This window comes from Telopea speciosissima, chromosome 9, assembly GCF_018873765.1.
Source record: "Telopea speciosissima isolate NSW1024214 ecotype Mountain lineage chromosome 9, Tspe_v1, whole genome shotgun sequence".
Taxonomy (NCBI): Eukaryota; Viridiplantae; Streptophyta; class Magnoliopsida; order Proteales; family Proteaceae; genus Telopea; species Telopea speciosissima.
The window spans coordinates 37756644-37828732 of record NC_057924.1 but is presented as its reverse complement, the minus strand read 5'-3'; the positions used below and the strand labels follow the sequence as shown (position 1 = coordinate 37828732).

Sequence of the window (72089 nt, the reverse complement as noted above, 5' to 3'; positions counted from 1 at the left end):
CGTTAGAGGAAGAACCACTGTCTATTGGAGGAGCAACACTTGAGGCTCATCAGGTTAGCAGGTTTCATTAATTCCTCTTGATTTTTAATTATTGATTATTCATGGGATGCGAAAGAAACCCGAATCAATTTGGTTACGCTGCGCATTCGGGTATGGGATGGATCCCTCTTTCCATGGGATGGAATAGAGATGAATTTTTCCGTCTCTTTTGGGTTCCATAATTCCTTGGGACACAAAAGAGAAGGACATGGCATTGGGATATCAGACCAAACCCTAATTGGGATGCACCAGGGTTCCCATGGGCGACCATGGGAAACCCTAAAATTAAAATAGGGTGCCCATCGGCAACCATGGGTTAGCCTAGGAGGTGCAATACCCTAATTGTTTTATAATTGGTTTCCCAAGGAAACCATGACATGATCCCAGGACTGTAGTTTGACCTACACGTGGGACTCCAGAGTATAACAATATTCATGGAAAAATTTTCATCTTTTGACTTCATTTGTTTCCATTTAAAAACCATGTAAATGAAAATTTTGAGATTAACTATTGGGGATGGGTTTCATGCATGATCACATAAGGCGATCGAACCATTCATCCTATCTTACCCAAAAAAAAAAAAAAAATCATTCATCCTACAGGGGGGAGGGGGTTTGGGCATTTCGACACCTTTTTGTCTCCATCTGACATTATATGTGTGATCATGCATCATTCACGGCTATACATATAATCTTTTGCCTAAACTATACTGTGTGTAAAAGATAACCTGGTTTTTTTCCTCTTAATTTGGTTTTTACATGGAAACAAATGCCCTCTGTGAAAATAATCTTGTAAATTTTTTCTTGTTTGTCAATAATGTTGAGACATTATAATATTGAATATGCTTTTTGTGATTCTAACTTGTATTTGATTGTGAAAAAGCCTAGATCGATTATAACTTGAATCTAATTGGAAAGACTATTTAGGCACCTCAGTAAGTCCATCTGAGGCATGAAATTGGGAGAATGGATCATCTGCACGTACCAACAGGTGAACATACATCTCAGAGCCAATCACATTTTAATTTTGTATCCATAAAATCCTTTCCACCCCTTGTAAATGGCAAAAATAGGACAAGTGGTTGGCTTTCACATGTACGTTCACCTGTTGGTACGTGCAGAGGAACTGAAATCTCTGAAGTTGGATGCCAAGTGGAAGACTCAAGCTTTACTTCAATAAGATCGTTGAAGAAAGTGCCAAGAGCTAAAAGGACAAGTGTCAACACCTGCATACTGAAGATCAAAAGGAGCTTAGACCGACCCCGGACGATGATTAGACGGTGTACCAGTCAACCGACAATCGCCCATGGGGTCAAGTGGTCTATTGGCTCTACAAAAATTGGAGCCATTGGAAGCTGTTTTTGGCCAAATTTTTTTCCAGCATTTAATCTCTATTTAAACAAGTTTTGGGAAAGCATCTAGAAGATTTTTATGAACTTAATTGATAGATTATTAATCTTAGAGATTCAATTTTGGGAATCATTCATTGGTTCTTCATTTATATACTTGCCTACTTAGAGGTTTAGTTGAGTTTTTTCATTTGTACATTTGGTTTTCCATCATTTAATTTCTATTTTTCTTATGGAAACCAAATGTAAGAAGCCGCTAATGGAACGACTTTGTCATACTTTGCAGATTGATAATCTCCTTACAGTAAATGGTTGGTAGTTCTGGTGGCCTTGCTCTTTTATGGAGATCAAGTCTTGATATTAATTGTCTATTCTCATCTGACAGAATTTTGTATACACGGGTTACCTATAATGGTACATGTGTTTTCTTCATGACTTGTGTGTATGGTGATCCAAATAAAGCTTTAAGGCAGGTTGTTTGGGATAAGCTTCTCTCCATTGGTTCTGGTAGACATCAAGATTGGTTGCTTTTTGGTGATTTTAATTCTCATCTTACTTGGCAAGAAAAACAAGGTGGTAATAGTTCTACCACTAGAGACATGGGTAAATTTTGATCTATGTTAGATGGGTGTCACCTTATAGATCTTGGATGTAATGGTGCTTCTAATACTTGGAGTAACCATAGGCTGGGAAATGCAAATGTGAAGATAAGATTAGACCGTGCCCTCTCTAACCAATCTTGGCGGGTTCGCTTTGGAAATGTTGCTGTCTTTCCAAAACCAGCAATTGGTTCTGATCATAATCCTTTGCTTATTGATACTGATAGTGGTTCCTTTAGGGGAATTAGACCATTCAGGTTTGAATCTATGTGGTTCAAACATCTTGGTTGCATGGAAGTTGCTTCTAATGCATGGTCTTCTTCTTGCACTGGTAATGCCTCTACCGTTTTACATGACAAATTAGACATTTGTAGGGCTGATTATATTAGGTGGAATAAAAAGGCTTTTGGCAATGTCCATTACAAGATTAAGTCTTTAATCAAAGACATTCATGCTTTATAATAGTTACCCTTGGCTGATGGTATTCGATCTCAGATTGAACTTTTAAAGAAATCTATTGATTTGGAGTTTGCAAATGAGGAGGAATTATGGAAGCAAAAATCAAGTATTTCTTGGCTAAAGGAGGGAGATAAGAATACCAAGTTCTTTCATGCAACAACTCTTCAAAGAAGGCAGTTTTAACAGGATTCTAAAATTAAAACTTGCAAATGGTGAATGGACCCAAACTGAAGATGAAGTTTATCAAGAGGTATTATCCCATTTTCAGGTTGCTTTTCAATCAGAAGGAGTTGATGATGATGTTTTGAATATGGTTCTTGATGCAGTGGATCTTGTTATTTTGGATGCCAATAATAGGATGTTATGTGCACCACCTACTATGGAAGAAATGAAGGCTGCATTGTTTGCTATGAACCCTCTTAGGTCTCCTGGAGTTGATGGTTTTCCCCCTGCTTTCTTCCAGTGCTATTGGGATATTATAAAGGTAGATCTTTTTCAATTTATTATGGACTTCTTTGAATTTGGTAGTTTATCCTCAGATTTGAATAAGACCTTGATTTGCCTAATCCCAAAGGTCAAGAATCCAGAATCTACTGATCAATTCCGTCCTATTACATTGTGTCCTGTGGTATACAAGGTGATCACTAAAATTATGTCCACAAGGCTGAAATTGATCTTGGATGATATCATTTCTCCTTTCTAGTCTGCTTTTATTCCTAACAGGTCTATCTCAGATAATATCTTCATTGCACATGAACTCTTCCATTACATAAAAAAGAATAAGAAAGGGAGAAACATTTTGTTACAATGAAGCTTGATATGAAGAAGGCGAATGATAAACTTGAGTGGGGGTTTATAGAACCAATGTTTTTGAAGCTTGGTTTTCATGTACATTGGGTGAAGATGGTGATGGCATGCTTGTCTACAGTTTTATATGGTCTTCTTATAATGGTGCACCAAGGGGTTTTATATCACCAACAAGGGATGTTCGGCAAGGCTGCCCATTATCTCCTGCTTTATTTATTCTTTGTTCACATGCATTGAGTTGTTATCTCATGCGTCATGAGGCCAATGGAGAAATTCAAGGAGTTAAAATCCGAAATCGGGTTTTACCCATTTCGCATTTATTATTTGCTGATGACAACCTTATTTTTTTTTTGAAGTTAGACTAGAGGAAATTTATACTTTAAAAGAATGTTTTTCTCTTCATTGTCGAGCTTCTGGACAAGCTATCAATCTACAGAAATCTTGTTTAACCTTCTCTCCAAATACACATGCCAAATGGAAGAGGTGGTTCTCAAGAATTCTTGGTGTTTCTTACAGATCTGGTCCAAAGAAATATTTGGGTTTGCCAAAAGAGTTTGGAATTTCATAGTCATTACTTTTTCAAGACATTGCAACAAAGGTGGATAATAGGTTACAAGGCTGGAAATCCAAGTTTCTCTCTCATGCAGGTGGAGATGTTTTACTTAAGTCAGTTATTCTATCAATGTCAAATTTTGCTAGTTTGCATTTTAAATTGCCGGCTTCATATCATAAACATTTTCGCCAAGTTTCATCAAATTTCTTTTGGGGGAAAAATGATGGTAAATCAAAAATGCATTGGATCTCTTGGGACCATCTATGCCAGTCGAAAGAGAGGGGTGGACTTTGTTTTCGTGATCCTTCATGTCACAACAAAGCATTGCTGTCCAAAATTGCTTGGTGCCTTTGGCCTGATGAGACTAGTTTATTGGCTCATTTCTTGAAGTCCATTTATTATCCACATACAGATTTCCTACATGCAAAAATTAGGAACCAACCGAGTTGGGGCTTGAGGAGTATTATGGAGGGTTTGGAAGTTCTTAAAAGGGATCTTGGCGTATTGGAGATGGTGCTTCTATTGACATTTGGAATGATGGGTGGATTCCTACAAATAAGGGTTTTAGAATCAATACACCATGCTCTTCTTCTCCTAATGTTTCCAAAGTGGGAGATTTGATTGATCATGACAATAGGACATGGAATATTGATCTTCTTCACTCACTATTTATACCATCAGATGTGGATAATATTTTGAAGATCCATCTCCCATTATTTCCCAATGGTGATAAACTTGAGTGGATGGCATCGAAAAAATGGCCAATATTCGGTGAAAAGTGCCTACCACCTTGTTGCATCTAGTTGTACAGATGGAGGTTCTCTTACTGCATCAACATCAAGAAGTCACTCTTGGTCAATTATTCCAATGGATGTTTGGAAGAAGATTTGGAACATAAACACTTTGCAAAAAATCCACCCGTTCTTGTGGAGATCATGTGCTGATGGAGTGGCAACTGCTGATGCCCTTTGTAAACAGAATATTAATGTAGACTAAGGCTGTATACGTTGTGGGAAGCATGAAACAATCTCTCATATACTATTGGGCTGTGATTTGCTCGTGCATCATGATTTGGGTGCTCCTTAGGGGTATCTCTACCAACAGATGATGAACCAACTCTATGGCGGTGGATTAATGGTTGGAGTTCTATTTCTCATGATAAAGGGATTTGACGGGATTTCTCTTGCCATGCCTCTTTCATCTGTTGGACATTGTGGAAGGCAAAAAATGATCAAGTTTTTGGTCATAAAAGCTAGTTACCTAGAGAAGTTATTGATACCTCAAACAAAGCATTCATGGAGTTCATGGATTCCTTCTCACCACCGACTTTACAACATTCTTCTCAACCTTCCCAGCCACCAAGCATTATTGGATGGATTGCTCCAGAACAAGGTACAATAAAGATAAACTGTGATGCAAGTCTGATCCCTAATATATCAACCGATGATTTGGGATTGATTTGTCAGGATTTTAAAGGTACTCCTCTCCTTGTTATTTCAATTCCAAAGAAGTTCTCTTTTGTGGAAGTAGGTGAGGCCATGGCCATTCGTAGTCCTCTTTTATATGCACTATCTGAAGATTTTGAGAAGGTGTTTCTTGAGTCAGATTGCAAAGATGTGGTTTCTTACCTGTAGAATGGAGTTGCTACTTCGCCTCCATATTTGCGATTTATTTTGGAGGATATCAAGCATCTGTCAAACTATTTTATAGTTGTATTTTTACTTATGTTCCAAGGGAGATTAATTGCTTAACTGACTCCCTGGCAAGGAGGGTCCTATCGGTGATGTGTACAATGGTGTGGCCTAATTCCGATTCATGGTTACGAGATATTTGTTCATCTCAGCCATGAGTTTCTCACGTTATCCTAAATAAAATTTCTCTTACAAAAAAAATAAAAAGTCTTGGTTACCATTAGAAAATTATAATGAAAAATCCAAGAATGAAAGCTCTTAATAATGAATGTAGGTACGAATTACCGAACCAATTTAATTTTGTGTGTATCATTTCTCTCTTTCCCCCTTCTCACATTTGTATTTACACTACATTTGCAATCATACTTATTTTTATCATTGGGTAAAGCCAATTTTTAATTCATTGTTTTCCATCATACCCAATTACTCCCCTTTTCACTTCTTAGGTTCTAGTGATCTTACACAGAAGTAGATGGAAAATTAAGAAAAACAACAAAAAAAAAAACAAGGCAATGTTTGCTTTAGGGTGGAAAAGGAAATTGTTTCCTCTTTCCTTAAATGACTAAACAGGTTCATAAGACAAACTTTTTTTTTTTTCCTGTCTTTGGGTAAGAATCATGTAGATCCTATACTGCCTCGCTGCCCGACAGGACCGTGCTGCCCAGACCAGATGCTAAGTGCAAAGACTGCCTTACCCCCACTCGGGCAAGGCATTTGGGTAGGGGTAAGGCGGACATTGCATGCAACACCGTGTCTGGGCAGCATGGTCCTACCGGGCAGCACGGTCCTGCTGGGTAGCTCGGCAGTAGAGGATCCAAATTGGGGTAAGAACAACATAAACTAATACTTTGGAAATAAGTTTCAAAGAAAAATAACATTTCACATGTGTTATTCTTTGACTTTCCTTCACATTCAATGTGTTTTGTGTCTTTTGTGTCTTTTTTTTTTTTTTGATGAATGTGTCTTATGTCTTATGGTAACAAGAATGGTGAAATGGTTAAATGGTTGACCACCGCTCCACCTCTAAGAACCTCACTTTCTAGTTTGTTGGACCATGGTTGCAAGATCTCTCTCATTAGGAAATAACAACAGAGCAGAATGACGATTTGCAAAAGAAAACAAGGAGAAGAGAAAGCACACACATATAAGACAAATTTATGTGGTTCACCCTATTAAGAAAACAATGCCCAGAATGACGATTTGCGGAAGAAAAATGAAAATGGAGAAAGCACACAACACACAACACAGAGATTTACATGATTCACCCCCAAGATGGGAAGCTACTAATGAGCACAGTAATTTGTGAAATCTTAGGATCATAAGCATGCATTTTACTCACATTTTACGGAGCTACTCGAGGTATTTTTTTGTGTTTTCAGATTTTAGGATAATTTTAGTAGAAGTGGAGTAATAAAGCTAAAAGAGCCAAAAAAAAGAAGATTTAATGAAGATAGAAGCTGAAGACCAGAGCGAGTCGATACGAGTTGAGAGAAGAAGAAGGAGAGGAAAGAGAAAAAAAAAATCAAGCATAGGGGCATAAGGGTAATTTTGGAAAATTAGGAATCTTTCAAAAAATATTGGATATTAGGCTCTTATCGTCTGGAATTTAAAATGGTGCAACTTTAATTCTCGGGTTAGTTCCATCTGAAGCTAGGATAAAAAGATATAGCCCAAAAACGATTCTTAGTGAAGTTGGAATTTAGGATAAAAAACATAATAAAAAAAAAGAGAAAATATCTTTTTTCTCTAATATCTCTCCTAATATCTCTCCTAAACTCTCTCGGATTCTCTCTCGGATTGTATCTCTTTTATTTTGGCAAATTCGGATTGTGTCTCTTCTCTCTCCAACTTTTTCTCAAATTCTCTCTCCCATCTCCTACCCATCTCTTTCCACAAGCTCTCTCACTCCCCCATATAACATCCATCTTGACCGCACTCCAGCCGCTCTCTCTCCCTTCAGTCCTTCGTTTTCTTTTTCAGTTTTAATTTTCTATTCTAGAATGATAATAGCAGCAGCAGTGTCATTCCTCTTCGTTATACCCAATCTCTCATCCTCTTCTTTTTATTTTAGTTTTTAGATCTTATGTAATTAGGTTATCATATATAATTTTAATTTTTTGAATCATTGTTAAGATAATTTTTATTTTCCCATCCCTACGATCATATGTGTAATTTTCATTATATACTTTGGTAATTTGTTCTTCAATATTGGATGCGGCTTCAAGTGACGGAATCATCTTCATTGGAGTTATTCGAATCAGTTAAGTTCTTCTTCTTATAAATTTTAGTTTTAGTAATTTTCATGTCTTTTTCTCCATCAATCCTTCCTTCCCTCTTCATTGCTTTAATGGCTAGCTAAACCTCTCCTCTTGCGAGTAGGTGAAAACATGAGAGAAGGAAGAATTGATGGCTAGCATTGTCTATGTGATTAATGGACATGATCAATATTGGACTTACAATGGATGACCGCCCATAGTTTGTATGTCATTCCAAGGGGAACTATATACATGTTCGTTAGCTGTATCCATTGTGACACCATTATGTTCAAGTATTTTTTTGTTTACATTGTATGTTGTATGAGCACTATTTACATAGGATATGTTAGCCATATATGAGCCATGCCGCATATCTTATAGACCTAGGCCGTATACATACTTTGCCCTAATATGCTAGTCATTGATCTACCCTAATTCTCATGGTGGAACCCATTCCAAAGTGGCTTTCTTGCTTTTAATTCATCCATTTTCTTAGCGGTTGCCCTAGTATCTATTTTTAATTTGTTATCTTTGGTAATTTAGTTGCTTCTATATTTGCTAGTTTTCATAATTGGTAGTTTCCATATATAGGTTGTTTCCATATTTGGTAAGTTGTACACTTTGCCTTAATTAAAAATGAAAATTTATTCAAGGTTGACTTCCTCGTATTCGACCCATAGCTACTATTGACTCGTACGTTTGCGGTATTATTTTAAACTCAAACAAGTTTTCGGCACAGTTTTCAGGGAGGTGACGCTTGTTTAGTTTTCAATTTTAATCGATTCATAGTTTTTTTTTTTTTTTTAAAAAGAACAAAAAAAAGAAAGCTTTAAGGAGTGCCTAATTTTGGATTGTGGCTTTTGTATGCGTGTTTGGGTGAGGAATTCTAAGAACCAGACAGAACAAGTTGAGATTCCAATCATGGTTGAGGAAGGAGAGAGGCAACCTATGACCCTTAGAGACCGCTTTTATCTCGTACGGGCTACACAACCCTCATGCATTCGCTTACCCATCGCCCAAGGAAACAATTATGAACTTAAATCTAATTTCATTAATATGTTGCCCCACTTTCATGGGGTAGCTAATGAAGATGCATTTTTGTTTCTTAGGGAGTTTGAGGAGGTATGTGTGCTCATTAAGATGCAACAATTGACTGATGATGCGGTTAAATTGAGATTCATCCCCTTTGCACTTAAGGATCAAGCTAAAAAGTGGTTCTATGGTTTGCCTAGAGACTTAATAACTGCATGGGATCAATTTACAGCTGTCTTCCTAAAGAAGTTCTTTCCCTTGCATAAGACCAATAGGATTAGGAATGATATTCTGCAGTTCAGACACAGACCAAAAGAATCTTTCTCCAAATTCATGGAGAGATTCAACAACCTTCTTCAAGAGTGTCCTCACCATGGCCTAAATACTTGGCATCTATGCCAAATCATCTATGAGGGTATAGATTATCAAACCAATCAGTTGGTGGAATCCATGTGCCCAACTAGATTCACATCATTCACCAATGAATCAAGCTTGGGAGTTTTTGGTTGACTTAGCGGACAAGACCAGAGAGTGGGAATCCACTCAAGAAAATGATAACTCCGGTAAGGGATTTTTGGTAGAAGGAACTGTAGCGCTGAGTCTTATTAGAAGACTAGAAGCCATAGTGACCAAGGGACCTTCCCCGATAAATCAGGTTTGTCAGACCACCCCTTTGTGTAGTGGATACCAAACCTCATCACATGTGATGGATGAGTGCCCTAATAGGTCTAGTGGGCATGGAAGCTATAAGAGTGTGCAAGTAATGAACAATCCTTATAGTGAAACCTATAACCCTGGGTGGAGAAATCACCCTAACTTCTCATGGAACCAAGGCCTCAATCAAGTTGGTCCATCTACATCCTAGCCTCCAATCCAAGGCCAGTTTGCTCCCCAGCATACTAACCCTAGATTTGTTCCCCCTCCCAATAATCTTCAACCCACACCACCAACCCCAATGATGAATCAACAACCACCTGAATTTCTGAAAAATAGTGATGAGTCTACCAGGATAAATTCCCTTGAGAAGAGTATGGAGCTCCTCATGAGCACATTCATGACCAGCCAACATAACATAGAGAGGCAAATCTCTCAACTGGCCAATACTCTCCATGAAAGGGAAAAGGATAAGATGCCGAATCAACCAGATCCGAATCCTAGGACCTCTGTACCCCATCCACCTCACATTCAGCTGAACTCTATCCATCAGAGTCCACACCACTCAGAACCCTCTACTCAATGTAATGCCATATACTCTGAGAAGTGGATGTGAGTACCAACAAGAGGTTCCAATTCAACCAACTCTTGTAACTTCTGAGCCTCTTGTTGATGTTGTGAATGTTCCTCATCTACCACCCATTGTAAATGCCCCACATGACCCTCCCATAGTTGTGAATGATCAACCCCCTGTCCAAGGTTTGTCTTATGAACCTATAGTGGTTAATGAAGAGAAACATGAAGAGCCACCTGAGAAGACTTATGTCCCTAAGGCTCCATTTTTCAATAGGCTTAAAAGCAACAAGAAGGATGCAATAACTGAAAAAGTTATAAATGTCTTAAAAAGTGTGCAAGTTAACATCCCTCTTTTAGATGCTATTTTCCAGGTACCTACCTATGCAAAGGTCCTCAAGGACTTGTGTACTCAGAAAAAGAAAATCAATGTACCTAAGAAAATAAGGATCCTGGTTGCCCAACTATCTCATGTATGATTGGTAACACTAGAATTGACCATGCCCTTCTTGATCTAAGAGCTAGTGTCAATTTATTGCCATATTCAGTGTACCAATAATTAGGGTTAGGAGACCTTAAGCCTACATCTGTCACATTACAATTGACAGATAGATCAGTCAAGACTCCCAATGGAGTAATTGAGGATGTGTTATTAAAGGTTGGGGAATTTCTTTTTCCCGTGGATTTCATAGTCCTAGATACCCAACCTGTGACCAATATCAAAGGTCAAATCCCAATTATCCTTGGTAGACCTTTCTTAGCTACTAGCAATGCTCTGATCAATTGTAGGAATGGTCTGATGAGGCTGTCTTTTGGGAATGCATCTCTTGATTTTAATGTCTTTTGATTGGGAAAGCAACCATGCTTAGATGAAGACGTGCTTCTAATCTTTGAACCACCTGATTTGGTTGCAATTGCTCTTAACACAGGTATTAATCAATGTCTAGAGGACTTGCCTCAATCCAAGTATGGGGGAGAGCCTTCTAAATTGTGGACCAAGCTACCACCTGTTGAGCCAGATGGTAATCTATCTACTTCTCTTCCCAAGTCACCACCAGTGGAACTGCCTGAAAAGGAACAAGAGGTGTTGTCCCAACAACACAATGGAGGCCCTGTAATATTTGATCCAGGTAAGGGTACACACTCTACAATCTCTAGCACATCTTTTAATTCCTCTCTCATGCCACTTTCTTCACCACATGCTTACGAGGTCATGGATTTCCATACACCTCCTTATTTTGAGCCACCATGATCATATCCGGTACGCCCCCTCTTCTTTGTCCTTATTTTTTTTTCATGCATTGAGGACACTGCATCATTTAAGTATGGGGGGGATTTCATCGAATTGTAGTCTTTACTTTGGTTTGAGAGTGAGTGTATAGCCTCTTTAGTTTACTTTTCTGAAAGACTTTGAGAGCATCCAAAATACCCTACACTTTGAAGTAATAAAAAATTCCGTACTGAGGAGGGAATTAGAATATACCAATCAAAGGGATTTTAAATTCTTTGAAAGTTCACTGTCTACTGAGAGAGCCGATTTTGTTAGTCATCTTGTTTACACGAGTTTTGACTAGGTGCTAAGGTTGAACCATGATACACTTGCATGATATAGCTGATTGCCAAGAAAAAAAAATTATTTACTCTTTGATCCAGCCTTGGCTTGTAGCCTATTTGGTTTGAGTAAGTAAGCCCTAGGGGTGTTTTACACTTAATTTCTTAAAGCCGTCTGGTTTGAGAGTAATTGGCCTAAAGCTCGCTACAAGAGCCACCTAGAAAGCTTAAGAAGTCAAGACATTGCACGGATTGGAGTAATGTGTGCTGGAAAAAAAAAAAAAAAGAAGTTTGAACTCATACTGCATCAATGTCTAAAGCCACAATGTGGCAATCAAATGATATATGCACTGAGAATCTATTCCAACACTACTTAGTAACTTGGGTGTCTAGTGCAAGCCCTGCATGTCATTCAAGCCAATTGTAGTGGAGGGACATTTGAGTTCAATACTTGGAAAAATATGGCAAGTAAAATCAAAGTGAAATTGAAATTGTGTATATGTTGAAAGGTTCTACCAAGGTTCTGAGCTGAAATCTTTTATGGCTTAGATGACCTACTCGATCTAATCTCAAGGAAAAACAGTGTGACTCACCTTACCCCAAACTTCCCTAAGTTAGATGTATGACAATTTTCCAACTCAAAGTGGGATAATAAAGTTCAAGTGTGGGGGAATATCTAAAAAATCTCAAAGTAAATTATCTTGGGGTTGCATTCTTTATCTTAGCCATAGTAAGGATTTACAAATTGAATTTTGTGTGTATATTCACTGCTAACACTCACGAGACACAACTCGTCCACTAAGGGTAACCTAGGGGTTTAAAGGCTTGTTGCATGTGCTAAGTGCAACCGTGACTCTTACGAAAGTGAGTTAATTTTTTTTTTTTTTTTTTGCATTTTAGGTTAGTTTGTCCTTTTGCTTTACTAGAGGACAAGCAAAGTCTAAGTGTGGGGGAATTTGATGAGCACAGTAATGTGTGAAATCTTAGGATCATAAGCATGCATTTTACGCATATTTTACGGAGCTACTCGAGGTATTTTTCTGTGTTTTCAGGTTTTAGGATAATTTTAGTAGAAGTGGAGTAATAAAGCTAAAAGAGCCGAAAAAAAGAAGATTCAATGAAGATAGAAGCTGAAGACCAGAGCGAGTCGATACGAGTTGAGAGAAGAAGAAGAAGGAGAGGGAAGAGAAAAAAAATCAAGCATAGGGGCATAAGGGTAATTTTGGAAAATTAGAAATCTTTTGGAAAATATTGGGTATCGGGCTCATATCATCTGGAATTTAAAATGGTGCAACTTTAATTCTCGGGTTAGTTCCATCTGGACCCAGGATAAAAAGATATAGCCCAAAAACGATTCTTAGTGAAGTTGGAATTTAGGATAAAAAAAATAATAAAAAAAAGGGGAAAGGTTTCGTACACGGTAGTGTACACCATGTACGAAACTCTTCCCCCCCTTTACATTTTTATTTTTAATGAAAACCCCCCGTTTTACATTTTGCTTTTTCCCAAAATTACTTTTCATTCACAATTTTCTCTCTCCTCTATTCATCTCTCTCGTCTCTATTCCCTTCACTTCAGCTTTCTTCTACAGAAACCAGATTTTCGATATGGACTTTGTCGATAACGAAATTTATGCCTGTAAATTTTGATCTTTATCCCCAGATTAGGTTAATTAAAGGTCTAAATTTCAGATCCATGACTATTTCTGTATGGGTTGATTAAGAATCAAAGAGAAATTTGCAAGTTAAGAAGAAGAGGAATTAGGAAAAGAAAGAGCAGGCGGTAGTTAGGTGGGGGAAAAGATGAACTCACAAGCAAAGTACTTTTTTTTCAGCTTTTAATTTCTTAAGCATTCTGAAGCAAATCCAATATGCCTGTAAATTTTGATCTTTATCCCCAGATTAGGTTAATTAAAGGTCTAAATTTCAGATCCATGACTATTTCTGCATGGGTTGATTAACAATCAAAGAGAAATTTGCAAGTTAAGAAGAAGAGGAATGAGGGTTTTTGAAAAGGGAGAGCAGGCGGTAGTTAGGTGGGGAAAAGATGAACTCACAAGCAAAGTACTTTTTTTTCAGCTTTTAATTTCTTAAGCATTCTGAAACAAATCCACTTCCTTTCCTGTGCAGAAAATTAATCCCAACATCTCGTTAATTTTATTTCTTTGAAATTTCTCTCTGAAGCCCAAACCCCATTGATTCTCCATGGCTGGAAGATGTCGAAAATGATGCACCATTTTGAGAAATAGTTTGTGAACATGGAGGTGATTAGGCGGAGTTTCAGGGAGAGGAGTTCCATGGCTGGAAGCACTTCTTTGTCAACTGCTGAAAGGGAAGTCAATAGCTTGATGCAGCAAGTCGTTGATGATTACAATTTGGAGGTCTCTGTTGGGCTTCCTCAGGCGGAGGAGAAGGTCGATGAGAGAGGGAGGAGGCGTGTTGCTAGTGAGGGTGGAGTCGCGGGTTGCAGCAACGGGGATGGTGCATCCTCCTATAGAGGAAGGATGAGGAAAAGTAATTTTGGGGAAAAGCAAAAAGTAAAAGGGGAGGTTTTCATAAAAAAATAAAAAAGTAAAGGGGGGAAAAAGTTTCATACATGGTGTACACGACCGTGTACGAAACCTTTCCCCAATTCGGATTGTATCTCTTCTCTCTCCAACTTCTTCTCAAATTCTCTCTCCTATCTCCTACCCATCTTTTTTCACAAGCTCTCTCTCCCCATATAACATCCATCTTGACCGTACACCAGCCGCTCTCTCTCCCTTCAGTCCTTCGTTTTCTTTTTCAGTTTTAATTTTTTATTCTAGAATGATAATAGCAGCAGCAGTGTCGTTCCTCTTCGTTCCTCTTCGTTATACCCGATCTCTCATCCTCTTCTTTTTATTTTAGTTTTTAGATCTTATGTAATTAGGTTATCATATGTAATCTTAATTTTTAGAATCATTGTTAGGATAATTTTTATTTTCCCATCCCTAGGATCATATGTGTAATTTTCATTATATACTTTGGTAATTTGTTCTTCAATATTGGATGCGGCTTCAAGTGACGGAATCATCTTCATTGGAGTTATTAGAATAAGCTAAGTTCTTCTTCTTATAAATTTTAGTTTTAGTAATTTTCATGTCTTTTTCTCCATCAATCCTTCCTTCCCTCTTCATTGCTTTAATGGCTAGCTAAACCTCTCCTCTTGGGAGTGGGTGAAAACATGAGAGAAGGAAGAATTGATGGCTAGCATTGTCTATGTGATTAATGGACATGATCAATATTGGACTTACAATGGATGACCGCCCATAGTTTGTATGTCATTCCAAGGGGAACTATATACATGTTCGTTAGCCGTATCCATTGTGACACCATTATGTTCAAGTATTTTTTGTTTACATTGTATGTTGTATGAGCACTATTTTCATAGGATATGTTAGCCATATATGAGTCGTGCCGCATATCTTATAGACCTAGGCCGTATGCATGCTTTGCCCTAATATGCTAGTCATTGATCTGCCCTAATTCTCATGGTGGAACCCATTCCCAAGTGACTTTCTTGCTTTTAATTCATCCATTCCCTTAGCAGTTGCCCTAGTTTCTATTTTTAATTTGTTATCTTTGGTAATTTAGTTGCTTCTATATTTGCTAGTTTCCATAATTGGTAGTTTTCATATATAGGTTGTTTCCATATTTGGTAAGTTGTACACTTCGCCTTAATTAAAAATGGAAATTTATTCAAGGTTGACTTCCTCGTGTTCGACCCGTAGCTACGATTGACCCATACACTTGCGGTATTATTTTAAACTCAAACAGCTACGTCCACGGCCGAGCAATAGAACAAATTTCACCATTTCTCTGGAAATATTACAAACCCTCTTAACCCCATCTCAAAGAGATAAGAACGTTATATAGGGAAGCCCTAACCCCAGAAAGTACAAAAATGCCCCTGACCTAAAAATGGCAAAAAAAAAAAAGTCACACCAAAACATAACATATGTCTCAAAAGTACTCATTTCAAAGATCTCGACGAGTCCAACACAACACCCCGCCTTTGGCCGGGATGTTAACCATTTTTCGGCATTCCGAGGTCGTTTCAAGGCCAAAAAAGCCCTCCGAAGATCTCAACCGCACTTTCTGGCCAAAATCAGGCTTCACCAACACACCCCAAGAAGGTAGGCTACATTCATGGCATAGCGATAGTCCAGATCCACTATTTCCTTGAAAAAATTACAAACCCTCACACCCATCTCTCAAAGAGCCACTATATATAGTGTTTTCACACGTTACAATATAGAGAAAAACCCTAACCCAAAAAATTACAAAACTACCCCTAGAAACCCCCGAAGAATCATAGTACTTTCTAGATTAAAACTGAGATCAGGCTTCACCAATAACATCTCTCTCTCTCTCTCTCTCTCTCTCTCTCTCTTATGCTTCTACTTGTAAGGGCCAAGTGTATTGAGCCAAAATCCATTAAAACTTGACATTACAATATCTAAATACCAATACGACCCGTGGGAGTTGAGCGTAGACTAGATTCTAATCCAACAGAGACCATGTATACTGGCAATCTGGCATTTAGGTAACATTTTTGGTAGTTTCTCGGTCATTAATCCAAAGAATTTTACGAGATATGAGTAAATTAAACACATTGATCTCTTTGGGCCTCTACTGTATGGGCCTTTGGCCTTATAACTTCTCTCTCTCATCCATTATATCATGTTTTTGACAAAAAACAAAAAGGGAAAATTACACTGCCACCCCTTGAGGTTTGTACTAAATACAGAGTGACCCCCTGTGTTTTTAAATTATACAGTCGCATCCCCTAAGTAAACGGGGTTAAACCGTTAAATAATACAATGTAGAATTCCAATTTTGCCATCTTCTAATATCCTATTAAATAATACTCAAAGGAAAATGCCAACTTTGCCCTCTTCTAAGATTATAAATTAAACTCTATTCAATTCAAATCCTCCCGTTGTCTTCTTCCCCAAAATGAAGTTGTAGAAATCGTGCAACTCCACCGCACAGGTATTCGCTTCTCCACCTACCATTATTTATGCCTGGTGGTCAAACAACGGTCCAGGGATCAAGCCATGGTTCCCTAAGGAAACAATATACTACAAAATTAGGGTTTTGCACGCCCTGGGTTATCCCATGGTGTCCCATGGGTGCCCCATTAAATTTTAGGGTTTCCCATGGTCACCCATGGGAACCTTGGTGCATCCCCTATTAGGGTTTCTCCTTCCCTATTGCGTCCCATAAAATTAATTATCAAAATAGGGACGGAGAAATTCATCTCTAGTCCATCACATGGCAAGAAGGATCCATCCCATACTCGAATGCGGAATGGAATTAAATCGATTCAAGTTTCTTTCGCATCCCATAAATATTAATAATCAATAAACTGAAGGAATTAATAAAGAATTGCTAACCTGGTGAGCCTCAAGTGTTGCTCATCCAATAGACAGTGGTTCTTCCTCCAGTGAGCGCTTCAAGCAAACAAATCTGAACCTCCAATGGTGCTACCAAGGTTCTACACGCCAATCCCAGAGGCCCTCAAACTCCTCAGCACAGATCTAGGGTTTCACAAACCCTAACTCTCAAACACAGGTGAGAGAAGCAAGAAGAAGAAGAAGAGAAATCACAAGAGGGAAAGAGAGTGTCTGCTCAAAAACGTGGAGAACTTCTTCTCCCTCCTGCGTGTTGGTCCCCTATTTATAATAATAGGGTTTAATTAAATCTTAGATAGATTTAATAGAGCCCTAGTGAGAGTCTGACTCTCTCTCTCTCAGTCTGGCAGTTCTGTTTAAACTCAAAGTGCTACATAGGTGAAGAAGCAGAATCTAATAGGGAAAGTATTAATTAGATTCTTTATTTAATTATTAATGGATAATTACAATTAGCACCAAATCCATTAATTAAATAAAGAGTCAATTAAATTAGTAAATTCCAAATAACTCCCTATATGATAATAATTTATCATATACAACCCCCCCACTAATCAACACCATCATTATGGAATCTAGGGCATGTACACATGTACTGCCAAACCCAATCCATAGTACATGTCCATATAAGCGCGTCTGTGCATCTGATCGGATCCCACAAAACTCAATTAAACACTTTATTTAAAATAACTATAAATAATGTATCATTTTATGTAAAATAGATTTTTGCAAAACCATTTCCAAAATGGTACTGGATCCAGATTCTGAACTGACCATGCACAGACAGTCTCTATCTTGGTGTTCCCCAATCGGGTAGTGGCGACCGTGTTGGATAACTCCTTCACTCATAAAGCGTTCACGCATTCCCAGAACACCGGCTTTAACTCACTTGAGTCTCAGTCATTGATGAACCAAAGAATGCGATCACACTTTGTAGTGACAGGGTTCCCTCAGGTACAGGGTGTCGGTGGCACATGTCTATCCCTTCCTACATCTGGCAATAATACATGAGGGAATCGAAAAAGTAGATTCTTCGCCAATGCACACATCAAACATGTGAGCACTCGCATTCGTACCCTGACATCACATGTCTAGGCATACCCAATGCGACGACCATATGATAAGGATGCCCAGCCCAAACCCTAGTCGTGAGTACCATTTTAAGTATAACTTACGGGCACATAATGCTCAAAAAATTTATATCGCATGTGACAATATTAAACTAAAATGTATAAATGTTCAATACAAAGGTGAACCGCGTTGAACTAGACCGAACCGGGTTTGATGGACACACACTTGTCCAATAATCTCCCACTTGTACATCAAAGCCAATTCCCCATACATTTTAAACCCATGCCCTCCATGTGTTTCTCAAACACCCCAAGTGACAAACCCTTTGTCATGGCATGAGACACATTTTCAGCTGTGTCCACTTTGGAGATACTCACGTCACCCTGCTGGATAATCTCTTTGATGAGCTGATACTTTCGCTGCACGTGCTTGTTCCTCTGACGAGCCCTAAGCTCCTTAGCTTGTGCAATGGCCCCTCTGTTGTCACATAATAGGAGAATAGGGCCCTTGACAAGATTAGGGACTACCTCCAAATCTGATAGGAATCTCCTCAGCCAAACACCTTCTTTTGCTGCATCACAAGTTACAAGGTATTCTGCTTCGGTAGTAGAATCGACTGTAGACTTTTATTTCGCACTCTGCCACACAATGGAACCTCCACCCATTAGATATACCATCCCAGACGTGGATTTTCTGTCATCCTTGCCAGTTTGAAAATCTGAATCTGTGTATCCCAATACTGATAACTGATCAGATCCAAAAACCAAGAAATATTCCTTAGTCCTTCTCAGGTACTTGAGGATATTCTTGACAACACTCCAATGCTCGCGTCTAGGGTTAGATTGATAACAACTTACCATACCTACTGCATAACAAATGTCCAGCCTCGTACACAACTTAGCATACATAAGACTCCTTATTGCTGAGGCATAGGGAATCCTCTTCATCTCGTCAATGTCTGTCTGAGACTAAGGACATTGAGATCTGGAAAGACTAACTCCATGTCTGAAGGGAACACTTCCCCTCTTGGAGTTCTCCATACTAAATCTGGCCAGGACTTTATCTATATAGGTAGCTTGTGACAAGCCTAACATTCTTTTCTGGCGATCTCTTACGAGTTTGATCCCAAGGATATAGCTAGCTTCACCAAGGTCTTTCATTAAAAACGTTGTGGATAACCACTATTTTACTGATGAAAGAAAACGTACATCGTTACCAATCAGTAATATGTCATCTACATATAAAACAAGAAAGCATACTACCTTCCCACTAATCTTCTTGTAAACGCATAGTTCATCCATGTTTTGATCAAAACCAAATGATTTGATTGATTGATCAAACCTGATGTTCCAGCTCCTGGATGCTTGCTTCAGCCCATAAATGGACCTCTACAATTTGAACACCTTTCTTTCTTCCTCCAAGGAAGAGAACCTCTCTGGCTATTTCATGTAGATTTCCTCTTGAAGGAACCCATTTAGAAATGCAGTCTGCACATCCATCTGCCAGATCTCATAATCAAAGTGTGCGGTGATAGCCAATAAAATCCTGATGGATTTCATCAGTGCTACTAGTGAAAAGGTTTTCTCATAGTCTATACCCTCTTTCTAGTTATAACCCTTTGCCACCAGTCTCGCTTTGAATCTCTCGACCTTTCCATCTACGCCCTTCTTCCTCTTGAAGATCCATTTACATCCAATTGGCTTGACGCCAAGTGGTGGATTGACTAGAGTCCAGACCTTGTTAGAATGCATTGAATTGATTTCAGAGCGCATTGCTTCTAGCCACCTAGTGGCATCAACATCCTTTAGAACCTCAGAGTATGTCATCGGATCATCATCCGATTCAACCGATACCATGTGGAACTCTTCCACTGTTTCCTTTTCAGTTAGAAGAGTAAGCCTGGTGGGTGGTCTAATAGTCCTCCCACTGTGTCGAGATTCTTCAGGTGTTGGTATTTCAGTGGGTATGTCAATTGGTCTCACTTCAGGAAGTGACATTTCTGAGCCATCTGATAGCTCCTTAATGACTACTAGTTCGGACCTCTGGGTCATCATTTCTTCCTCTAGAAATATGACGTGTTTGCTTATAATGACCTTTTGGTCAACCGGGTCATAGAAATAATAGCCTATCGTGCCTTTGGGGTAGCCTAAGAAATAGCATCTTGAAGTCCTGGATTCCAAATTGTCTGTCTGTTGCTTTCGCACATGTGCTATGCAACCCCATACCCTAAGGTGTTGAATACTGGGCTTTCGCCCTTTCCAAAACTCAAAGGGTGTCTTGGCTACAGACTTAGATGGAACCCTATTCAAGATATATATCGCTGTCTCTAAAGCGTACCCCCAGAAAGAAAGAGGTAGCTCACTATAAGTGAGCATCGTCTGGACCATATCCAATAGGGTCCGATTGCATCGTTCGAATACACCATTTTGTTGTGGTGTGTCTGGATTAGTTAGCTAACTAACTATCCCTTGGGATATGAGATGATCTTTAAACTCATCCGATAGATACTCCCCTCCACGATCTGATAGTAAGGACTTGATGCGTTTATCGAGTTGTCTTTTGACCTCGGCTTGGAATTCTTTGAATTTATCAAAGGCTTTCGATTTCCTACGCATCAAGTATATGTAACCATATCTAGAGTAATCATCGGTGAATGTGATAAAGTACTCATACCCATATCTTGCTTGTATGTTCATGGGTCCATACACGTCAGTATGTATCAACTCCGACAGATCTGTGGCTCTAGCACCTTTATTGCTAAAGGGTTTCTTGGTCATTTTGCCTTGAAGGCATGACTGATAGGTCGGGAATGGTTCCACCCTCAGACTCTCTAAGGGCCACCAATCTACTGATTCGGTCCAAATTAATGTGACATAATCTTAGATGCCACAGGTATGTTAGGTTCACTAGAGCTGCTTTTCGTTTCAAATCAACATTTAAAACTACATTCGTTCTAACAGGGCAATCTAGGAAATACAAACCACTTTGCATATATCCGGATACCACAAAGGAATTATTAAAATGAATAATTAACTTAGAATTAAAGGAAAAACTATATCCGTCCAAAACAAGTTTTGAAACTGAAATTATCTTCCTCTTGAAAGAGGGTACATAATAGCAATCCTTTAATACTAAACTAGCAGAACTAAATTTTAAAATAAAAGTTCCCACAGCCATCGCCATAGTCTCAGCTCCAGTGCCCATCCGAAGACGCACCTCATTTCTTTCCAGGTTCCTTGTCTCCTTGAACCCCTGCAAATCATTGCAAATGTGAACAGTGGATCCACTATCCACCAACCAAGAATTGGTCGGTTCAAAAGACAAATTAGACTCATAAAGAACGTGGACATCACATGTACCTTCTTTAACAGCCTCTGTTTCATCCAGCTTCTTGTCTTTCAAAGTTGCCAGGTAAGCACGATAGTTTCTTTTCCAGTGACCCTCTTTCTTATAATAGAAGCACTTGCCTTTGCCTTTATTACCAGACTTCCCACCCTTGGTTTTCAGGGTCTTACCCTTACTTCCCTTTTTCTTCTTCTTCCCGTTTGAAGAAGGCTTTGCCTCAGTTGCATTGACCTCAGCCTTGTCCTTTTTCAAGGACGCTTCAGCCTCTACCAGTGCATTAACAAGCTTGGTGAGCTCCATCTCCTTCTCGGACATCTTGTAGGACATCCTAAAAGGTGCGTAGGCAGAAGTGAGTGACGTTAAGATCACATCAGTCTTATATCGCAGGCTGAAATCAGTCCCCATGGATTCTAGTTTTTCAAACAGATTGATCATTTTCATTATATGATCCATCACTAGAGTCCCCTGGGACATCTTGGAGTTACGGATTTGACTCACCACATTAGAATGTGCGTGTGTCAACTGACTATTAAACAATTCAGTAAGCTTATCCTTTTTATCCCCAGCAGTGCGTATATCCTTAGCCGAGTCTACAACTGAATTTTCTAATGATCCTAGGATATAGAGTGATGCCTTGGAATCCCTCATGAGGAACTCTTGCATCTCTTCATTTATCTCAAAATCGTTCGGGTCGGGTTGAGGAGGAACTTGTTCATCTAGAACTGTGTATAGTCCTTCAGCAGTCAGGAGCAACTTAATGCTCCGGTACCAATCGACATAATTTGTACCATTAAGTTTGTATTCGCTAATGAGTGTTAACAAGTTGGAATTAATGGCAGCCATCGTATATTAATCTACACATGCACAAGTAAATAACCACAAGCCAATTAATGATCATTAAAAATAATAAATTGAGCACACACATCAATAGTCTTTCATGATTTGGGTTTTCCTCATAACCCAAAAGATGAATTGGATACCTACAACCCTTGCATGCATAACTTACCTTATCGGGAGTCATTATACACACCATGGTAGTGTGGACTAAGCTGTCCACCTCATGGGCTTCCAATATTTTTGGCCACCTGGGTGCCATGTCCAGATTCGGTTGACTGACACACACCCAAGTCATATACTTATCTATCGCATTAGTTAGAATCATGGAATCATGAAAGATGGCCCACTGTTATAGTGCCCTCTCACTATCCATACCCTAACGTATCTCAATAGAGGTAAATATAGATAAATGTGACAGTGGTCCTGGCAATGTCCTGTCGGCGTATGCGGGGTATATCACACATTCTCTACATTTATCTTTAATAGGAGGCCATGGACATGTCTACCGATTAAGATTAGTCCATATCATACATGTATTATGATTAAAGAGGGATTAAGCAACTCTCACATACATATCATGGATGGAATAAAATAACATAATTAATCAACATTAATTAAAAGTGATTATGGGATGACGGCATTTTTATCAGAAGCAATTAAAGAACCCTCCCAATAAAAATAAAACTAATAACTTTGGGTGCATTTATCATGCCATGGATGCCACGCCTCGATCATCTCCTCCGCCCGATCACGTCTTCAAAGTAGGTGACTTGCATCTCCATAAGCTTTGAGCGCCACATGTGGATCACCATCTACATGCCCTGGGAGTCCTAACTCCTCTAAAATTATAATGGAAACCTAGGAAAAATTCTATAAACTTTTCTTTCCATAATAATAAAGAAACCCCGCGGGAAGAAACCAACCCACCATTTGGGCTGCCCATGGGGTGGAGTACATTTGTTTATAAAAAAGATAGGGGGAGAGAGAGAAAGAGAGAGAAGCATCACATCCACCCATAACCCCATGTATCACATACATAAACAATCCATCCATTTATTAGAATGACATTCCTATAATCACATCATAATATAATTTCATGCATGGGCATTAAAGCAAGTAAACAAAAATTATAACATGGATTCCATCAATTATTGAATCACCACATCACATGTGATAATATGTATCCAAACCCATAAAATTAAAATAACAATTTTAATTATAAGGGGGTAAAGGGGGGAATCCCTTCACCCATCTTCATCCTCCAAAAAACAAAACAAATGAATAAAATTCTATTTTGAAATATCTGTTTTGTTTTTTATTTTTATTTTTTATTATTAAACTGGAGGGAAAACAAGGGGGTGCATGCAGCCCACATGCGCAGGCTGCAGGCACTCCCTGCATAGCCCGCAAGCCCAAGGCCCACGGGCAGCCGCCCATGGCCAAGCCCACAGGCTTGCTACCCGTAGGCTTACTGCCCACTGCCTGCAGGCAACAGCCCGCAAAGGGAATGCGCATATAGGCAGGCAATAGGGGGAGGGTGTGCGCAGAGGCTTGGCAGCGCGCGTTCCCCCCCCACATATAAATCATGATAAAAAATTTTAAAATTAAAAATTAGTAATCACAACCTAATTGGATACATGCTTCAATAATTGGAATAAATAAAATAAACCAAATCCATCATCACATGGGTAGGTTGTTATACTAACAACCTTGTAACTACCCATGTGCACATGGGAAGGTTGTTACAACAATCATAATTTTAACCACCCATGTGCAACTTGCATCCCACTCATGACAATCATATTAATCCATTAATTATTCAATATTCATGGGTGGGAAAGGTGGCTTTGATACCACACTGTTGGTCAAACAATGGTCCAGGGATCAAGCCATGGTTCCCTAGGGAAACCAATATACTAAAAAATTAGGGTTTTGCACGCCCTGGGTGCCCCATTAAATTTTAGGGTTTTCCATGGTCGCCCATGGGAACCCTGGTGCATCCCCTATTAGGGTTTCTCCTTCCCTATTACGTCCCATAAAATTAATTATCACAATAGTGACGAAGAAATTCATCTCTAGTCCATCACATGGCAAGAGAGATCCATCCCATACTCGAATGCGCAGCGAAATTAAATCGATTCGAGTTTCTTTTGCATCCCATAAATATTAATAATCAATAAACTGAAGGAATTAATAAAGAACTGCTAACCTGGTGAGCCTTAAGTGTTGCTCCTCCAATAGACAGTGGTTCTTCCTCCAGTGAGCGCTCCAAGCAAATAGATCTGAACCTCCAATGGTGCTACCAAGGTTCTACACGCCAATCCCAGATGCCCTCAAACTCCTTAGCACAGATCTAGGGTTTCACAAACCCTAACTCTCAAACACAGGTGAGAGAAGCAAGAAGAAGAAGAGAGATCACAAGAGAGAGAGAGAGAGAAACCAAAAACATAGGAGAGAGAGTGTCTGCTCAAAAACATGGAGAGCTTCTTCTCCCTCCTGCGTGTTGGTCCCCTATTTATAATAATAGGGTTTAATTAAATCCTAGATAGATTTAATAGAGCCCTAGTGAGAGTCTGACTCTCTCTCTCTCTCAGTCTGGCAGTTCTGTTTAAACTCAAAGTGCTACACAGGTGAAGAAGAAGAATCTAATAGGGAAAGTATTAATTAGATTCTTTATTTAATTATTAATGGATAATTATAATTAGCACCAAATCCATTAATTAAATAAAGAGCCAATTAAATTAGCAAATTCCAAATAACTCCCTATATGATAACAATTTATCATATACATCATTATGGAATCTAGGGCATGTACACATGTACTGCCAAACCCCAATCCATAGTACATGTCCATATAAGAGCGTCTGTGCATCTGATCAGGTCCCGCAAAACTCGATCAAACACTTTATTTAAAATAAATATAAATAATGTATCATTTTATGTAAAATAGATTTTTGCAAAACCATTTCCAAAACGGTACTGGATCCAGATTCTGAACCGACCATGCACAGACAGTCTCTATATTGGTGTTCCCCAATCGGGTAGTGGCGACCATCTTGGATAACTCCTTTACTCATAAAGTGTTCACGCATTCCCAGAACACCGGCTTTGACTCGCTTGAGTCTCAGTCATTGATGAACCAAAGAATGCGATCACACTTTGCAGTGACAGGGTTCCCTCAGGTACAGGGTGTCGGTGGCACATGTCTATCCCTTCCTACATTTGGCAGTAATACATGAAGGAATCGACAAAGTAGATTATTCCCCAATGCACACATCAAACATGTGAGCACTCGCATTCGTACCCTGACATCACATGTCTAGGCATACCCAATGCGACGATCATATGATAAGGGTGCCCAGCCCAAACCCTAGTCGTGACTATCATTTTAAGTATAACTTACGGATATATAATGCTCAAAAAATTTATATCGCCTGTGACAATATTAAACTAAAATGTATAAACGTTCAATACAAAGGTGAACCACGTTGAACTGGACCGAACCGAGTTTGATGGACACACACTTGTCCAGCAATGTCTTCTCTCCATCTTCTCCACTACTCATCTCTTCTCCCTCTATTATCTCTCGCCAATCAATATTCTTGTCTACTCTCCCCAAAATTGGGTCTACTTTTTAAAATGTTGGCTGTGTTCACAAGCTTACCATAGTACAAAAGATCTGATTCTTCAAATGGCAGAAGAGGAAAAAAAGGGAAAGAGAAGGAAAGAAAATTCACAGAATCAAAGAAAGAAAAAAGGAGATTTTTCATTTCCACTTTGAAAAGCAATTTAGCAATTCCATGCAGATTGGTTGATTAGGGAGTAAGTAATGACACAGAGACAGTACAATAACACCAAGTTTATGCTAGGACCAACCGATCGGAGATCTCTTGTGCCTTGTGCTACTGAGATCACTTACAAGGTACAAATATTCTGCCACAATCACCTTACAAACTACACATCTTTACACCAATTACAGACTTCTGTCTCATATGGACAGCCCGAAAGATGTTATCTTCTTCTCCTTATTCTAAATCCCCAATCCCAGCTCTCTTCCTCTCTCTCTTCTCTAGAACCTAAGTGGGGCCCACCTGATTCCCAACCTGCAGCACCGGTGGTCTACTCCCTAATTGAGCTGCCATCGCAGATGAAGCAATGACGCTTCTTTTCCTCCTCTTAGGAGACCCATTATCTAAACCCAATGTCGACGATGATGAAGACGAAGGATTCAAAGGAACATTCTTCGAGGTTACAGAAACCTGAACGGAATCAACTGAACTAAGCAGAAGCAGAAAATTTAACAGAGCTCGTGAGCCACGCAACCTGTAAGCAGCTCGATCGTAAGCCATCGCAGCATCTTCAGTCGTCTCAAACGTCCCAAGACAACTCATGCTCCATTCTTCGCCGGATCTCTGATCTCTATCGCAAATTTCCCCCACGGACTTTGTCGTACATCTCTATAATGCTTCCCCTTCGATGGAGCCGCAGCTGGAGCCGTCGTCACTGAAGTTGAATCCTCCGGCGATGCAGAAGTCACAGCCATCGTCGTCTCTTTTGGCTCTGGTTTAATGTTAACCATTGTTAAATCACTGATCGGGCTACTGATGCTGTTGCTGCTATACTATTTGATGACTCTTCAGAGAGTGACGGAATCCATCCAACACAGACGGCGTCATGGAGGACTCTATAGACCACCATATCTTCCGAATCATCGACCTTCAATGGCAGATCTCCCCAGTTATCTGTTAAGCAAGGGAAGAGACTGCCAAAACTTGAACTCCTGTAATACACCGGAGTATCACCGGAGTTCCTCGGTGGTTGATTCTTCAAGCAACTCACCGATGACTCTGATTCGTCTAGTATATGCCTTCGAAACGATTCAAGAAGAGCGAAATCAGATCCTTCATATTTCAAACCCTAACAGGGGAAGGGGGTGAAAAGGGGTGTGAAGTTAGAATGCCCTATGGGCAAAATAGTAAGCTCACACCCCATTAGGGCATATTAGTCATTTTAAAATATAAATTATCAATTCCGTAACACCTAACGGGAATATTATAACGGAGTGGGGTTGACTGCAATAACTAACCTAAACTTAGGGGGTGTAGCTGTATAATTTAGAAACACATGGGGTCGCTCTGTATTTAATACAAACCTTAGGGAGTAGCAGTGTAATTTTCCCAAAAAAAAAAAGGGAAATGGTCGCTACTGGAGTCGGGTATAGAGTATGGACCGTATGGTAGGCTTGTAGCACCTTTGCGTCTGTCTCTCTCCTCACATGAAATAACCTTGCTGCCCACCATTTACGACACCTCATTGGTGCACTTCTCTATGCTGCTTGCTCAGAGAACCCTCTCCAAAAATAACAACAACAACAATAATAATAATAATAATAACGGTAAAAGAATGCTAATCGGTCATGTAGCCCGTGCACCAGCACGGGGGCCGATGAGAATGTCCACAAAGGATTGATTTGAATAGAATTTTCAATTTTGTTGCTGGCTCATGAACGGTCTTTCCGAAAACTCCTGTGTTTAGAAGCAAGAACCACACAATTGGTTAGCATTATTTTTCGTTAATAAAAATGATAATAGTAATAATAATAATAATCTTGGTCATGTGGCTCCTATACCTAGACATAGGAGCACATAAAATTACCACCCAACCCCTCCTGAAATAAAAAATCCCATTGGTATTGATGCCCCTACGTGCACTCTCATTGACTCCTGCATTGGTGTAGAGGCTACATGATCAAGCAACGATCTCTTGCAATAATAATAATAATAATAATATGGAAAAAGAACCTTGAACGTACGATACCATGACCCTTGGACCCAACCACAGAGGGGCATGAAATGACCGCCTCATCCCCATGAAAGGAAGAAATCTCACCCCTATTGATGCTTTTGCGCTAAATTTTAAGGACCCCTCTCCCATAATAATAATGAGGGAAAAAGAATTTTCCTTGGTCGTGTGCCCCTACGCGCTTAGACACAAGGTTTGGCGAAATGACCACCCTAGCCCCCATGTTGGATACCTGGGCATATGCTCCCTAGAGCAGGGGCCACACGACCAAACAACATTCTCTCTCCCCCTTAAGAGGGAGAACGTTTTCGTGGCTGGGGGCATAGCCTACGCTAGCACCCACTCTATCTCTCTCCTCCCCTTGTAAAATGACCTCTTTGCCTCACTATTGATTGAACCGATAAAGGGACTCTTGTCCGATTAGCTTTATTTGCTTCAGCTGCTCCCTCCCAATTAGAGGTTGCATATCTAGGCTAATAGTCCTTTGGGTTTGAGTACAGAGTTTCTCTCCCATCCATCAATGGAACAGTTATGTGTTTATACCTTTTTTCACAATCATCTTGACAAACTATCCTTAAGATGGTTTTTCTTAGTCTTCATTATTACTAATCAATGGCTGAGTAACTCAAACATTCATCCCTCCCCTACCCAAAAATCCATATGTGATGAATTTAATTTGTCTACTATGGATGCATCTATTGTTGTTAATATTTTTCTCTATCAATTTTAATTTTCCTATCTTGATCTGCACAGGAATTTTTAAGCCAGGTATAGACTCTTCTGGTTGGGCTTTTTGCATTTTGTTACAAGGGAAACTCATTTTGGTAGATGCAGGATGTCTAACCACATATCATTTCTTAGAACCAGAGGTATGCACTATAGCAAGAGTTCTTGAACAGGCATCTAAGTTGGGCCTCAGGGTGAAAGAGCTTTGGTGCACTAACAAGGCGATTCCAAGTTTTTTTTCCTGTTGCAGCTCAGAAAGCATGGTCGTGGTCTCTTATATCTCCGTTTCTGAGGATTACTGCATGATCTGTTAGAGGGAATTTCTTTTTTGGTTCCTGATGATGTTTCTATAACCTATTTGGTGTAGGGGTGTAAATGAATAGCCGAAATCGGTTTCCGTATCCGTTTAGCACTATCCGAATCCATCTAAAAGCTAAACGGATGCGGATACGGATAGGCTATAGCTATCCGAAAAGCTATATTTACTTGTAAACGGATAAAATATCCAATCTGTATCCGTGTCCATATTCGTCTAGCACTATCCGAATCCGTCTGAAAGCTAATCGGATGTAAATGCGGATATAGCACTATCCAAGCCGAATCCAAGCGGTTTACATCCCTAATTTGGTTACCAAGATAGCTCATTCTGCTTTATAGCACTGTAAAGAATTTTTGTATAAAGAAGACTATGTAGAATTGCAGATATTTCTGCTGTCCGTGGGCCTTGTGCCTATGGGCTGCGTAGGGAGTGCCTGCAGCCTGCGCATGTGGGCTGCATGCACCCCCTTGTTTTCCCTCCAGTTTAACAATAAAATAAAAAAATAAAAAAATAAAAAAACATTTTTTTTCAAAACTGAATTTTATTATTTTGTTTTATTTTTTGGAGGATGATGATGGGTGAAGAAATTCCCTCTTTACCCACTTGCAATTAAAATGTGATTTTAATTTTATGGGCTTGGATACATGTTATCACATGCGATGTGGTGGTTCAATAATTGAAGGAATCCATGTTTAATTTTTGGTTTACTTGCTTTAATGCCCATGCATGGAATTATATTATGATATGATTATGGGAATGACATTCTAATAAATGGATGGATTGTTTATGTATGTGATACATGGGGCTATGGGTGGATGTGATGCTTCTCTCTTTCTCTCTCTCCCCCTATATTTTTTATAAACAAATGTACTCCACCCCATGGGCAGCCCAAATGGTGGGTTGGTTTCTCCATGCGGGGTTTCTTTATTATTATGGAAAAGAAAGTGTATAGAATTTTTTCTAGGTTTCCATTGTAATTTTAGAGGAGTTAGGACTCCCAGGGCACGTTGATGGTGATCCACATGTGGTGCTCAAAGCTTATGGAGATGCAAGTCACCTACTTTGAAGATGTAATCGGGCGGAGGAGATGATTGAGGCGTGGCATCCATGGCATGATAAATGCACCTGAAGTTATTAGTTTTATTTTTATTGGGAGGGTTCTTTAATTGCTTCTGATAAAAATGCCGCCATCCCATAATCACTTTTAATTAATGTTGATTAATTATGTTGTTTAAATCTATCCATGTATGTGAGAGTTAATTAATCCCTCTTTATTCACAATACATGTATGATATGGACTAGTCTTAATCGGTAGACATGTCAATGGTCTCCTATTGAAGACAAATGTAGAAAGTGTGTGACATGACCCCGTATAAGCCGACAGGACATTGCCAGGACCTCTGTCACACATTTATCTATATTTACCTCTATCTAGATACGTTAGGGTATGGATAGTGAGAGAGCACTGCGACAGTGGGCCATCTTTCATGATTCCATGATTCTAACTAATGCAATAGATAAGTACATGACTTGGGTGTATGTCAGCCGACAGGATCTGGACATGATACCCAGGTGGCCAAAAATATTGGAAGCCCATGAGGCGGACAGCTTAGTCCACACTACTATGGTGTGTATAATGACTCCCGACAGGGTAAGTTATGCATGCAAGGGTTGTAGGTATCCAATTCATCTTTTGGGTTATGAGGGAAACCCAAATCATGAAAGACCATTGATGTGTGTGTGCTCAATTTATTATTTTCAATGGTCATTAATTAGCATGTGGTTATTTACTTGTGCATGTGTAGATTAATATACGATGGCTGACATTAATTTCAACCTGTTAACACTCATTAGCGAATACAAACTTAATGGTACAAACTATGTCGATTGGTACTGGAGCATTAAGTTGCTCCTGACTGCAGAAAGACTGTACACAGTTCTAGATGAACAAGTTCCTCCTCAACCCGACCCGAACGATTTTGAGGAAAATGAAGAGATGCAAGAGTTCCTCATGAGGGATTCCAAGGCATCACTCTATATCCTAGGATCATTGGAAAAGTCAGTTGTAGACTCAGTCAAGGATATACGCACTGCTGGGGGTAAAATGGATAAGCTTGCTGAATTGTTCAACAGGCAGTTGACACACGCACATTCTGATGCGGTGAGTCAAATCCATAACTCCAAGATGTCCCAGGGGACTCCAGTGATGGATCATGTAATGAAAATGATCAATCTGTTTGAAAAATTAGAATCCATGGGGACTGATTTCAGCCTGCGACACAAGACTGATGTGATCTTAGCGTCACTCACTTCTGCATACGCACCCTTTAGGATGTCCTACAAGATGTCCGAGAAGGAGATGGAGCTCACCGAGCTTGCTAATGCACTGGTAGAGGCTGAAGCGTCCTTGAAAAAGGACAAGGCTGAGGTCAATGCAACTAAAGCAAAACCTTCTTCAAATGGGAAGAAGAAGAAAAAGGGAAGTAAGGGCAAGACCCTGAAAGCCAAGGGTGGGAAGTCTGGCAATAAAGGCAAAGGCAAGTGCTTCTATTGAAAGAAGGAGGGTCACTGAAAAAGAAACTGTCGTGCTTACCTGGCAACTTTGAAAGACAAGAAGCCTGATAAAACAGAGGCTGCTAAAGAAGGCACATGTGATGTTCACGTTCTTTATAAGTCTAATTTATCTTTTGAACCGACCAATTCTTAGTTGGTGGATAGTGGATCCACTGTTCCCATTTGCAATGATTTGCAAGGGTTCAAGGAGACAAGGAACCTGGAAAGAAATGAAGTGCGTCTTCGGATGGGCACTGGAGCTGAGACCATGGCGTTGGCTGTGGGAACTTTTATTTTAAATTTTAGTTCTGCAAGTTTAGTTTTAAAGGATTGCTATTATGTACCCTTTTTCAAGAGGAAGATAATTTCAGTTTCAAAACTTGTTTTGGACGGATATAGTTTTTCCTTTAATTCTAAATTGATTATTCGTTTTAATAATTCCGTTGTGGCATCCGGATATATGCAAAGTGGTTTGTATTTTCTAGATTGCCCTATTAGAACGAATGTTGTTTCAAATATTGATTTGAAACGGAAAGCAGTTCCAGTGAACTCAATATATCTGTGGCATCTAAGATTGGGTCACATAAATGTGGACCGAATCAGTAGATTGGTGAGGGATGGGCCCTTAGAGAGTCTGAGGGTGGAACCATTCCCCACCTGTGAGTCATGCCTTCAGGGTAAAATGACCAAGAAACCCTTTAGCAATAAAGGTGCTAGAGCCATAGATCTGTTGGAGTTGATACACACTGACATGTGTGGACCAATAAACATACAAGCAAGATATGGGTATGAGTACTTTATCATGTTCACCGATGATTACTCTAGATATGGTTATATATACTTGATGCATAGGAAATTGGAAGCCTTTGATAAATTCAAAGAATTCCAAGCTGAGGTCGAAAGACAGCTCGATAAATGCATCAAATCCTTACGATCAGATCATGGAGGGGAGTATCTATCGGATGAGTTTAAAGAACATCTCATATCCCAAGGGATAGTTAGTCAGTTAACTAATCCAGACACACCACAACAAAATGGTGTATCCGAACGACGCAATCGGACCCTATTGGATATGGTCAGGACGATGCTCACTTTTAGTGAGCTGCCTCTTTCTTTTTGGGGGTACGCTTTAGAGACGGCGATATATATCTTGAATAGGGTTCCATCTAAGTCTGTAGCCAAGACACCCTTTGAGTTGTGAAAGGGGTGAAAGCCCAGTATTCAACACCTTAGGGTATGGGGTTGCATAACACATGTGCGAAAGCAACAGGCAGATAAGTTGGAATTCAGGACTTCGAGATGCTATTTCTTAGGCTACCCCAAAGGCACAATAGGCTATTATTTCTATGACCTAGTTGACCAAAAGGTCATTCTAAGTAAACATGTCACATTTTTGGAGGAAGAAATGATGACCTAGACGTCCGAACTAGTAGTCATAAAAGAGTTATTAGATGGCTCAGAAACGTCACTTCCAGAAGTGAGACCAACTGACATACCCGTTGAAATACCAACACCTGAGGAACCTCGACGCAGTGGGAGGACTATTAGATCACCCACTAGGCTAACTCTTCTAACCGAAGAGGAAACTGTGGAAGTGTTCCACATGGTATCGGTTGAATCGGATGATGATCCAATGACATACTTTGAGGCTCTAAAGGATGTTGATGCCACTAGGTGGCTGGAGGCAATGCGCTCTGAAATTGATTCGATGCATTCCAACAAGGTCTGGACTCTAGTCGATCCACCACTTGGCGTCAAGCCAATTGGATGCAAATGGATCTTCAAGAGGAAGAAGGGCGCAGATGGAAAGGTCAAAAGATTCAAAGCGAGACTGGTAGCAAAGGGCTATACCCAGAAAGAGGGTATAGACTATGAGGAAACTTTTTTACCAGTAGCGATGATGAAATCCATCAGGATTTTATTGGCTATCGCAACACACTTTGATTATGAGATCTGACAGATGGATGTGCAGACTGCATTTCTAAATGGGTTCCTTCAAGAGAAAATCTACATGGAACAGCCAGAGGGGTTCTCTTCCTTGGAGGAAGAAAGAAAGATGTGCAAATTGCAGAGGTCCATTTATGGGTTGAACCAGGCTTCCAGGAGCTGGAACATCAGGTTTGATCAATCAATCAAATCGTTTGGTTTTGATCAAAACATGGATGAACCATGCGTTTACAAGAAGATCAGTGGGAGGGCAGTATGTTTCCTTGTTTTATACGTAGATGACATATTGCTGATTGATAACGATGTAGGATTCCTTTCATCAGTAAAATGGTGGTTATCCATAACGTTTTCGATGGAAGACCTTGGTGAAGCTAGCTATATCCTTGGGATCAAACTCGTAAGAGATCGCCAGAAAAGGATGCTAGGCTTGTCACAGGCTACCTATATAGATAAAGTCCTAACTAGATTTAGTATGGAGAACTCCAAGAGGGGAAGTGTTCCCTTCAGACATGGAGTCAGTCTTTCCAGATCTCAATGTCCTCAGTCTCAAACAGACATTGAAGAGATGAAGAGGATTCCCTATGCCTCAGCAGTAGGGAGTCTTATGTACGCTATATTCTGTACGAGGCCGGATATTTACTATGCAGTAGGTATGGTAAGTCGTTATTAATCTAATCCTGGACGCGAGCATTGGAGTGCTGTCAAGAATATCCTCAAGTACCTAAGAAGGAATAAGGAATATTTCTTGGTTTTTGGATCTGATCAGTTGTCAGTATTGGGATACACAGATTCAGATTTTCAAACTAACAAGGTTGATAGAAAATCCACGTCCGGGATGGTATATCTAATGGGTGGAGGTGCCATTGTATGGCGGAGTGCGAAACAAAAGTCTACAGTCGATTCTACTACCGAAGCAGAATACCTTATAGCTTGTGATGCAGCAAAAGAAGGTTTTTGGCTGAGAAAATTCCTATTAGATTTGGAGGTAGTCCCTGATCTTGTCAAGGGCCTTATTCCCCTGTTATGAGACAACAGAGGGGCCATTGCACAAGCTAAGGAGCCTAGGGCTCATCAGAGGAACAAGCATGTGCAGCGGTAGTATCACCTCATCAGAGAGATTATCCAACAAGGTGACGTGAGTATCTCCAAAGTGGACACAGCTGAAAATGTGTCTGATGCCATAACAAAGGGTTTGTCACTTGGGGTGTTTGAGAAATACATGGAGGGCATGGGTTTAAAATGTATGGGGAATTGGCTTTGATGTACAAGAGGGAGATTATTGGACAAGTGTGTGTCCATCAAACCCGATTCGGTCCGGTTCAACCCGGTTCACCTTTGTATTGAACATTTATACATTTTAGTTTAATATTTTCACATGTGATATAAACTTTTTGAGCATTATGTGTCCATAAGTTATACTTAAAATGGTAGTCACGACTAGGGTTTGGGCTGGGCACCCTTATCATATGGTCGTCGCATTGGGTATGCCTAGACATGTGATGTCAGGGTACGAATGCGAGTGCTCACATATTTGATGTGTGCATTGGAGAAGAATCTACTTTGTAGATTCCCTCATGTATTACTGCCAGATGTAGGAAGGGATAGACATGTGTCACTGACACCCTGTACCTGAGGGAACCCTGTCACTGCAAAGTGTGATCGCATTCTTTGGTTCATCAATGACTAAGACTCAAGCGAGTCAAAGCCAATGTTCTGGGAATGCGTGAACACTTTGTGAGTGAAGGAGTTATCCAACACGGTCACCACTACCCGATTAGGGAACACCAAGATAGAGACTGTCTGTGCATGGTCAGATCAGAATCTCGATCCAGTACCATTTTGGAAATGGTTTTGCAAAATTTATTTTATATAAAATGATACATTATTTATAGTTATTTCAAAAAAGTGTTTTATTGAGTTTTACGGGACCCGATCGGATGCACATACGCTCTTATATGCACATGTACTATGGATTGGGGTTTGGCAGTACATGTGTACATGCCCTAGATTCCATAATGATGGTGTTGATTAGTGGGGGGGGTTGTATATGATAAATTGTTATCATATAGGGAGTTATTTGAAATTTGCTAATTTAATTGGCTCTTTATTTAATTAATGGATTTGGTGCTAATCGTAATTATCCATTAATAATTAAATAAGAATCTAATTAATACTTTCCCTATTAGATTCTACTTCTTCACCTGTGTAGCACTTTGAGTTTAAACAGAACTGCCAAACTAAGAGAGAGAGAGTCAGACTCTCACTAGGGCTCTATTAAATCTATCTAGGATTTAATTAAACCCTATTATTATAAATAGGGGACCAAAAAATGCAGAAGATGGCTCTCCACGTTTTTGAAGCAGACACTCTCTCTCCTACGTTTTTGGTTTCTCTGTCTCCCTCTTGTGATCTCTCTTCTTCTTCTTGCTTCTCTCACCTGTGTTTGAGAGTTAGGATTTGTGAAACCCTAGATCTGTGCTGAGGAGTTTGAGGGCATCTGGGACTAGCTTGTAGAACCTTGGTAGCACCATTGGAGGTTCAGATTTGTTTGCTTAGAGTGCTCGTTGGAGGAAGAACCGCTGTCTATTGGAGGAGCAACACTTGAGGCTCACCAGGTTAGCAGTTCTTTATTAATTCCTTCTATTCATTGATTATTAATATTTATGGGATGCGAAAGAAACTCAAATCGACCTTTTCCACTGCGTATTCGAGTTAGGGATGGATCCCCCTTGTCATGTGATGGACTAGGGATGAGTTTCTTCAACCCTACTGTGATAATAAATTTTATGGGACACATGAGGGAAGGAGAAACCCTAACAGGGATGCACCAGGGTTCCCATGGGCGACCATGGGAAGCCCTAAAAATTAAAATGGGGCACCCATGGGACACCATGGGCTAACCCAGGGCGTGCAAAACCCTAAGGATAAATATCTTGGTCTCCCTAGGGAACCATGGTTTGATCCCTGGACCGTTGTTTGGCCAACAACCACATCGAGAGAATGTTGCCCAGTTGAAGTATTTTCTCTATGCCTCATCACTTATGGATGTTCTCTAATAGACTTTCTAAAATGTTATTTCTATCAAGAGGTCAGGAATGGATTGATTGCCTTGTGTTGTAATAAAATTATTGGGTTAAGTGACTTGGATTATAACAAATTGCAGCCTCTCCCAAAGTTGATTCCTGGAGCATAGATTGATATTCTATTTCAGGACCCAAAAGGTCTAAGGATGTCTATATTGTTGGCGTCTTGCAGATGGCAGCACCAGAAGACACGAAAAAAAAAACAAAAAAAAACAAAAACTATCGGAGGTCAAAGAAGAAGAAGAATCCCATCTCCACTGTGTCACAGTTTTGAGTTGATTTGGGAAAGAAGATGTGTGAAGGGGAATCTCTTCACTACCACTAAAACTATATATGGGGTTTGGGCCATCTTTTAAAAAATAGCCTAACTTCATGCTAAATTTTGATCCATGGATTGTGGACTTACGTTCTTTTCCATCCATGTGTACACGTTAATCTCAATAAGGTGTTACTTCTACCAAAAAAAACAAAATGCTAAACTTTTTATGACTTAGGCCCATTTCCTCAAAAAAAAATTATAAAAATTATTGGAGAAAGAATGCTACTTGGGTGCGTGAGGTGCACTGCCCCTACGCATAGACATAGGGGTGGGTGAAATGACCATCATGCCCCGATGGAAAGGCAGAATTTTCCGGGGACGCGGCGATCATTTCACCCCTGTCTCTGGGCACAGGGGCAGCGTATCGTATGCCCCCGAGTAGCATTCTCTTCCCCAAAAAATATTCATCCATGGTAGTTACTGTTGAGAATAGAATTTTAGCCTTACAATAAGGTTCTCAATGTGAGAATATATAAAATTGCAATGGAGAGAATCCTAGTTCTTTTCAACTAGGAAATACAATATTTGGAGTTACATAAAAAATTGAATTTCTAATGTGGGAGGACTCAATATAAGAGTTTCCATATTTAAACCAAATCCGTATCACATTTGTGAAGATATTGAATATCACATGTTATTATATGGAGGGTGCAAGAAAGGGAAGACAGTGCGTGTCCGCTCAATACACCTCCTCAAGGTGGAGAATGGAACAACCGAATCTTCAACTTGTCCCACAAGAAAGTAAACTATGTGGTGGCCAGTGGCTTGGTGAGAGTGTCTGCAATTTGATCATTAGTTGAAATGAATTGAACTTGTAGCTGTTTCTTGGCCACTCAATCATAAACAAAATGAAACTCCACCTCCACATGCTTCATAGAGACATGAAACACTGGATTGGCAGAGAGATATGTGGCCCCAATATTGTTACACCATAAGATTGGGGGGCCATTAAGAGGATATCCAAGCTCACAAAGTAAAGATTACAGTCAAATTAATTCAGCTGAGGCATCAGCCAAGGACTTGCATTCAGCCTCTGTAGAAGAACGGGCAATGGTCCGCTATTTATGGGAAATCCAAGAAATCAATTTTGGACCAAGAAAAACCGTAAACCCCCTAGTTGATTTCCGATCAATACCATCACCAGCCCAATCAGCATCGGTAAACTCCTGTAGGTTGTGAGAGGGAGATCACTCAATTCAGAGTCCATGTGTGCGAGTGCTTTCCAAATAGTGAAGAATCCATTTAACAAGCTGCTAGTTATCTTCAGTAGGGGCATGCATAAATAGCTAGGCACGATTAAAAACAAAGGCAACATTAGGACGAGTGAGGGTAACATATTGTCACCCCTTGAGTCCCAACTTTTGAAAGTGGTGGACATGGGAGTCTTGACCGATTTGTAGTCTGTCATGCAAGCGCAATGTAGAAGATCAGAAATATAGTGAGACAGTGAAAGTAAGAGATCATTAGGTTAAGTAACAGCCTCAATACCAAGAAAGAAATGTAGATCACCAAGGTCCTTGATAAAAAATTCACCAGATAGCTGGTGCAGAAGAGAGGTCACCACACTAGATTCACTACCAATGATAAAAATCTCATTAACATAAATTGAAATATAGTAGACATGTGCACACATTTGCTGAATAAAAAGGGAATTAAGAGGATTGGGGGGCCATTAAGAGGATATCCAAGCTCACAAAGTAAAGATTCCAGCCAGATTAATTCAGCCAAGGCATCAACCAAGGCTTTGTATTCAGCCTCTGTAGAAGAATGGGCAACGGTCCGCTGTTTATGGGAAATCCAAGAAATCAAGTTTGGACTGAGAAAAACCGCAAACTCACTAGTTGATTTTCGATTAATACCATCACCAGCCCAATCAACATTGGTAAACGCCTGTAAGTTGCGAGAGGGAGATCATTCAATTAAGAGTCAATGTGTGCGAGTGCTTTTCAAATAGCGAAGAATCCATTTAACAAGCTGCCAGTTATCTTCAGTAGGGGGATGCATAAATAGCCAGGCACGATTAATAGCAAAGGTAACATCAGGACGAGAGAGGGTAACATATTGTCACCCCTTGAGTCCCAACTTTCGAAAGTGGTGGACATGGGAGTCTTGACCGATTTGTAGTCTGTCATGCCAGCGCAGTGTAGAAGATCAGAAATATAGCGACACTGTGAAAGTAAGAGACCTTTAGGTTAAGAGCCTCAGTACCAAGAAAGAAATGTAGATCACCAAGGTTCTTGATAAAAAATTCACCAGATAGCTGATGCAGAAGAGAGGTCACCACACTAGAGGCACTACCAGTGACCAAAATATAATTAACACAAATTGAAATATAGCAGACATGTACATACATTTGCTGAATAAAAAGGGAAGTATCTGTTTGAGAACCACAAAAGCCAAGACTGAGCAGGAATTCTAAAAATCGATGGAACCAAGCACGAGATGCCTACTTGATACTATAGAGTGACCTGTGTAATTTACAGACATGCTAAGGAAAAGAGGAATCAATAAAGCCCTGTGGTTGAGACATATATACCTCTTCATGCAACGACCCATGAAGGAACGCATTGTGGACATCCAGTTGGCGAACGAGCCAACCTTGGGATACTGCAATAGAGAACACACATCGAATTGTCGTGGACTTAATTATAGGGCTGAATGTGTCACTATAATCAATGCCATACTATTGGTGAAACCTCTTCGCCACTAACCGGGCCTTATAACGTTGAAGAGAACCATCAGCCTTCCTCTTGATGTGGTAAACCCATTTGTAGCCAATTAAATTCATATAAGGGGTTTAGGGAACCAATGCATTAAACTCATTAGCTGTAGTCGTGCGCTATTCTGGTACCTTATTTTCCTATGAAAAATATGTCAGTTCAGTAATAATTGCAAATAAATGGAGGGTATTGGGTGGAGGGTTACGGGTCCGGAGCTGTAATAGGATGGGTAGAGGTTCGGGTAGGGAGAGGTGCTTATGGCACGACAACCAATGGTAAGGTAGGGCTCGATTGATAGAGTTCATGGAGAGGACGCATTTGGGTATAGGAGAGGGAGGGGCAGACGTAGGGGAAACCACGGTAGGCACATTGGGAGGGGTAGGGGAGGTAGGGATGGGCACAGGGGGTGGGGAAGCTATGCGTGTAAATGGAGATCCTTGTATTGGGGATTTTAAAGAACCTAGTAAGGGCAAACTAGCAGGCAGGTTCAAGATCGGAGCACTCACTTGGAGAGAGGCAGGGCCCCATGGAGGGGAAGATGATGAGGGAAGGGGTAGTGGTGGTCCTAAATTTGTCACAGAAAAAGGGAAGGAATGCTATCAAAGTGAACATGATGAGAAATAAGCAATTTATTGGTGGAAAGATTAAGACAATGATAGCCCAAATGAGACGGACTCTAGCCTAAGAACACACACGACGATGAGAGAAAATCCATTTTATCCTGATTATAAGGACACAAATAAGGAAAACATAAACACCTAAAAACTTTAAGAAATTTGTAATCACGCAATTTGTGAAAAACTAATTGGAAAGGAGAAACACCAAGAGAGACAGAAGAAGGCATACAGTTGATCAAGTAGACAGCTGTTTCAAAGCAAAGTGCCAATAAGTTCAAGGCATAGACCCATGAGCAAGGAGAGACAGACTAGTCTCAATAATGTGGCGATGATGACGCTCAACAGTGCCTTGCTGCTCATGGGGATGAGGGGCGAAAAGACAATAGAAAATACCAAGGTGAGAAAAATAAGCTGGGAGGGATTGAAGCTCACCCCCTGGTCAATTTGAACTGATTTTATTTTACGACCAAAAAGGCGTTCCACAAGTGTGTCAAACATCACTATGATTGAAATTGAGTAAACATGGTAATATGTATTTAGTATTGTCATCAACATAGATTACATAGTAACGATGCCCATCAATAGAAGAGGTTGGTGAAGGGCCCCAAACATCACTATGTATAAGATCTAAAGGAAATAAACTCCTATTGTGTGTCTTAGGTAAAGAGAGACAGCTTGCCTTACCCAAATGACAAGTTTTTCAAAGAGAACTAAGATGGGAAGAAAAATAGGGAAGGCTATTTATTTTCAGCATATGATGAATTAAACATTTTTTTTTTAATCCTGAAAATTATCTAGGACCCGGGCTGGCCCTTGTGATTTTATTAATTAAGAAAAATTAAAAGATACGAGGGAGGGACATAGGCGACAATGCCAAACATCAAGAGAAGTGCAGACAACATGATGAGCAGATGGAGTATGTGGGAGGGTAGAGTTCGTAGAGACCCCGTTTACTCGGACTGGAGAGAAGAGTTGACTTGGTTACCTGGTCCTTCACAAGAAAATGAGAGGGATGAAATTCAAAGAAAACATTATTATCACAACTAATTGTTGTACAAAGAACATTATTTAAATAAAAGGAGATACGGCAGCCGCGATATTGATACAATCAAAAGCAAAATTGGATGAAGCTGTGGTGTGATCGTCACCCATGGTGAAGAAGAAGAAGTAAAAGAAGAAAAAGAAAAAAAAAAGAGAGCTCGGTGGAGCTTAAAACACTCTGATACCCTGTTGAGAATAGAATTTATGTTAAACCTGACCAATCACCCAAACACACTGTGGAGTATCACCCCTGTGGTTAAATTTAGTGCAGAACCTCCAAGGATGTCATCCAGTATACCTCTGAGAAGATGGATTGCAGACCCATGCAACTTCTCTGTCCACAACCTGATGTATAGCTCCAACTCTAGGTAATCTCTCTCCTACCCAAATACATGGGGGCCATACTTATTTAGATGTGTATTTGGTCTTGGATGGGATATTGGTGGAGTACTCAAGTGTTAGGCTTAACCCTTGTGCAAGCCCAAGGCAATTACAGCAGAATTCCATTCTCTGGGCGATGCATTGGGCGATTGACCCAAACGCCCAGTGAGACGCCCAGAGTGTCTAAAACTAGTATTTTGGACTCCAGACACTTGGGAACCATGCATACCGCCTGTGAACACCCCCTAGAGGTAGATGGGAATTTTAGAAATCATTATCCACCTCTGGAACCAAGTGGACCCCACCAGTGCAGTTGGAATGGCCTAGAATGCACCTAAAAATGCATTCTTGGAAGGAGGGATCCATGGCCAAACAGGCCTTAAGTGGTTTAGAACTATAAATAGGAGGGGCCAGCCCTCCTATTCGTTTTGCTGCCTCTACTGAAATAGAAAGAAAGAAAGAGAACGAGAAGGAAGAAGAAGAGAAAGAAAGAGAAGGAGAAGGGATCAAGAGATGGATTTGGACTTGGTGTGATCATCCTTATAAGTTTAGAGGTATGACTATAGTCCCTAAACACTACTGTCCATTTATGTTAGTTTCCAGTTCTCATGCCAAACTGGTGCGTCTCTGACCAGTAGTGCTCAGAGCACCACCTGAATGCCTAGGAAAGCTCTGGATCTTGCATGCATGAGCATTGCCTGCAAGATCTAACCATCTAATGAGTTGATCTGATGCTGCTACTGTAGTAGAGATCAAAGTCAGTCTCTGAGATGAGCTGCACTACAGACTTCTACCCAGATCATGCTGTGTGGGCATGGATCCCTGCATGCAAAGGGATTTTTTCATGCCATAGCATAAGACCAGTCTTGTTTTGAGTAAATACATGTAATTCATGCCTTGCATGCAGCCAAAGCTAGATCCAAAGCCTGAGCTCAGCGATGACAGCCATTCTCTGTGCTGTCAGAGCTCACCCCAACTTCCAAATGGGTAACCTGACCTTAAATCCATTAGGACCAATCCATTTAGCTCTATTTTAGGTCCATGATCATCGTAGTATCTTCCCTGATCGAAATCATGGCTAGGCCTATAGCAAAATTCAAGAATCTGAGCTGAAACTCGTGTTAAACAGGCTTTGGGCGATGCATTGGGCGATTGACCCAAACGTCTAGTGAAACGCCCAGAGTTGCTATTTGGGCTCAGATGTAAATTCTGCTTTTTGGACCTTCACCAACAGGTCTAGAACAGCATGGGGAGGATGCAAATGACTGAAATACCCTTCCCATTGGTCCTTGCTATCATCTATACCTTGGGTGCTCAAGTGGGCCCCACGTACAGAGCCAGGAAACCACACACAAACCTAGTCTCACTTGGGCTATGAACCCTTGCACTGGTTTATGAGGTTGGTAGGGCCATGCATAGGCAGACCATGGTATGAAACCACTAGGATAGATGAATCATGCATCTCTGGATGATGCACTGGGAGATGGACCCGAAGCCCAGTACAAGATCCAGAGAATTCTAAGTAATACCCATATATGTAGAGTCGAGTCCAATTAAACCTAGACCAAATCTAGGACACTAATATAATCTTAAACTTTGTTTGACACACTTTAATGATCCGGTTAACTAGGTTTTGACCCCAAGCTTGAGGTGCAGTGTCAGATACCGGCCGGGACCGAGTTGACTACTGAGCAAGTGGGACTAGAATAAGGTGAGTGAAATTACATCGTGTGTGTAAATGTAACATGACTAACGAGTCATGACAATTACAATAATCCTATTCACTCTTTTCATTTATTTCAGTTGCTTAATATTCTATTAAATACTGAATACTTGACTGATGGATAATGAGAATGAACAATGATGCTTGTATGTGAACTGCTAGATTAGATGTCGTAGTCGGCTTGGAAATGAGGCCCGTGCTAGCCCGTAGAATGGGATGTGGTTGACACCACCCGACTCATACTATGCCATATAGAATGCATTGGGCTAGAGTATCATCACCAGTGCTACGAACCCTTGCCAACAAGGGTTTAGGTGTTGGAAGTCTGTGAGAGTACCTATATGAATGAGAAAAAGAAATATAAATGTTTTACACCGAAAAGGTGATTATGTGGCTGAAAGCTAGTAAAAGGAATATGTTATATTGAAATAATGATGGGTGCCTCACAGATTAATACCAGAGGGCTGGTCGGGCTGACCTTGGTGACTGATACGGGAGCTGATTGGTCCTCTCCAACAACTCAATGGGTGTATCGCGAGAAGGGGTTAAAAGCCTGCACTAGGGAAACATGTATTGGGGATTGTAGTAGCACTTTTACCTGCCTTAGTTGTGATGTTGGGTGGCTAATAAATAAAATGAATTGCATTTAATGTAGGACTTATTTGGTTGTGCTTGCATGGTTATGTTTCATTCACTGGCTCGGTGGAGCTCACACTCTCTTGTATATGCTTTTGTTAGATGATCCTGCAGGTGGATGTTTCAGTGGCGGGGAGGCTCATCTTGCTGAGATGAGCCATGGTTATTATGACTGTGTTAGTGTGGTCCCGGACGGATTCATACCTCTGGTGCAAGTCTTTTCTGTGATAGTTGATGGGGACCCATGATGGGTGGGCAGCTGACTCTACTTCTGACTGTGGGATTCTTTTTTATTGTAGTTAGGGATCCCCCTTTTTATATAGCTTTATTTTGGGGCTCGGGTTGCCTTGCCCTGTTTATATTCTTTTGTAAAGCTTGGTTGGAAAGAGTTGGGACTGCTGCTGATGTGAGAGAGAGAACTGGAACAATGATGGCTATGTATATATTTTTGGTTTTTAATGTTTAATGTAAATATTAGTTTCTGCAGCACTCTGTGATCTATATCTTTCATTATTGTGGATGTGTGTGTTTATGAATGGGTTAACAGTTTCTAGATCCTTGGCGTTTGGCGGATAGCTATTGTGCAATTCAGGTCACTTACCTAATTCTCCTAGGGGATGATTTGGGGTGTGAGAGCTTGGTATCAGAGTGAGAAGCTAAACAAATAGAAATTTAAAATTTACATGAGATAACATGTAGATAATAAATCATGAGGGCAGATATAACACTAGTAGATAAGATTTCATAAAACTCTAAAATTTGGCTGAGGTTGATACATCTGATTTTCAATTGGAAGTAACTACTTCCAGTTACAACTCAGTAGAAAAAAAAAGGAAGAGACTGAAAATAAAGAACTACATAAAGCACGACAAAAAAAAAAAAAGAAATACATGAAGTAGGGCTAAAATAAAAGACATAGTCCTAAAGTAAGACACCGGATCTGAAGAAGTTACTCCTGTGGAGGATCATCACTCTGTGGAGGCCGAGCCTTTCATGAGTCAACCCGGTAGTAGGAGTCCCAGAAATCTAGACGCTGGTCGACAGAACCTACTCTCCCCTCCAGGGAAGTGAAACCCTGGTCCATCCTCGATGACATCTAGGCAAGCTGAGTGTGTAGACCTCAGAACTGAGCCATCATGTCTACCCAACCATAAGACTTTGGTGCCTGAGGTGGCACCTATGAACTAGAAGCTCCTGTAGGCTCATAGGTAGGGAGATCCTCAAACTATGTGCCCGGATCCACTGGGTCACCCTCCTGCTCACTAGCTCTAACCCCCTCAGCTACCTCATGTCCCTCCTCCATCTCCTCCTCGAACTCCGAATCACTCTCCGGCTCCCCTAACATCTTCATCTGCTTGATGGAGGTTTTGTTGATAGGCTTCAACCTATCACCTCCCTCATACTCACCACCAAGAGAAACCCCAAAATGCAGGAATACCTGGGTAAGGAATCTCCCATATGGCAGGTTCCCATCAGTAGGGTTCTGGGAATGATACAGCATAACCTGCATAAGAAGATAAGGAAGGTTGATCATTGGACATCCCTTGCCTGCCCTAAACAAACAATATGTGATATACACCCGTAGCATGGAAATGCTGCCTCGATTCCCACCTTTGGAATAGATGTTGTAGGAGATGCACCTACTCAAGATCCTCGCGGTCGATTTGTAATCCCCCTCAGGTTTTGGAGTCCTTTTGACCCCAGTCAGAGCCTTGAAGACCATCCTCCTAGTCTCCAATGAAAACATATAGAGATGTCAACCCTAGGCTTGTAATAACATCTATCACCAGTGTCTGACACCCCCAAAATTTCTGCCAAAGTGGTTGGAGTGAATTTCATGTCTACCCCTTTTACTCTGCTCTCAAGACCAAATCCTTATACCCCAGAAGTCGATACAAGATTACAATAAAAAATACCGAACCAGGTTCGGGTAACAAGGTCATGTAGGGGACAACATCGGTGCCTAACCTAGGGCATTGAAATTTGCAAAAAGCCCAAATTGGTGAAAATCTTCTACTTGCACCACCCTACCATTCACTATAATCTTGGAAGAGTACCTCTCCCAATCACAGGAATGCTCATACCGTGAGAACCAGTATCGATCAAACTCGGGTTCTTTGGATGAGGAATCATCTCCGGAAGATGGTGGTGGCACAGCCGATGGTGATGGCTGTGATGGATCTGACCGCAGTCGTTTACGGGTCACTGCTTTCCTTGTCGTACTATGTCTGTCACTTGAAGACATGGTTGCAACATAGTAAGAAGAAGAACATGGATTGAGGGCATATAAACCGAAACCAAACAATGAGAAAGAAGAAAAAGAAAATAGAAATGCAAATAGAAAGGAAAATGCAGTAAAACTCACCTAGGGCACGCGTATGTGCGGGGTGGAATCGATTAGATGCTTGGAAATGATGGTCGAGTGGCCTATGAACACTCTTGAGCACAACCTTGGGGGTTTAGGGCTCTCAAAATGAAAGGAGAATTGTAGAAATGAGCTCTTGGACTGAATAAAAACTGTGTCCCGATTCTCTGGGTGATGCACTGGGCGATTGAGCCAAACGCCTAGAGAATGGAAAAACAGCAGAATTTAAAATCTTCATGAATGGGCTTATGATATCTTGCATTAAAAGGATATATTGAGTCCTTCAAAGCATTTAACTAGTTAATATGGATGAACTCAAAAAAAATATATATAATAATATATTTAAAAAAAAAGATATATATATATATATATATATATATATATAATATAATATAATATAATATAATAATAAATAAATAATTAGACAATGACAAGCAATATATTGGATAAACAAGCTAATGCAATGCATGAAAAGGAAAAAGAAATTCTCAAAAAACCTATTACGGATGTGAAGATTTATACATAAATAATGTATATAGCCCTGGATGTATGAACTTCAGTGTGGTGATGTATGTGGAAACTCACAGGTAAATAGGAATGTATGGTAGTGAGCAGCTGTGTTATTACAAGAATTTAGGCTCTACCAATGATACCTCCCCTGCATATAGGTCATACATTGCCAACAGTCTAGCTGGATCGTGGCTAAAACATAGTAGATCATAGGGAGAAATAGATAGCTTATTCACTGCACATGTCTATACCTAAGTGGTGTGCTAGATTCGACAGAACACTATTGTTTTGTGTACAACCTCGAGCTATTCCATTTAAGATTCCTAATTATGTTGCTTTAGTTCTTGTAGTGTTAAGTATATTTATTGAGTTAAGGTAACCACAGGAACCTAATGGCCAAAACTTCTCCATGACAGGGTCAGACTGTGTTGTTTGGGCTTGGAGACCCCAGCAACATGCTCTACATTAGGCGGCTAAGAAAGAGATTAGCTTGGATCAAAGGGATTCAGTCTCGGGCAGAGAAGTAATTAATTGTCTACCTGGCATTTGCGGATACTAGTAGCGTAGAGGATCATGCCATTTATCTTCCCTTAGCAAACGAGGTTAGGAGTGACCTAGGATACCTACACATTCAAGCCTTTATGAATGGAAAGAGACTGGAGCGACTTGGAGGATAGATTGAGTGAGAAGGCTACAGCATCGCCTGGTTAGGGTAAAAGGCCAAGCAACTATCAGAATTTTGGGTGGCCAAATAAGGCTTTTTGAGGAGCTAGCTCGAGCCCCAACCCGACACAATATTGATGGCAAGATATGGGCCAAAACCCTTTCTATCCCACTTACAGTCGGCCTTCTCAACCCACTACAAGCTAAGCGACAACTGCTGCCCCACCATCTCGACCTGCAATGAGCCAAGCAAGCCAGGCCTCTTCCCCAACTGCACTGTCCAACAAATGCTACGTATGCCACAAAGTAGGACACATGGCCAGGGAATGCATACACTGTGGATACAATGCATACTCGCCAATCCAGTCCCACGCTCGACCCTTTTAGCCACGAGACAATTAGATGTGAGGAAAAGTATTTGCGTTGACCAATGAAGAGGTGGAGGCAAATCCAGAGGTGTTAACAGGTAAGTCTATCTAACACTACTAAATTGTAGGGATTAACTAATGGATGCAAGAAATTTAATTGCAACCTTATTCTATACAAACCCTAGGTACCTTGACCATCTCGTCCGCCCCCGCGAGAGTGTTATTCGACTCGGGTGCATCCCACTCTTTTATTTCCAATGCTTTTGTAGATAGGATGACCATCCAACCAAGGGACATAGGGCACAACTTAGTAGTTAGCACACCAACTGGTAGTGTCGTGAGCTTGAAGGAAGTTTACGACCCCTGTCTGGTGGAAATTTACGGGAAGAACCTAACCGCCTAACTGATCAAATTCGACATGAAGGACTTTGACGTGATACTAGGCATGGATTGGCTATCCGCCTATGGAGCAAACATCATATGTGTAGAAAAGAAGATCACATTCAAGTTGAATGATGGCTCGGTTTTCACCTACCAAAGTGAACCGATGAAGAAGCCCAAAAGGATAACTTTATCCGCCCTTCAGGCGCGAAAGCTGTTAAATGAAGGATGTCAGGGGTATTTGGCCACAGTAATGGATACCGAGGCAAAGGTTAAGCCATTGGAAGAACTCAATGTTGTTAGGGAAGTTACCAATGTTTTTCCAGAAGATCTGACCCAGCTGTCGCTTGATCGTGAAATGGAGTTCGCGATAGATTTAATCCCTGACGCAGCACCTGAATCCAAGGCACCATACCAAATGGCACCTGTAGAATTAAAAGAGCTGCAGGTCCAATTACATGAATTATTGAAAAAGGTACTCATTCGACCGACTGTGTCTCTTTGGGGAGTACCCGTGTTGTTCGTGAAGAAGAAGGATGGTAACATGCGAATGTGCATCGATTATCGAGAATTGAATAAACTCATGATCAAGAGTCGATACCCGTTGTCATGCATCGATGATCTGTTCGATCAATTATAAGGTGCATGAGTTTTCTCTAAAATTGATCTTAGATCTGGATACCACCAGTTGAAGATCAAGAGCAGAGACATTCACAAGACAGTGTTCAAAACTCGATACGGACATTATGTGTCACACTCCAAATCACCCCATAGGAGGATTGGGTAGGTGACCCGAATTGCGTAACGACAATTTGCCAAATCCCACGGATCTAGAAGCAGTGCTTACGATCATGGAACCATAACCACATCTTAACCATAAGTAAGGTCAGAGTGATGCAAGACGTCTACAATTTAAAAGTAAAAAGGAAGCATAGCGATACGGAAAATGGTGATAATATATATATAATAGGTCTTGTTTGATACACCTCCCCGGCATGCACAACCCACAACAAAGAGATAAAAGCTGATAAGAACAGTACTATATACAAAAATACATATAGGGCAAGCATTCTAAGCCCCAAAAAGGAAAAGAAAAGTAAACTACAATAACCAAGTCAGAACGGGGATAACTCTAGAAAACCCAAAAGGAGTCCCCAGACAAAACATCACATGCACGCTTCAATGGTCTTCATCAACAACCACCGAAAATGATGCAGAATTGGTATGACCTCCATCGGGGTCCATACCAACATTGTCATAACAACCAAAACTCTCCTCCTCGAGATAACCCGCCATGCCACAGCGACATCCACTTGCAGGATCATCTAAATAAGAAAACAACATATAACAGAGTGTGAGCCCCACCGAGCTCGTGAGCAAATAACATCAATCATGCATGCACATGCAATCATAATCCACTGTTCACATGATCTACATGATATGCAAGTCCAGATTTTATTATTATCCACCTATCATTACAACTAAGTCTGGTCTGTGCCACTACAATCCCCAATATATGTATCCCTGGTGCAGGCTTGGTTACCCTTTCCTGCGATACACCCATTGAGTTGTCGGAGAAGATTGGTCAGCCCCAGCACACTAGTCCTTGGTCAGCTCGACCCGCCCTCTGTGATTATCCAGGGGGACAACCATTTCTTCCCTCATGCACCATTCTGGTGTTCTTTTATTTATGCACCATTCCGGTGTTCTTTTATTCTTTTTTTTTGGGTAAAGACACGTACCCCCCTAGAATGCACCCAATATTCCTTATACCCCCCTAAGCGGCTCAATATTCCATGTACCACCCCTCAATATTCCACGTACCACTCCTGCTTTACACCCCAAATGCCATTTAAGTCCACACTAGGTATTAAATGCTATAAAATGACCAAACTACCCTTTCTTCTATCTTTTCTGAAATTTAAAAAGACCCAAAATGTCCTCATCTTCCCCAAATCATCATCTTGTTTTACATACCCACCACCACCACCACCACCACCACCACCACCCCACCCCCCCACCATTAACACCATCACCATCCCACCGTGAAGCCCCACCTTACTGTCTCTCCTCCCCTCCTGTACTTCCTCACCTCAAGCTCTCAATATCTATCGCTGACTCTTCCAACCTCAAGCTTGCCTGCTCGAGATCTCCTACCGCCTGCAACTCGCCATCGCCATCTAGGGTTAGCTATTTTGCTTTTTTCTGCTGCTTTTTCTTCTTTCTTTTTTTCACTGTATAATCTGTAATCTCTCAGAGGCATCTTCAAAATCCCTTAATTTTATTTTTTTGGGTAATTAAGCCCGTTCTGGTTTTTGATTCATGGAAACAATAATTGATTAGAGTCAGAATCAGGGGGGTTCTTTCTCTGATAAGTGTTCTTTATGGCAGAAAATTATTTCATTCTTCTCTCACTTTTCACTCTGAGCTTGGGAGTCTCATGGTCGGCAGCGAGGGTCCTGATTATACCCGCAGGTGAATGGAGATCAATTCAAGCAAGGTAAAATCCGGTGGTGATGGAAGGAACGGAGAGAGAAGGCCCTATTTTTCAGGGACCTAAGGCACTATTACTGCGAGTATTATAGCATTTGCAGCTCCAAAAAGTCGCTGATCACCTTGCATCACCTTTTTCTCCTTCTTTGCTCTTTAAGTTGAAAGCTCATGAAAATTTTACATTTTCTCCGTGTTGGTTGGTCTTGGGTTGGTTTATCCTTGTTACATTCCTGTGGTATGATTTGCTGCTGGGATTACTATATTTGTGGTTAAGTTTCAATTCACTGTTCATTCTTATTGGTGAAGAGGGTGTAATCAAGGGTTTTGATTGGGAATAGAAGTTCATAGCAGCTCTTTTACTTCTCTCCAACTCAACGAGAGGTGAGGAAGTAGAGGAGGGGAGGACAGACAGTGAGGTGGGACTTCACGGTGGGATGGTTATGGTGTTAATGGTGGGGGGTGGTGGTGGCGGTGGTGGTGGGTATTTAAAACAAGATGATGATTCGGGGAAGATGAGGGCATTTTAGTCTTTTTAAATTTTAGCAAATAGGTCAGGGCAATTAGGTCTTTTCAAATTTTAGAAAGGATAGAAGAAAGGGTAGTTTGGTCATTTTATAACATTTAATACCTGGTGTGGACTTAAATGGCATTTGGGGTGTAAAGCAGGGGTGATACGTGGAATATTGAGGGGTGGTACGTGGAATATTGAGCCACTTAGGGGGGTACGAGGAATATTGGGTGCATTCTAGGGGGGTACGTGTACTTTACCCTTTTTTTTTTTCACTCCCTGATAATTGTCCCCACAGGCATCCAACACCTCAACCCCTGCTGGCAAGGGTTCGTGGCACGGGTGATGAAACTCTAGCCCCATGTCAATATAACATCGTATGAGTCCAGCGGTGTCAACCATACCCCATTATATGGGCTACCACAGGCCCCATTTCCAAGCCGAGTATGGCATCTAGTCTAACAATCACAACCATCATATAGAATTCACAGTGTTGATCAACAACAGTCATTATGCAATGATTTGAGTAACTTGAATTATAAATAAATAACACAGCATTCATGATTCAATTATTAATAGCTGCCATCAGCTCATTATTGAGTTTCCAAGGTTGGACCTGCAGGGCTGGGCCCACACTGGATCGTTTGCATGTTTGGGGATCTGGGTGGCCCTTGCAATGGTCTATCTCATGGTCCAATCGATTTCATCATCAGGGTTCCAGTCAGGCAGACTGTGGCTGCCCAAATAACCCTGGTGAATAGTGTTTAGGGTTTTGGCAAACCTGAAATCTTGGATTCAGCCACAAGCAAGGCTGGATATGCGTGTTCAATAGGGTTTCAGGGCTGCAACCATCTAGGGTTTGGTCTTTGCAGCCCTGGCTTGCAATCTGGGCTTCAATCCATTAGCCAGAAGGGAATTTGGGCAGTGCAACCATGCACAGCCAGATTTCGGCCAAGGCAGCAGCTTAACTCAATATTGATTTTCATAGAAAAACCTAGATCTACTATGCACAAGGTCTGCATGGCTGATCTGGACCAAGACAGGGCAAACCCTAGCTTGTCTGGGCTGCCGAGGGTTGCAAAACACAACATGCAATGGAAGGAACAAAAGGCAATAGGTATACAGGGGATTTTTATACCTGAAAATGGCTGTGGTGTGGCTCGGATCAGCCAGGGATGGAGCAGCAGCCTCCCCTCTTCTTCGTTCCTTCTTCCTTCCACTCTTTCTTCTTCTTTCTCTCCTTTCTTTCCTCTCCTTTCTCTCCTGGATTCAGATCTGCTAAGGGCTCTAAAATGAGCCCATGGCCTCCTATTTATAGGCTCAGCCTCTACTGAGGCATGTTTGTCCTCTTAAGCCTCCTTTAAAAATCCATTTTTGAACTGATTCTGTTCAGTTCTGGGCTCTTTGGTGGGGTCTGTAGTGAACCAGGGATATGAGGTGGTCCCTCAGAGTCCCCTCTATCACTGGAGAGTGTCCATGGTCAAGTTAGGTGGTCCCCACATTTATAATAATTAAATTTATGCAAAAACAGCCACTGGGCGATGTCTCTGGGCGTTGCCACATCTCCCAGTGAATTCCAGCAACATGAATTCAAAGGGGGATTGCACAGGGGTTTGACCCTAGGTCAGGGTATTGTCCGCACATGCCCACCATGGGTTTTTACATGATGTTTTAGAAGTGGGTCCCACCATTTTAGGGAGGAGAGAGATTACCTGGGATCCAAGTCATGCATCAGTCTGTGAGCTGTGCAAGTGCAGGGGTTTGCTGTCCATCTTCTAACAGGTATATAGGGAAACCTGTTCAAAGCATTCTCATTGATCTCATTGAGTGGAGTGATGCTCCACAGTGATCATGGTGGCCTGGCCAGGGGTTCCTGCAGAGTCAGGAGGCAGGGTTTGACATTTCTCCCCACCTTACAAAAATTTCATCCTCGAAATTTGCTTACCTAGTAATCTAAAGAGTTGAGGATACTTCTCCTTCATTTCTTCCTCACGTTCCCACAAAGCTTCTTCCACTGGGTTATTTCCCTATCGAACCTTCACAAAAGTGACGGTGTGGTTATGGAGGTTATGCTCCTTTCTGTCCTATATCTCCGTGGGGTGTTCTTCATAGGTCATATCCATGTCCAGCTGTTCAGGTTCTACTAATAATACATGCGTTGGATTTTTTAAGTACTTTCGTAGCATTGACAAATGAAAAACATCATGGACGCTTGACAAGGATGGCGGTAGAGCCAGCCTGTATGCTATGGGTCCCACTCTATTTAGAATTTCATATGGACCAATAAATCTTGGGCTCAACTTGCCTTTCTTGTTGAAGAGCAGCAGTCCTATGGTTGGAGACACTCGAAGAAATACTTTTTCTTCGATCTTAAATTCAATATCCTTCCTTCGATTATCTGCATAACTCTTCTGTCTTGACTGAGCTGCCTTGATCTTCTCTCTTATGACATCCACCTTATCGCATGTCGCTTGAATCATTTCGGGTCCGAGATATTTCCACTCACCAACTTCATCCCAATAAAGTGGAGTTCGACACTTCCTACCATAGAGTGCTTCGAATGGTGCCATACCAATGGTGGAGTGGTAACTGTTATTGTATGCAAATTCCACCAGTGGTATGTGAGCATCCCAACTGTCATTCATTTCCAAAACACAGGCTCGGAGCATGTCCTCCAGAGTCTGAATGGTTCTTTCTGATTGTCCATCCTTCTGCGGATGGAAAGCTATACTAAGATCCAATTGAGATCCCAATGCCTTTTGTAAACTTCTCCAAAACCTTGAAGTAAATCGAGGATCTTTGTCAGACACAATACTGACAGGCATGCCATGTAAGCGGACTATGTTGTCAATGTAGATCTGGGCAAGCTTCTCCATCGGATAACTTATTTTAATTGGTATAAAGTGAGCTGCCTTTGTCAGTCCGTCTACGATCACCCAAATTGCATTCATGCCCTTTCTGGTGTTGGGCAGATTTGTTACGAAATCCATAGTGATTCTTTCCCACTTCCACTCAGGTATGGGAAGTAGTTGCAAGAGTCCATATGGTCGATGTCTTTCCTCCATTATTTGTTGACAAGTGAGGCACTTAGACACATAGATTGCTATGGTCTGCTTCATTCCAATCCACCAATAATATTTCTTCAGGTCCTTGTACATCTTTGTACTTCCGGGGTGGATAGTATAGGGTGAGCTGTGTGCCTCTTTAAGAATTTGGTCTTGGACATCAAAATCCTCAGGCACGCACAATCTATCACGAAACTTCAATGCTCCATCTTGGGCCAATGTAAAATCCGGGTCTCTGTAGACACCATGTTGAATTTCCAATATAAGTTTGGCCAGCTCGGGGTCTAATGCTTGCTTCATAATTATCTCCTCTCATATCGACGGCTACAGGTCCATTGCTGCTAATTGCATAGTCGCTTCTTCGATCATGAGATCCAAATCAAATTTTTGAGCTTCCTCTATTAATTATTCACTTACGACTAATCATGCGAGGGACGCAGTCTGAGATTTTTTGCTTAATGCATCCGCCACAACATTGGCCTTACCAGGGTGGTACTAGATTTCATAGTCATAATCCTTTACCAATTCTAGCCACCGCCTTTGTCTCATATTCAGTTCCTTTTTGGTGAAGAAATACTCCAGGCTTTTGTGATCACTGAAGATTTCACTCTTTTCACCGTATAGGTAATGTCGCCATATTTTCAACGCGAAGGCTACCGCTGCTAACTCCAAATCATGAGTGGGCTAATTCTTCTCGTGTTCTTTTAACTGCCTGGAGGCATAAGTGACTACTTTACCTCTCTGCATCAGGACACCACTCAGGCTTGTTCTAGATGCATCTGTATATACTACCATTCCTCCAGTTCCGTCTGGAATGGTCAAAATCGGAGCTGTTACCAATCGGTTCTTCAGTTCTTGAAAACTCTTCTCGTATGTCTCATTGCATTCAAACTTAGTACCCTTCCTCGTGAGTTTTGTTATGGGCGCTGAGATACGCGAGAAATTCTCAATGAATCGGCGGTAATAACCAGCCAATCCTAAGAAACTTTGGATTTTCGTGGCATTTTTTGGAGTCTCCCATTCGAGAACTGCCTTCACTTTGCCGGGGTCTACCTTGATGCCGTCTTTGGTGATGATATGTCCCAAGAAACCAATTTGGTTGAGCCAAAATTCACACTTACTGAACTTTGCATAGAGCTGGTGTTCCCGCAGTCGCTGTAACACGAATGTAAGATGTTGCGCGTGCTCCTCTTCATTCTTAGAGTTCACCAGGATGTCGTCAATAAACACTATGATGAACTTATCCAGTACATCATGGAATACTCTATTCATCATATCCATGAATGATACTGGGGCGTTGGTTAGTCCGAACGACAACACTAAAAATTCATAATGTCCGTATCGAGTTTGGAACGCCGTTTTATGAATGTCACCACTTTTGATCTTCAGTAGATGGTATCATGACCTAAGGTCAATCTTGGAGAAAACTTTTGCTCCTTGTAGCTGATCAAATAGGTCATCGATACGTGGCAACGGGTATTGATTCTTGATTGTCAGTTTATTCAACTCACGGTAGTCGATACACAGCCACCTGCTACCACCTTTCTTCTTTACGAACAACACAGGTGCTCCCCAGGGTGACACACTGGGTCAAATAAATCCCTTCTTCAGTAGATCTTGAAGTTGTGCCTGCAACTCTTTCAATTCGACTGGCCCCATCCTGTATGGTGCCTTAGATACCGGTGCAGCACTAGGAATCAGGTAAATCGTGAACTCTATATCACAGTCCGGTGGCAACTGTGTCAGATCTTCTGGAAATACATCAGGAGATTCTCTGACAACGTGAAGTTCCTCCAAGGGTTTTATCTTCGCCTCCGTGTGTATCACAGTGGCCAAAAAGGCTTGGCATCCATCATCAAGCAACTTCTGCACCTGAAGTATGGATAATGTTATTCGTTCGGACTTCCTCCTCAGTTCACTTTGATAGGTGAATTCTGACCCATCGTCTAGTTTAAACTTTATCTTTTTCTCCGCACACATGACGTTTGCACCATAGGCAGACAGCCAATCCATGCCTAATATCACGTCAAAATCATTTATATCCATTTTTATCAGTCGTACGGTTAGATTCTTCCCACAGATTTTGATCTGACAGGGGTCATAAACCTCTTTCAAACTCACGACACTCCCTATCGGCGTGCTGACTATTAACTCGTGCCCGATGTCCCTTGGTTGATCTTCCATCTTACTCGTAAAGGTTGAGGAGACTAAAGAGTGGGTTGCACCTGAGTTAAATAATACTTGTGCGGGTATGGTTGAGACATTCAGGGTACCTAGGGTTTGTAGGTAATTTAGGTTTCACAAATTAAGCCAATTATTCTCTATAATTTATAGTGTTCAACCACTTACCTGTCATTACGTCGGGGTTCACCTCAGCTTCCTCGTTGGTCAGAGCGTACACCTTTCCTTACATCCAATTGTCACGTGGTTGAAACGGTCTAGCATAGGGTTGATTAAATGAATTATTGCCATATCCACACGATTTACAATCTCTAGCCATATGCCCTTCTTTGTTGCATAGATAGCACTTAAAGGGCAGAGCTCTAGGTGTCAAGGCTTTGCTTACTTGGTTTACTGCTGGTTGGGTTGGCGAAGCTGCTGTCATCGTTTGACTCATAGTAGGTTGAGCGGGTCGTGTGAATGTGGGACGGAAAGAATTCTAACCTACACTCGGCCTACAGTACAGAGTTGGAGTACAACTTGAACTTGTTCCTCGGTAAACCTTATTTAGCCAACCATAGGTTTGGAAATTATTTAACCTTTTGTTCAAACCAGGCGACGTCACAGTCTTTTCTTTCTCTTTTTCCTTGAATCTATCCTCCATTATCTTTGCCTTATTAACCATTTGAGCATAATCCCGAATATGCATGATTGACAAAACTGATCCAATCTCAGTTTTGAGTCCCTTCTCAAATTTCTTGGCCTTACTAACTTCCCCTTTCAAGTACTCTGGAGCAAAATGGAATAGATCTTCGAACCGCTATTGGTAATCTAGTACCGACTTGTTCCCTTGCACTAGTGCGATGAATTCTACTTCCTTGCTATCCTTGAAACTTTCGACAAAGTAGTTTCTGAAGAAAACTTCTTTAAACTGTTCCCATGAGGGGTTCAGGTGAGCAGCCTCCAAATTAGGCCTCGTTGCCTTCCACCAAGCTTCAGCTTCATTTTGCAACTGATAACCTGTACAAATAATCTTTTGCGTGTCTGTGCACTCAAGTACTTCAAATGCTTTTTCCAGGGCACTAATCCATCTTTCTGGCTGCATTGCCTCAGAGGTTATTTTGGAAAATGCAGGTGGTTGGAGTTTCTTGAACCTTTCCATAACCTTGGCGGTAGAATTTTCTGCTAAGTGCTGAGGCACAGGTGGTGGAAACAATACGGGTCGATTAGGTGGTGGTGGTGCAGCGCGTTCATGCATCACAGTTGCGAACTGTGTAGACATATGACCAAGCAACTCCTGTTGTTGTTGCATGGTTCGCATCATCGTGGTCATGAATGCAGTCACGTCGACGGCTGCCACAGTTGGCTGAGGTGCTACTGCAGTAGCTTGTGCAGCCGCTGGTGCTCCAGATGAAGCAGCCGATGCCTCAGAGTTTTGAGCCTCAGTTCCGTTGGGCAGTTCAACCTCCGGTACAATTCTAGGTTGTTTACCCTTACAACCTCCACGAGAACTTCTAGTGTCGACCATTGTTGCTTCTCTGAAAAGAGGAGCGAGTTCAATATTCCAATTCATCTATACAGATCAACAGTTGTTCCCTAGCTAACAGATACTAACTCAGTCCATAGTTCCAATGAGTATCATGAGTCATACCAGTAAGGTGGATTATTAGATTCATATCTTGGTTTGTTAGGTGTTGTGTCTTATTGAATACCTTATGTTTCTCTTTCTTATGTGTTTTATGAGTCAGTATGTTATGCATGGTACTAATGAAAATTTTTTTTTTTTATATAAAGACTTTTAATTAATTACCTGCTCTAGCAGGCAAACATCTCCAGCTTCTTCCCGGTCTCGAACTCTAGTGCCAGTTGAAATTCTATGTCAGCTATTACCTCTCCAGCTAGACTCAGAAAATGCTCTCGGTCCTCGGGTCCACTAATGGCTACAATAGCCAACTAAAAGTACATTCGACTCTCAGCCCGGGGTAACACTAACCGTATCTGCCTCAATCTCTCCCGTAGGTGTCTGAGATAGATCATGTTGCTGGGGTCTCCAGCCTCAGGCAAGGTAATAGGTCCTATCACATAAAATGGTTCTAAGCATTAGGACATACTTAATTGAAAGAATTAGGTACACGACTACTAAAACTTAAATAATCAAAGGTCAATGAAACAATTCTTGGGTTGGCTCGAGGTACCTTAGCATCTACGTCTTCGATTGGCTAAGAGCCCTATTAGGCCCTATTCTCAGTTATCCTAGGCCTAGGTTTGGATGAGGTCTACACTTTCCATACGTACCACGCACGTAACACAACATACCTATGTAGCTATGTTCAGTTTACATCACAACAATTCAATCGGTTCATACATTATAGTAGACAAGAATAATGTATACTCATAATACATACCATATAGTATATTTATATATATATATTGTATATAATTATGCACATTAATATATAACACGCACTTGTCTAAACCCTAGCCATATAGGTTCTTTTCCCTTTGTCCCTATTTGTGAAATTTACCTTCTTGAGCTTATGAAACCTAAGTCCTTAAGTTGTCAATTTCTTATTATGTAGTATATTTTTATATTTTTATTATTTAATAATAATAATAAATTAAATTTTTTTTTGTGTGTCAAAGTCCTTACTTTAAGGTCTTATGAGGTTATTATGCCCAAAAATAGGGTTTCCATGTGAAAATACTGATTTTCCTGTAATATTCCATCACTGGGCGATGTCTCTAGGCGTTGCCCCATTGCCCAGAGAATCGGGCTCAGGCATTTTAAGTCCGAGAGGTCCCCATTTGTTCCCTATTCTATTCCAAACTTCTCCGAACCTTAGGGAAAAGTTCTTGAAGAGTAAGGGGACCACTTCCACACTATTTCTCATCGATTCCTCAGGCTATTTGCGATCACATACGCTCTCTGGAAAGCTTTCTAGGTCAAACTTGTCTTTTACATATCTCTATTCACTTCCCTCTTGTTTTGGTTTTGATTTTCACCAAATTCCAAGTCCTAACCATGGGGTTTCTTTCTCTTTTGTAGAGAATGTCCACTTGCAGGCGTACTACACGTAAATCAGTAGCCCAGAAGAGGCTACGGGCTGAGTCTGAGGACTCCACCTATTCTGAGGTTCCTACACCATCTCTTGAAAATGATTCATCTTTAGAGGAGCCAGATTTCGACCACCATCTTTTCTCCAGGTATGAGTACGCTGAGTGGAAGAATTTCATTTTCATAAAAATAGTGAATGGCCGGGTGGTGCGAGTAGAGGACTTCCACCAATATGGCCTCTTCGCCAAATTTAATGCCCTAGGTTGGGCATCAATGTTATGTCCTACAGAGCCTTGTTATCCCAACTTGGTTCAGTACTTTTATTGCAACCTGGGGCCTTCTAGTGCCCAGGAGTTCGGGGTGGAGAGTAAGGTGAAGGGAGTGGATATCAGGCTGACCACTACCCTCTTGGTAAAAATCCTAGGTTCACCTAACACAGGTGATAGGGTTTACTATCAACCCTGTATGGACATTTCCGATATGTTCTCTTTGGAGACTAGGAGGACTATGCTCAGGGCTTTGACAGGTTCAGGGAACACTCCCAAGTCTAAGACTGCCTACAAGCCCAGTGCTAGGGTGATTAGTAGATGTGTGACCTATAACATCTACCCCAAGGGAGGAAACAAGGGCAGCATATCTATGAAGCAGGCGTATATCATTTACTGCCTGTTGGGTGCTGGTCAGGGGGCTCCAGTCATCAACCTCCCATATTTATTACTTTAAGTGATGCTTTATCACGCACGGAATCCAGTCGATGGTAACCTTTCTTATGGGAGGTTTCTTACATTGGTCTTTCGATACTTTGGGGTTCCGTTAGAGGGGGAGTACATTGACAGGGTCCGATCCAGGCCTATAGACAAGACCTCTATTTTGAAGATGAAAGTGCCTAGAGAGGATCCAGTAATGGATACGGAGTAGGGTGTTGATGCACAGGATGTGGATCAGATTGGAGAGGAGCAGGGAGACATTGGAGTAGACACTTAGGGCATGTATACAGAGGAGCAAGGATTAGGTCCAGATGATCTCGAGGGTTTTGACACATAGTTTACGGACTTACCTGCTTACGAGACGACCGGTGCCATCAGTTCACAGGTTCCAGGGCCTCCAGATTGGGCTCAGGTGATGGCACAGCTTCAGAGCCTTGGTACACAGATGTCAGACCTGGGATCTAGGGTGGACCAGGGCTTCACTTCCTTAGGCAGTAGAGTGGGTGCTGTCGAGCAAAGATTAGATTTCTGGGACAGATTCTACAGAGTTAACTTTGGCCAGACTCAGCCTCCACAGAGCGACTTGCCTCCTACAGAGTACTTCCTACTGTATCGGACTTTCGTGCTACATGGTTTTGACTACTGTTATTTTCTTATGCTTATGTACTTTTCTTTCTTTGTCTTCAGTTTATGTACTTGTTGAATTGTAGTTATGCAATCAAACTTTTGTAACTATTACTGAGTTAATGAAATTCTTGCATTTTTACTTAATTGCATCAACCTCCCTTGTGGTTTTTTTTTTGCATGTTTTATTATGTAGACCTTATTAGTCCTAGTCTGCAACCCATAATCATAAGAAGAGCCTCTCGCTCTGATACCAAGCTCAATCACACCCTAAACCACCCCCTAGGAGGATTGGGTAGGTGACCCGAATAGCGTAATGGCAATCCGCCAAACCCCACGGATCTAGAAGCAGTGCTTACGATCATGGAACCATATCCACATCTTAACCATAAGTAAGATCAGAGTGATGGAGGACATCTACAATTTAAAAGTAAAAAGGAAGCATAGCGATACGGGAAATGGTGATAATATATACATAATAGGTCTTGTTTGATACATCTCCCGGGCACGCACAACCCACAACAAAGAAACAAAAGCTGATAAGAATAGTACTACATACAAAAATATATATAGGGCGAGCATTCTCAGCCCCAAAAAGAAAAAGAAAAGAAAACTACAATAACCAAGTCAAAACGGGGATAACTCCAGAAAACCCAAAAGGAGTCCCTAGATAAAACATCACATGCACACTTCAATGGTCTTCATCAACAACCACCGAAAGCGTACGCATAATCGATATGACCTCCGTCGGGGTCCATACCAACATTGTCATAACAACCAAAACTCTCCTCGAGATAGCCCGCCATGCCACAGCGGTATCCACCTGCAGGATCATCTAAGGAAGAAAACAACATATAATAGAGTGTGAGCCCCACCGAGCTCATGAGCAAATAACATCAATCATGCATGCACATGCAATCATAATCCATAGTTCACATGATCTACATGATATGCAAGTCTAGATTTTATTATTATCCACCTATCATTACAACTAAGTCTGGTCTGTGCCACTACAATCCCCAATACATGTATCCTTGGTGCGGGCTTGGTTACCCCTTCCTACGATACACCCATTGAGTTGTCAGAGAAGACTGGTCAGCCCCAGCACACTAGTTCTTAGTCAGCCCGACCAGCCCTCTGTGATTATCCAGGGGGACAACCGTTTCTTCCCTCGTGCACCATTCTGGTGTTCTTTTATTTATGCACCATTCCGGTGTTCTTTTATTTTCTTTTTTTCACTCCCTGATAATTGTCCCCACAGGCATCCAGCACCTCAACCCCTGCTGGCAAGGGTTCGTGGCACGGGTGATGAAACTCTAGCCCCATGTCTATATGGCATCGTATGAGTCCAGCGGTGTCAACCGTACCCCATAATACAGGCTACCACAGGCCCCATTTCCAAGCCAAGTACGGCATCTAGTCTAACAATCACAACCATCATATAGAATTCACAGTGTTGATCAACAACAGTCATTATGCAGTGATTTGAGTAACTTGAATTATAAATAAATAACACAACATTCATGATTCAATTATTAATAGCCGGCATCAAATCATAATTACATTTGCACATACGATAGTATTATTCATTCACTAGTACTTGGCTCTAGGTACTTAGTCACAAATTCAGTTCCAGCAGTTGTCTGATTGTTGACCTCAAGCACGGGATCAGGCCCTAGACATAAGTCAAACATTGTCTTATTCAGTTATCAGCTCTACACTGGTGGTCCTAGGGTTACCCTAATTTACTGAGTTGACCCGGAGTTCAATTGGTTCACTCTTGGAATCACTGAGCCTTACACCGGGCCTTAGGTCATGTTTCGGTGCATGGGTCAGTGCTAGGGCACAGGGGCAAATTAGTCATTTGTAATACCAGTACGTACCACTAGGCTAGAACATGGTCCCACTTTAGTCTATGACATAATTACACTACTGTCCACTTTAGGTCAATGGTGTAGAATCAAACACAGCAGTGCACAGTCACATGCGGGGCCCACTTAGGGTTCCAAAATATTTTTCATTTATGGATAGATGTGGGGTAAGGGCATTTTTGTCATTTCCCACATCCCACAGTGTCCAGGGATCAAGGCCATCAGGAAATTACAGAACTGCCCCTTCATTTATGAAAGATTCCATCACTGGGCCTTGCTGCATCGCCCAGTGTATCGCCCAGTACCTACAAATTTGACCTTGGGATGAGTTTCCAAGGTTGGACCTGCAGGGCTGGGCCCACATTGGATCCTCTGCATGTTTGGGGATCTGGGCGGCCCTTGCAATGGTCTATCTCATGGTCCAATCGATTTCATCATCAGGGTTCCAGTCAGGCTGACTGTGGCTGCCCAAATAACCCTGGTAAATAGTGTTCAGGGTTTTGGCAAACCTGAAATCTTGGATTCAGCCACATGCAAGGCTGGATATGCATGTTCAATAGGGTTTGAGGGCTGCAACCATCTAGGGTTTGGTCTCTGCAGCCCTAGCTTATAGTCTGGGCTTCAATCCATTAGCCAGAAGGGAATCTGGGTAGTGCAACCATGCACAGCCAGATTTCGGCCAAGGCAGTAGCATCACTCAATATTGATTTTCATAGAAAAACCCAGATCTACCATGCACAAGGTTTGCATGGCTGATCTGGACCAAGACTGGGCAAACCCTAGCTTGTCTGGGCTACCCAGGGTTACAAAACACAGCATGCAAGGGAAGGAACAAAAGGCAGCAGGTATACAGGCGATTTTTATACCTGAAAATGGTTGTGGGGTGGCTCGGATCAGCCAGGGATGGAGCAGCAGCCTCCCCTCTTCTTCCTTCCTTCTTCCTTCCTCTCCTTCTTCTTCTTTCTCTCCTTTCTTTCCTCTCCTTTCCCTCTCGAATTCAGATCTGCCAAGGGCTCTAAAATGAGCCCATGGCCTCCTATTTATAGGCTCAGCCTCTACTGAGGCATGTTTGTCCTCTTAAGCCTCTTTTAAAAATCCATTTTTGAATTGATTCTGTTAAGTTCTGGGCTCTCTGGTGGGGTCCACAATGAACCAAGGATATGAGGTGGTCCCTCAGAGTCCCCTCTATCACTGGAGAGTGTCCATGGTCAAGTTGGGTGGTCCCCACATTTATAATAATTAAATATATGCAAAAACAGCCACTGGGCGATGTCTCTGGGCATTGCCACATCGCCCAGTGCCATGGCCCAGTGAATTCCAGCAACATGAATTCAAAGGGGGATTGCATAGGGGTTTGACCCTAGGTCAGCGTATTGTCCCCACACGCCCACCATGGGTTTTTACATGATTTTTCAGAGGTGGGTCCCACCATTTTAGGGAGGAGAGAGATTACCTGGGATCCAAGTCATACATCAGTCTGTGAGCTGTGCAAGTGCAGGAGTCTGCTATCCATCTTCTAACAGGTATATAGGGAAACCTGTTCAAAGCATTCTCATTGATCTCATTGACTGGAATGATGCTCCACAGTGATCATGGTGGCCTGGCCAAGGGTTCCTGTACTTCAGTCAGATTCCAGCCAGTCAAGGGGCAGGGTTTGACATTATGAATTCTTGGTATTGTCGTTCGGGTTAACCAATGCCCCAGCTGCATTCATGGACATGATGAATAGGGTATTCCATGATGTGTTAGACAAGTTTGTCTTGTATTCATCGATGACATTCTAATCTACTCCAAGAGTGAAGAGGAGCATGCCCAACACCTTAGATTCGTATTGCAATGATTGCAGGAACACCAGTTGTTCGCCAAATTTAGCAAGTGTGAATTTTGGCTCCACCAGATCAGATTCTTGGGGCATATCGTCACCAAGGATGGCATCAAGGTAGACCCCGACAAGATGAAGGCAGTTCTCGAGTGGCAGACTCCGAAGAATGCTACTAAGATCCATAGCTTCCTGGGATTAGCCGGGTACTATCGTCGATTCAACAAAACTTTCTTGTGCATCTCGGCGCCTATGACAAAGCTAATGAAGAAGGGTGCAAAGTTTGAGTGGACCGATGCTTGCGAGAAAAGTTTCCAAGAGCTAAGGAATCAATTGGTAACGGCACCAGTGCTAACCATTCCAGATGGCTCCAGTGGCATGGTGGTATATACAAACGCATCCCGTATAGGATTGGGCGGCGTGCTAATGTAGAGAGGTAAAGTGGTCACCTATGCCTCGAGGAAGTTGAAAGAGCACGAAAAGAACTACCCCACTCTTGACCTCGAATTGGCTGCAGTAGTTTTCGCGTTAAAGATTTGGCGACATTACCTCTATGATGAAAAGAGCGAGATCTTCAGTGATCACAAGAGCCTGAAGTATTTCTTCACCCAGAAGGAGTTAAACATGAGACAGAGGTGGTGGTTAGAATTAGTAAAGGATTACGACTGTGAGATTCAATACCACCCTGGCAAGGTCAATGTAGTGGAAGATGCATTGAGTAGAAAATCCCAAACCGCATCTGTTAAATCTATGCCCAAAAATGCGGGCAAATTTGAATTTTTGGTTGAAGGTTTGGAACCCGAGGTCAAAGCTACCAGTACACTATGGTGCATTGAACCTGTGGTTGAACTTAATGAGGTAGCCCCGTTGGTGAGGACCTACATACCATTAAGAAGGCAAACACCAACCACTTGCTACTGCAAAGTTCACCACTAAATGTACAGTCTAAGGTAGGTACCATCCCTTGATTCTAGGGCCCTATCCGAGTACATGATACATTTGGCCTATGAAACATTTAGGGATGGTTAATGGGTGAAGACATTAACAATGGGGTGATTCGGCATTGTTTCAGTAAGAAAGAAAGAAGAATAAAAGAGAAGCCTAGGCTCCTAAACTTAGTTTCAGTGGAGAAGCCAAGCTTGGATTTCTATCAAATTCCTCCCAAAATCTAAGGTAAAGAACCCAACCATAGGACCTAATCCTAGTTCTAGGTTAAACTAATGATGACCCTCATCACCTTGAATGTTTTAGATAAAGCATTTTTAGACCCAAACATCAATTTGCATGATTGATTTGATGATGAGAACCCAATTCCATACATGCATGTTAAATCCCAACATAAATATCAAATTCTGCTACTTTGCAGATTGACCTTCTCTTAGTTAAAATGATATAACTCCATCATCCAAACTCCATTTGTCTCGGTTCCAATTTTGTTAGAAATAAACTCATAGGGCTGCATTTTATTAGAAGAAACCATTACCTAGTAATGTCTCTAAGTTAGTTAAAAGTTCATTTGAAGTTGCTGTCAAAATTGAATCCTACTGTTTTGATAGATTGACCTTTGTATAATAAAAATAACCTAAGGTCATAATCCAATCTTTGTTTTCTTTGATTCCAATTTTGCTAGAAACTATATCATAGAGATTCCTTTCCTTAGAAGGAACCATAATCCAATTATGCCTCTAAATGAACTGAAATTTCATTTCAATCCATGCAAATTCTGCAAATGAAATCTCTGGGCGATGCATTGGGCGATTGACCCAAACGCCCAGTGCAAGGCCCAGAGTTGCTGTAGCATGTGTTTTTCATTCCAGGACTTTGGGAACCAGTTCCCTAGTGTATAACCACCTCATACATGTGCATTGGGATTTTACGAACCATTCCCTACCTTTGGAACCATGTGGACCCCACCTATGTGGCTAAAATGAGGGAGAATTAGCCTAAAACTGCATTTTAACCTTGGGACAGCAGGGCCAAACAGGCCTTTGTGCTATGGGGCCACTAAATAGGAGGGCCCAGCCCTCTTATTTCATTTTACCTGCTGTTTCCAACATTAGAGAGAAGAGAAGAAGAAAAGAAAGAGAAGGAGAAGGAGAAAAGAGAAGAAGAAGAGGAAAGAACAAGGGATTGTGAGCATAGGGCTTAGGATCGACTCCTCCACAGCCTAGGTAATCAACCCTGAGCTCTATGCACCTCATACACCATGACTCATATCTATTCCATGTGCTTGACCCAAAATCCATAAGCTATGCAACCATACCTTATATGCATGTTATGAATTCACCACCTAGAGTGCTAGGACAACCATGGATCATGCATGCATGCTTGGTTCCACAAGTTTTAATTCTTGTTTGTATTAAATATAACCTGTTTATACCTAGTTTCAAATTCCAGCCATGATACTAGGATAGTTAGGTAATGAAATGCATATATATGTGGTGAATAGAGCCTTAGAGGCCTCTACCCTTGCATGCATGTTAAGTAGTTTGGTTTATAGCCTAAGTTAGCTATTGTAATGAGTAAACACAACCTGTTTCAAGCTAATGACATGGGTTAATGGTGTTATACATCTGATTACAGCCAGACCTGGCCATCTCTACGATGTTAGATCCCAAACCAGCACCCACTTGGCCAACCTTGTTTAGAACCTCGTAACCCCCCTTCATTTATCTCATCTTGTGCATTACAACCCTCCAGGACTCATTCTTGATCGATTTAGGGCCAACCCAACAGCCAAAACCAGAATTGGAGCATGAAATCCCGTGTCCTACAGGCACTGGGTGATGCACTGGGTGATTGACCCAAACGCCCAGTGAAAGGCCCAGTGGCTGATTTGTGACCAAACCTAATCCAAACCTTATGGGACTTCACCCATAGCCCCAAAATAGTATTTATATCATAAAAACCATCATGAACTACCTACCCCAACCACCCTTGCTATCATTCAAACTTTGGGTGCACAAGTGGACCCCACAGAGCTAGGTACACACACCCAGAGGTAGGGACATGTGCAGTGAATAAATTTCTTTTTTCTCCCTATGACCTATTGTGTTCAACCTTGATTCGGTTATGCTATAGCTATGGTATGACCTATATGTAGGCATAGTGTCATAAGTAATGACTAAATTCTTGTAATACTGCAACTACACACTGCCATACATTCCTATGTATCTATGTTTGGATTTCCACACACGTCACCCACACAGAGGTTCATACAACCAAGGTTATATACATTACTTTATGCATAATATTTATGCCCGAAATAGGTTGTAAAAACAATTTTCCATTTTGCCTTGCATTGGCTTAATTGTTTATCATACATTATATGCATATATGTATATTATTTATTATTGTTATTTATATTACATTATTTATTTATTATTATTATTTTTTTGAGTTTATTCACATTATCCAATAAATGCTTCAAGGGACTTAATTGTACCATTACAATGTAGGAAACATAAGCCCATTCAATAAAAATCTCATTCCTGCTGTTTTTCCATTCTCTGGGCGTTTGGCTCAATCGCCCAGTACATCGCCCAAAGAATCGGGGCTCAGTTATAAACAATCCGAGAGCTCTCCTTTTCATTTCAAATTTCATTTTGATAGCTCCAAACCCCCAAGGCTGTGTTCTAAAGGGTTCCTAGGCTACTCCACCACCATTTGCAAGCATTTAATCAAGTTCCCCGTGCATCTACGCGAGCCCAAGGTAACTTTTGGCACTTTTCTATTCCTATTTGTGTTGTTGTCCCTATTTTCTTCCCCTTCTGTTTGATTGTTTACTGTTTATGCCCTAAATTCTTCTTCCTCTTACCTTGTTGCAGCCATGTCTTCAAGTGGCAAACACAGCATGGTAAGGAAGGCAATGACCCGCAAGCGCCTGCGATCAGACCCATTACCGTCTTCGCCATCGGCAGTACCATCTCCATCATCCGGAGATGATTCTTCATCCAAAGAACCAGAATTTGATCGGCACTGGTTCTCCTGGTACGAGCATTCCAAAGATTGGGCGAAGTTCTCTTCCAAGAACATTGTGAATGGTAGGGTGGTGCAAGTAGACGACTTCCACCAATTCAGACTCTATGTCAAATTCAATGCCCTAGGTTGGGCACTGATGCTATCACCTTCACTGCTGTGCTACCCGAACCTGGTTCGGTATTTCTACTGTAACCTTGTATCGACTTCTGGGGTGCAAGGATTTGGTTTAGAGAGCAGGGTCAAAGGGGTGGACATGAGATTTACTTCAGCCACTTTGGTAGAGATCTTGGGATTACCGGATACAAGTGACAGGTGCTGCTATAAGCCCAGGGTGGATATTTTCGACATGTTTTCTTTGGAGACTAGGAGGATGGTTTTCAAAGCTCTTATTGGGATTGAAAGAATTCCAAAATCTGAGGGGGATTACAAGCCCACTACTAGGATCCTGAGTAGGTGCATTTCCTACAACATCTACCCTAAGGGTGGGAACCGGGGCAGTATTTCTATGCTTTGGGCATATATTACTTACTGTTTGCTGAGGGCAGGCAAGGGGGGTCCAATGGTCAACCTCCCTTACTTATGCAAGTGATGCTCTATCATGCTCAAAACCCATCTGATGGGAACCTGCCCTATGGGAGATTCCTGACCTAGGTATTCCTACATTTTAGGGTTTCTCTTTGCTAGTGAGTATGAGGGAGGTGATAGGTCGACGCCTATCAACAAAACCTCCATCTAGAAGATGAGGATGTTAAGGGAGCCAAAGAGCGACTTAGAGTTCGAGGAGGATGAGATGGAGGAGAGACACAAGGTAGCAGAGGGAGTTGGAGTGGGTGAGCAGGAGGGTGACCCATTGGATCCAGGTACACAGTTTGGAGATCTACCTCCCTATGAGCCTACAGGAGCTTCTAGTTCACAAGTGCCACCTTAGGCGCCTGAGTCCTATGGTTGGGTAGACATGATGGCATAGTTCCGAGGCCTTCACACTCAGCTTGCCCAAATATCGACATGGATGGACTAGGGTTTCACTTCCCTGGAGGGGAGAGTAGGTTTCGTTGAGTAGAGCCTTGATTTCTGGGATTCCTACTACCGGGTTGACTCACGACAGGCTCGGCCTCCACAGAGTGATGATCCTCCATAGGAGTAGTTCCTCCGACTTTAGTGTCCTACTTTGGATTTGGTCTTTCATTTCAGCCTACTTCATGTAGTTTATTTTTTTTTATCACGGTTTATGTAGTTTTTTACTTTCAGTTTCTAGCTTTTGTTTGTTCCCTACTGGTTGTAACTGGAAGTAGTACTTCCAACTTAGAATCAATGTAATGGCTCCTGCCATGTTCAAACTTTATTGAATCCTTCTTATTAGTGTTTTCTCTTTTCTACTATTTCTTATTTACATTTTTCCCCCTTGCCAATTTATTTATTACATGTTTAACTTCTTGCAAGATGTTAATCCTATTCCACTGTCTGTGAATGTAAAAAGAGCTTCTCCCTCTGATACCAAGCTCTGTCACACTCTAAACCACCCCCTGGGAGGATTAGGTAGGTGACCTGAATTGCACAGTAGCAATCCGCCAAACCCCAAGGATCTAGAAGTTGTTAGTCCATTCACAGACACACACATCCACAATAATACAAGATGTCTAATACAGAGTGCTGCGAAAAAACTAATATTTACATTAAGCTAGTAAGAAAACAAAGGAAAGCAAATATGTACAAAAACATTATTCAATTTTCTCTCTCTGTCTCTCTGAACAGCAGCAGCCCCAACTCTAGTCGACCCAGCTTTACAAAAGAATATAAACAGGGCAAGGCAACCTGAGCCCCAAAAAAAAGCTGTACAAAAGAGGGAACTCCAATATAAAAAAAAAGAGTCCCACAGACAAAATAGAGTCAGTTGCACACCCCTCGCGGGTCCTCCTCAACAACCACTAAAAAGACTCGCACTAGCGGTATGACCTCCATCCGGGTCCACACCAATATCATCATAACAACCAAAGCCCGTCTCCAGGAGATGGGCCTCCCTACCACAGAGATATCCATCTGCAGGATCATCTAACAAAAACATATACAATAGAGTGTGAGCTCCATCGAGCCCGTAAATGAAATATCACCATGCATGCACATGCAAGCACAACCATATGATTCCTATATGAAGAGCAGTTCCTTTTATTTATTAGCCACCTAACATCACAACTAAGGCAAGTTAGTGCTACTACAATCCCCAATACATGTATCCCTAGTGCGGGCTTTTAACCCCTTCCCGTGATACACCCATTGAGTTGTCAAAGAGGACCGATCAACTCCTGTATCAGTCACCAAGGTCAACCCGACCAACCCTCTGGGATTAACCTGTGAGGCATCCATCCTCTTTTCACATATCATATTTCTTTTTCTAGCATATAGCCCCATAACCACCTTTTCGGTGCATAACATTTCCATTTCTTTTCTTTTATTTTTCTTTTTCTCTTTCATATGGTCACTCTCACAGGCATTCATCACCTTAACCCCTGTTGCAAGGGTGCATAGCACAGGTGATGATACTCTAGCCCAATACATCTATATGGCATAGTATGAGTTAGGTGGTGTCAACCGCATCCCATTCTACGGGCTACCACAGGCCTCATTTCCAAGCCGGCTACAGCATCTAGTCTAGCAATTCTTTTCATTGTTTGTTCTCAATATTCACCAATCAAGCATTTCTTACTTTAACAAAATATACAGTAATTGAAATAAATGAAATAGAGTAAATAGCATCATTGTAATTTCTTTGACTTATTGTCCATGTTGCATTTACACACACGGTGTAATTTCACTCACCTTGTTCTAGTCCTACTAGTTTAGCTGTCGGCTTGGTCCCGGTTGGTATCTGACTGTGCACCTCGAGCACGGGATCAAAACCTAATTTATTGGATCATAAAAGTGTGTCAAGTAATGTTTAAAATTACATTAATGTCCTAGAGTTGGTCTTGGCTTAACGGGACTGACTTTGTATGTACACAGGTATTACTTGGAATTCTCTGGGTCGTGCACTCGGCTTTCGGGTTTATTTCCCGGTGCATCATCCAGAGATGTGAAATTTACCTGACTTGGTATTTCTACAGCATAGCCTAACTATGCATGGCCCAAACAACCATCCAAACCAATGCCAAGGGCAACAGCCCAGCTGAAACCAATCCTGGGCATGGTTACCTGGCCCTGTGGGACCCACCAGAGTATCCAGGGTATGGATGACAGCAAGGACAAGTGGAGAGGGGTATTTTGATCATTTACCACCTCATCATACTGCCCTATGTCCATTGGTGAGGGTCCAAAAGGTAGAAACTCAATCTGAGCCCAAATGCCATCTTTGGGCGTTTCACTGGGCGTTTGGGAAATCACCCAGTGCATCGCCCAGAGCCTGTTTAACA

The 72089-nt window shown here is 41.3% G+C and overlaps 1 pseudogene; it reads right to left on the bottom strand.

The window, feature by feature from the left end:
• Positions 1 to 26324: 26324 nt before the first annotated feature.
• LOC122638868 lies at positions 26325 to 46360 on the bottom strand (annotated as a pseudogene).
• Positions 46361 to 72089: the final 25729 nt, after the last annotated feature.